Raw genomic sequence first — 72,089 nt, 5'->3', positions numbered from 1 at the left:
TTACAAGTAGATATGTAATAGTAGGCCACCATTCAGAAGGGTTGTTTCAAATGACTTTAACCTTGTTTAGTGATCATAATTTAATATCCAGGAACATTCCAACCATTATCTACGCTATCTCCTTTCTCTCCCAACTCCATTCAGCTTCACAGCATACATACCCCAATTGCGGATGCCATTGCCTTACTGATTTCAACCTAACAACATATATAGGTACTCCAATTTATTGTTGGCATCCCCAATTGTGGTAGTCACACTGGATCCAGATAGCTGAGAACGGCCGAAACCTTTATTCATTCATAAAATTAAATACTACCCCCTAAAGAAAACCTCATAAGTTAAAAAGAAAACCTTTTTTCATTCATAAAATAAAATACTACCCCTTAAAGAAAACCTTATACGCTAATTATAAGGAAAAGTGCGAATTTTCTATTTTTTAAGGAAAACTTCTTGTAGTATTCTTAAACCCATTTTTTTGCTAACTTTGCAAGATAGAAGATCAAGAACACAGTTCCTAAGAAAATATTCTTCTTTAGGTACTTATCTTGTCATTCTATTTAAAAAAATTGTACTTTTAGATATATCGATTTAAATTCCATGGCAGTCGATCCCCTGACAGTTAGCCCCCTCACAGGTGGCCCGCTAACAGTTGGTCCCCAGGACAGTTGACCTCTCGGACAGTTGATTCTTTGGACACTTGATCCCCTGAACTAAATGATTATTTTTGCTGTACGTCCTCATTCGCAAAGTAAATGCGCATAGAGGTTATACGACCGTACAAAAAAAGTCGATATACTTACATCTGCAGGCGCATTGAGTAGAAAATTTCTGCGGATTTAATCAGCTATATCTCGAAGGAGTACGCAGTTAGGATATACAGAAGAATAATAAAATACGACATACTTATACATGCTTTCGTTTTAGGGAAATACGCTATCTACTGACATAATATAACTAAGTGTTATGTTATAAATGTAGAGAGGATATACGGCCATAGGTTTAACAAGTGTCGATTTACTTATATCTTCATTGGTTGTCGATGACTTCCTAAGTGTAAGGCATAGGCACCTTCGAAAAAATAATTTGTAGGTAGGTCCAGTTTGTTTTCGCGGATTTTTACCGAATGACTGACTGGTAAACACAATATGCTGTCACGCTAATAAATCACAACACTAGAGGAAAATGTGCTCATCAATAACAACTTATCAACAATTATAGTGAAGTTATCAATCACGAAGCGAAACAGTAATTACCGACAGAATCCGTAATCTAAACTAATCACATACCTTCATTGATTTATATGGCCTAACATAAGCTAAAATTGTTGATGGTTGATTGAGACAGCCGCGATCCATGGATTGAAGAACTCTGAATTATTTGTAAGTAAACAGTGACCTTTTGAGAAGATCGAATGCGAAATACGCGTATTTTATATTTTTGACCGCAAATTCAATCACAAATATCCGAAAACCGCATATGATTACATTTCCTTGACTTCCAATAAAACATATCAAATTCTATAATCTATAAATTATACCCTTAACAGTATCATCTCACTGCCAATTACCCATATGAACACTGGCTCTCTCTTCCATATTATAATACGGGATGCCCTTCAAACTTTCAACCAAAATTTTAATCTGATTTGCTTCCAGCCCACCAAAGCGTTTCCTTACTCCAATGGGGTATTTTCACAAACTATAAATACAGTTATAATGTCTGAAGATTTAAAGTGTTTTTTTCTGATTACGATTACAGTACTAAAAATTTGTTATTTTAATATTTTCAATCATAATTTCAAAAACGATCTAAAATCGCACATTCCAAAACGGTTCCAACTGGCAACAACGTCAACGGCCAATTTCTGATAAGACGGCTGTCACCAACGTCGCTCAGTGTGCACAGTTCACGAGTAAAAACAAACGTGTCGTTTTGGCGGCAAATCGAAAATGGCACATTTTAAATCGTTATTGAAAATTTATTCGTCGACATAAAAATAAAAATAAAATATTTTCATCATCGTAATTATATACAAATGTGGTTAAAGCCATTAAAGCAATACAAGGTTTCGATTCTGAATACTGAACTTGTGTTTTGCGGGTATCTTTCACTATGGTGAAATAAAACAATACAATAAAATAAATTTTCATCCCGTGACCTCCGGATTTCTAGTCGAGAGCCTTACCCGCTAACCACGGAAGCTATCTATTATGGCCCACAGTCAGAGTTCCTAATTGAAACAATTTTATTATATTATGCAATACAATATTTGAAATTCTTTTTGTAATCACGTTCGTACTACCCTTTTGCTACCGGTTGATGAATCACTTAATATTTAGCCATCCGAACTTAATGGATCGTATAACTAACTACTCCACAATTCGTGATAAAGGAACAAATCAATCATCGGAATTATCTTTTCGATTTCGTTATAATTGCGGACACGCTGTTTTGGCCAGTAAACGTTTTTAACACTTTGAACCAGAAGCAAAATTATGATTTATAACAATTAAATTAAAATATTAAAAAATAAAAATGTTGTAAATGTCTTTTGAAAACTTAAATATCTCTCTATTAAGCTAGCTAAAAACCAATGCTTCCATTTGTAAGTGACAAGTTTTTTGACTGGTGTCTAAATTACTCATACATTAGTCAAAGAAGAGAATCGATTTTAATCGTAAAACCAAAAAATTCCGGTAGTTATTTTTTTATTGTGAACACCGCACCGTCTCAACTGCTCATATCTATCTTGAAGCAGTGAGACTGTAGCATCCTCAATCGGGGTATGTTGTGTGATGAAGGTAGTAGGGAAGGGAATGAGATGGGGTGAGGAAGATGGGGAAGTTTCTGGTTCTTCAAATCTGGTTCTCAAACACGGTTAAAGCCATTTCAAGAAAAGTTTTAATTCTGAATGATTGATTGTCTTTCGCATAAAAATATTCAATTTTTAATTTCAAAAGATAGTGTCTACTCTCTGGAAAGTTCCTCACATATATCTGCAACATATTATTTTAAATCTTTTTTATTGAGAAACAACATATATTAATTTAATAAAATTTACTTGCGCATGCCGGGATTTTAAGCCACGACCTCCGGACTCTAAGTCGAAAGCCTTATCCCTTGGCAACGGAGGCTGTCGGACGTGAAACTAAACAAGTAACAATGACCACACCACACAATTTCGATATACCTGCTCTAGGAAATGGAGCTCATGGAATAAGACGAAACTTTTAAAACGTTCTAGTGGTGATAGTTTTAGTTACTTAGCATATACACTAGGGCTAGTAGCTTATAAAGTTTATAGAGACAACCAAGAGATATCTCTAGTATATAGGTTCGCCCCTCCAGCTCAGAAACAAGAAGAGTTAACAGATTTTGAGAGCATAAAATAACGAACATTAGTCTCCTGACTGTATTCGCACTCGTTCCTGATTATAAGAGTTTTTTTTTGGGAAAAAAGATTATTTATTCTTCAAGCCTAACCCTAGATTATTAACAATTTTATGTTTCAATGGGTCATAATAGCTACGAACGGCTGCCCAAGTAAAACAAAAAATAATGCGAAACGACAAAACAACTGGTAGTATAGAATGAAACCATCTAAAATATCTGAGAGACATTCATTCATAATGTCACCTGAAATGTCCACTGCCCAAAAAACTTATGAGAGTCACGCTCACAAAATTATATCAACCTTACAAAAAACCTTATCGGAATGACTTTGGAGTTCAAAAAATGTAGAACTCATCATAAAATAAAATCGACGTATCCTGCAAAAGAGTACAAAATTTTTCGCTTTACTCAATGCTTAATTATATTATCGAAGAAAGCAAACACTTTGTGGCTTGACATTATACAAAATGAAACAAACACTTAGTTTTAAACCACTTTAATTTCGAGTTATATTAGTCGACCGGTTTCGATTGGACTCAATCTTCATCAGGACAATAAAATATAATACTAAATTATAATACAGAGTAAGGTATAAGGTAAACATAAAAGAAAGAGAAAGTATGTAGTAGAGGGAGAGAACATCAGAGACTGGTTGGTGGAGGGGATGGGGAAGGGATAGGGGTAAAACTTCGCCGAATCACAACAAATAAATTCCTATATAATGCCCTCCCAACTATTAATAATAATAATACTCCCACCCAATGGCGTAAAATTTTGTATATAAGTAAATTGTCTTCCCTTTGCATATCTAAACTTCCTTCAGAAATAAGGCCGGCCTTCTATACTAACAATAATTTAGCAAAAATTTTAATTAATTCTAAAGACAAAGAGGATCAATTAAGCCACTCTGGCATCTATAGACTAAATTGCAACGATTGCCCAGCAACCTATATAGGAAAAACCGCGCGAAATATAAATATTAGAGTTAAAGAACATATCAGGTGCTTAACACACACAGGCTTCTCAGAATTTGCTGAACATTTAATCAATACTAACCACACATTTAATAAAAATACGGGAGTCCAAATAATTCATAAAAATAAAATAGGAATACGCCTGAATAACTTAGAAGCTTTGGAAATCTCTAAATCAACGAAAAATAATTCCCAAATTTTAAATAAACAGATAGAATTAACCAACAGCCCGATTTTAAAGTTGTTTCCTTGCTCCAACCTAACCCATAACCCCCACCCTTCCTTTGGTCCTCCCCCAACCCCTCCCCCTATCCCTTCCCCATCCCCTCCACCAACCAGTCTCTGATGTTCTCTCCCTCTACTACATACTTTCTCTTTCTTTTATGTTTACCTTATACCTTACTCTGTATTATAATTTAGTATTATATTTTATTGTCCTGATGAAGATTGAGTCCAATCGAAACCGGTCGACTAATATAACTCGAAATTAAAGTGGTTTAAAACTAAGTGTTTGTTTCATTTTGCTTAATTATATTATCCTCTTCCAAAATCTATGTAAACCTTTTCGAACTTACCCTCACAATTGTGAGGGTGAGTTCAATGTATAATATCGGTTGGTACGTTATGCTTCTATAGGTTTGGGACGGGACTCGATAGATTGTGAGCATGGCAAGCTACTCAAAATTACAACATGAGTAGATAGTTGTTCAAAGCGATCTCGCACCAATTTCATGAAATGTGATAAATAATAATGAAAACATTTGGAAAATTTGTATGTCGCCGTTTTTCTGAAAAATCACGTCAAAGGCGTTTAATTATAAATATATCAATCGATATCTACTGTGAAACTAGTAGTAGCGACATGGCCGATAACAACGCGATCTGTTCTTACAATTCTTGGGTCTCAACTGAATGCTGTATTCGCTTCCGTTCCTCCATCACGAGACAATCATTTTAAAAGATTACAACTGTGTGCAACGAGCTGTTTACTGCCGGCACTCTATCAGCTGAGCCAGACGCATCTGTCATCATTACAATAATGGGGCGTCTCCGTGTGCCGGCCCTTATAATCAAATGAACTAGCCACAGATGCTGACAACCTAAAGGCTGTCGAATTCCTGCTGGCTACCGACTGAATTATCCACTGCTGCTGATCATCTAGAGGCTGGCCAATTCCTCCTGGTTACCTACTGAATTAGCCACTGATGCTGACAACCTAGAGGCTGGCTGATTCCTCCTGGCTACTGACTGAATTAGCCACTGAAGCTGACAACCTAGAGACTGGCAAATTTCTCCTGGCTACCAACTGAATTAGCCACTGATGCTGACAACCTAAAGGCTGTCAAATTCCTTGGCTACCGACTGAATTAGCCACTGATGCTGACAACCTAGAGGCTGTCCAATTCCTCCTGGCTACCGACTGAATTAGCCAATGATGCTGACAAAATAAAGGCTGGCTAATTCCTGCTGCTGGCCACCGCTGTTGATCACCTAAAGGCTAGCCAATTTCTGCTGGCTACCGATTGAACTGGCCACTACCGCAACAGTCGCCTGCACCATTTGCTGTATCGTATGGCGCGATGATGAACAATGCGCTCCAATCTGAAATTATCACTGAAAGAATTCTAATTGTCTCAGTTTCTATCTGTGTATTAAAACCCAGTTGTATCGAAATACATATAAGTATTTCTTGTGAATTGGGTTGGCTATAAGAAATAGAAAATACCTATAAGCTACACCCCTTTGTATTTTCTGTATACCAGTGCAATACATCTAATTAAAATGTGAATTTTCTTTTGATTCGTCTTTATTTTATGATGGTTTGATAGAACACCTCACGGTGTTTTATTTAAATCATTACCCAGGTTGAGGGCTGCTGTGTGCCGGTGCTTATTATTTACAGTATTTTCTTGTACAGGCAAACACGTCCCGTACAAACTGTTTTTTCTGTTAACTTACTTACGAATATTTTGCTCTACCGATACTTTATTTTTTCACTGTTGATTCTCAGTACTCACAATTGTGAGTATACTTTTTCCCAAGAAAATTGATTTATAATAAATATATTTTTTAAATGTTATTTTGTTATCATTATTCATATTATTACAATTAAAAATAAAAACTGTTTCTCAATAAAGTTTGGATCTCAAAGGGTTGAATCACTGAATATTATAAAAAAAATTTGCCGGTGTCTAAAAGGTATTATATTATAATTATCTGGCCTCCAGTGGGTACTTAGATTCTGACGTCAGGTATCATCAGAAGCATCCTCAAGTCAATGAACCAAACTTTTTTTAATAAATTATCGAATGTTGGCTTTTTGCAGTGATTTTGATCAGTTTTTACGAAACCGTGTATTCATAATATTGCGTCATGTACAGTATTCTTAGGTTTTTTTTATCACAGAAACGTTATTCCTACTATAAAAAGATTTTTGTGATAAATTATTTAGAAGGTAATTCAGGCTTTTTTCATAATATATTTGTTTGTATGCTATATAAGATATATTTATATATTAAGGCCCAGACAGTAAGAAATCAGAGATTTGATAGATATCTGAAGATTTTCGTCAAAATTTTGTACAAGATTGTATAATTTTTATACTTTTCAGTACAATACTTTCAGGTTTTATTTATAAGTTTCCACCAATACTAGATTACTGGTCGGGATTTATTTTTCATTGGAAAAATTCTGTCTAACTACCATTACATGTATGTATTCCTCATTACCCAGAATAATACCAATGGAGGATAACAATAATAATAATATTTGAATGATTTGTATAGCGCCGTTTTGTGTGAAAAAAACACCTCAAGGCAGCTGGGTAGTAATGTGGATTCTTCAGTGATGATAATAAATATATAAATACAAAAGATTATCGCAGGGGTACTACAGTTATGCATTAAAAAATTAAAACCGTTTAGTAATTATACAATTATGTACGAATTGTATAAAAAATTCCATGTTAAAGCCCCTAAAAAGATTGTTAAAGACAAAATTAATTGAACTAACGGATTCTTTACCCGAAATTTTTAACTTGATTTTTTTCAATGTTGGTCAAAATTTATGTAAAAACTGTAGATATTTTATCCATTAACTATATTATGCAAGCTGTTTAAGTATTCGCAAAATAATTCTTACATATCTAAAATTAAATTCGAAATCAGACGTCATTTAATTGAATGTAGAAATGGAAAAAAAACACACTGATTTTTCATAAATATAATAAATTTACAATGCATACAGGTGTAGCATTTGTATTATACTTACTAAATAAAGTAAATTAATAAATCTGCATGTTAACCCCTCTAGCGTTTTACGGTCATATATGACCGGAGGTCCATATTTTATAAAAGTATTTTTGTCGTTTTTTTTCTATCATGCGGAAATAAGTAATATTTTCATGTTAGAAAGAGAAAAAATAATTCTTTCCAGTTTGTCTCTAATATATATCTTTTCAATATTCTATGTAACTATGAAAAAGCCAATCAAAATCGTAGGACATTACAAAAGGCAATATAAAATGCTCACCTACATACCATTAATATATCTATAATATTTCTACTCTTTTGAACAGTAATAAGTTGGTGGTGGAAGATTAAGTTTTCACGGACGATCCACACAAATCTTTCTTATATTATTGTCGCACACGCACATTTTATTCCGACTCTCCACATGGACCGAGCTTTTTTTATTGTACTACGAATTCTTCATTTCGTCGACTTGCAAATATTCTCCACAAAGGAGTTCCTTTCTCTGCCCGCCCGTTCTAGAAGTCAATTGTTCTAACGATTGAATGGTTAATTACTCAAACTTCTTCGTAAACTTTTCGGCAGGATTTATTATACTTATTTAGGAAACATGGGTACTATGTATTCACATCTGGTATTATGGCTATTGAATGCTAAAATCCTGAACGTCACAATAATATTTGTGTGTGTTTTTTCAAAAACGTTAAATTAAATACAAAATTTGTAATATAAAATATATAAGTACATAACATTTGAAATATGAATAGAAAATTTGTAATAAAAAATTATTATTATATCCTGGTGAAGCTTGGTTTAAGCGAATTAATATGCAAAATAATACATATTATAGTTCGTGTTTGTGTAAAAAGTGTTTGTTTCATTTAAAAAATAAAATTCCCAACCACAAAATAAAAATGCTCTCATCTCTAAACAGTCTTTTCACCATGATATTATAAGAAAAATACTTTTAAACAGAATTATTTTATTTTATTTTGTTTTTGTTTTTTATTTTATCACACATTTTTCACAATACAATTTACTTGTATATTCTCGACTACTATACTAGATTCGTAAATATATTGAATACAATACGCCGAAAACCAACTATTTTATTCATTCTCCAGTCCAAAAAATACATAGGTTAGGAAATAAGTTAAGTTTCGTTAATGTTCTCATTTATTTCACAATAAAATTGAACACCAAAAATTGCTAATGTTTTTTTCCATAACATCATTATATTCATTCTGTAACTTACTTTTTATGTTAATATTAATTATATTATACCATACTACTTCTTTTAATGTTGATTTCTTCCTATTAACTCTATTCATGTATCTTTTTTGGCTTGACTGTATTTAACATGTATATATTTATATTTTATGTATAAGCTGTTTGTCTCTTACCTTTACCAATAAATAAATAAAATAAAAATAAAAAATATATAAATAAATCAATCCTGGGATTAATTGTATTATTGTTACTATTTCTATTAGTACTATGATACATAATTTTAATGCACTAATGTAATTTTTTACTACTCGTTTTAGGTAAAAGTCCTTAGGACGTAAATAAACAAACATCACAAGGAACACCCTTGTAGCGAGTAGCGAGAAGTGTTATTTCTTGATAAAAAGATCTCGGTAAGTACTGAAGTTAATTGTTCTTCACTTACCTTCAATAGTGAAGTGTGAAAAAAATCTCGTTACCAGCCATTGGGATATTCTATGTATGTTACGAGCAAGGTTACTTGTAAATACTTCTATAAAGTTTCATATCAACACTATGATGATCCGTTGATGGCACTGATCACAAAATCTTTTTTTATTGCGCACATTCTTACGTGAGGTAGGTAGGTGTCTATGTGTTTGAATTATTTTAAGGATGGTTTCTTTATCATTTTATGTGTATTGTCAATTACGTATGTATGAGTATGTTAGGTGCTAGGCTAGACTGACAACAAAACACAAGAACGTGATTGATGGGTTCAAATATGCAGACAATCTTTTATCTACAAGCTTGTTACGAAGTAGGTTTGTAAAATTACGAACATTTTAATATTTATTTTTTACTAGCTGTACCCCGTCACGCGATACTGTAAAGCATGTTTGTCCAACAGATGGCGCTGTTTTACCTGTCACAGATGACAAAAAACATGTTTTTTCCTGCCACAGGTGATATCTATAAAAAGCAAACAAAAACACTTAAATTAAAATTTAAAACAAATTGTTATTTTTATTGCTATCACTGTTGTCATTAAGTAAAATAAGTTTTCATCTTTTTTAAATATTTTTTATGTGAAAAGTTGCCATCGACAAACTACTGAAAAGTAGTTTATTGGAACTTTTCTATTTTTTTCTGTATTTTTATTTTATTATTTACTGTAATATGTATTTTTTTTGTCTTGCTTTCTTTAAATAAAAAAAATAAAAAAACTTATGTATTCGAATGCAACGTTGTTTCAAAATTTCAAAGCAATTGGCAAAGAACTTTCGAAGATTTTATATTTTGAACAAAGAACATAATTTTTTTTATTTATATGGATTTGATTTGGTTTTGATTATAGACATTGGATCTTTGTGCTTATGTGTTTATCCCTGTTTGTTCCTTTTTTGTTTTTTCTTGTTTGTTTTATTAACCTTCTTTTTTTCTTTTTTTGTACTGTTTTAGATGTGAAACTTATAATTTCGCTTATTTTTTTCTCTTTTTGTACTGTTTTGTAACTCATCGAGATTGCTCGAGGAAGAAATGAAAATAACTATCACCGTTAAAAAAAAAGTTGAACTCAAAAACCTATTGGAAGGATTTTTTTGTCATAAATTCAGTTGATTTTACTTTCAGTCATCTATGTAAACACTTTTTGTAAAAAATCGTGCAGCGAATAGTAGTCTCAGAAAGAGTTCGTTTGTGACGTCATACAAGACACCTGAGAAAATAACAATATACTATATGTATAATATCATTATCATCACTTTTGGCTCTACAACCCCTAGTGGGTCTTGGCCTCCTCAAGAGTCTTCTTCCGCTCATCTCGGTCCCGCGCCAGCTCTCTCCAGTTTCGAAGCTCAAAGGCAGACAAATCTTTGAGGACGTTGTCGCTCCATCTTAACCTTGGCCTTCCCAGACTCCTTCTCCCTATCGGTCTTGAGCTCAGCAGGGACTTTGGTTCTTGATGCTCGGTCATTCTCTCCACATGACCTAGCCACCGAAGTCTTCCCAGTTTTATGAACTTTGTGACGTTTAGCTCCTTAAACAGAGTATAGAGCTCATTGTTATAACGTCTGCGCCAAAATCCATTTTCTAGAACCGGTCCGAAGATTCGCCTCAAATTTTTCCTTTCAAAAACGTCCAGTGCTTGCTCATTCTTCTTAGTTAGAACCCACGTCTCGGCTGCGTACGTAATCACTGGTCTAATTAGTGTTTTGTACACTAATACCCTGGTGGTTCTGGAAAGCAGTCTGGATTTGTTATAATATACATACAAACATACATATATATAATCTACGAAATATGGTGGCAAAACACATTATCTTAAAATTAGAAATGCCTTTACAGGTTTATGCAAATCATTAAAATAAGAACCTGGGGTTAATTTTTCACTTGATTATTCGGATGTTGTAGGTTATTTTACGAACACCCTTCATAGGTTATCTCTCATACATTTGGCACGCCTCGGAGATGGGTAAATTGTTTTCGTTGTATAAGAACATCATATGTTGGGTATGTAATGGTGATGTAATAGATTAAATATGAATCATTGACTAATACATGAATTATCAATTACGAAATAGAATTAACTAAATCGTTACTTTGGTTGGAAAGGGTTCTAACTTCACATTACCTTCTACGATATGAAGTGGCGATTTCTCATTTGTCTCTTACTATTTAAACCATACCTAAACGTGCAGATAGAACCATATTTAACTAGATATGGCATAATAATTCATTGCATAAGGTTCTAACTACATTTCTTCCAAGTTAGGGCCACGTTCTAATGAAGTATTTTCCTATAAAATATATTAAACTAAAATACTTTACGCAGGATTAAATCTCGAAATTGCAAACTTTGATCCTTCAGAACAAGGTGAAGCAAAGTTAGAACCCTATCAAACTAAAGTAACGAACTACACTGCAAACAAAACGAAAATTTCAAAAGCTTACAAGTGATGTAAGAACCTTGTAAAATAAATGGAAGCTTTAAAAAATTGATTTCAAAACTTTGCCTTTCAAATATCTGCGGAAATACAACACAGATGGCTCGAAAAGTTATTTTAGTTTTGGTAGAATTGAGAAAAAGAAATGGTTTTGCACTCAATGGTAATTTTTGAAAAAGATGTAGGTTAGAACCTTGTGCAACTAAGGTAACGAAATGGATTGACTCTTCAAAATCAAGGTTCCTTTCTTCCAAATAGTGTATTTATAAATGTCTTATGTCGTCTTAAGATGCTCTGTCGTCTATTAACAATGTTATTACGGGTTCCATTATAAATCAGCACATCGACAATTCAACACATCTTTAAAAAGTGATATAAAGTCTTTAGAAACGTTAAAAAAAATGTGAACCTAACCTAACCTAACCTAAAAAAACCTACTCAACCCAGTTAATAAAGTTTTTGTTTCATCACTTTCCATGATTTTATATAACTTTTTAAAGATGTGATGATTTATTGATGATTTATCCAGTCACCGTTATTAGGACATGATGACTAATTTACTAGATAAAGCATGATAACTTAGTAAGAAAATTACTTCAATTTTTCAGTTTTGGCAAAAGTGTGACTTAATGACTTCTGGCAGTAAGCCGACGATATGTATTAATATTATGTAATATCATGCAAGTCATTCAATTTTAAAATGTGATTATGTATAACTTACTACTATTTGCCGTAATACATTGAACTTGTGTGCAATGTCAAGGCAATTGCCAAGGATACGCATTGTTTAGTAGCAAGAGTCAAGACTAGCGAGTGAGTAACTTCCACCAGAACTTGGCACGACAACATCCACTACCTGAGGCAATCACGACTACAGACTTAATGCTCAATGAATGTTCACGGCGTGTGATAAACAATGTTGGCAAAAAAATTGGGTGAGTCAATTAAAAAAAAACTCTTTTCAATGCCAGATCGATTTATTTGTCGGAAGCGCTAGATGGTTATTAATAATTATTAATGAATATGTACTGATATGGTTAAAAAGATGGAGATGTTCACAGCAGTCCAAATTTATCAAAAATGAACAAATGGTTCAAAGGATGAAATTGAAATTCTATAACGAAAAAACTATGCTAAAAAAATAAAATAATATTCGTCAATTTATTACATATCGAAATATTCATTACACAAAAACGAATTGAAAGACTTTTTACCTAAAATACCCTATAAATGCAAAAATAATGCTTATTTAAAACGTTTTTCTTAATTTGAATATCCCACAAGAGGCCCAACTGCTCCCAACCGTCTGCAGCCAGTGAGGCTATGGAATCCCCAATTGGGGAAAGTTGTAAGGCTGAAGGTAGTGGGGAGGGTCAGGAGATGGGGTAGAGGAAGGTTTAGGCTATTCAGGTCTGGTCACCAAACACGGCTAAAGCCATTTCAAACAACTTTACGATTCTGAATAGTGGTCTTACAGCAGGGCGTTACTGAGAGTATCTTCGACTCGAGGAACGTGCCATAAGTATAATATATAATATTATAGTAAATTATAATTTATAAAAATAAAATTTACTTGCGCACGCCGGGATGAACCTCGTCGAGTACCTTCGACCACGGAGGTGGTCAAATAAATTTTTTGAATCTAGTGACATTTTGACATTTTTCCACTTAAAAAATATAAAATTAGTTAATAATGGACAGTAAGGACTGGTTTGTGATTTCGGAGAATTTGAACAATTGTTCAAATTTCAAAGTTAATTTTCAAGTTCTGTTATTATTTCAGTTCTCTTTCTCTCTTTCTTTCGGGCAACTGGCCTATAATGATATAATAATAGAAATTAAATAGGACATTAAAGTTTAAATTCTACGAAACAACCCGTCCTTAATATCGAATTGAGGGGTTGATCGGTTACTAGGCCAAGTGACCAGTGACAACACAAGAAAAAAAATTGCTTGGTTTTAAAAATTTTGAAAAAAAAAACATTTAAAAAGTTAACGGAATCCAAAATTTCATTTATATTTTCTACTATAAATAATTTCAGTAATCACTGCTTTAAGGAAGTCAAGTATGTCCCATAACATCCAGTACAGGTGTAGTATAGATAAATCAATTGTCAACAATGTAAATATTCAGGTGTCCGGGGGTAAAGTGCGTTAATTTCAGGAGGTGATTCTAGATGATGGTAGAAGTAAAAAAACCTTTCACCCTACAAACAACTTTAAAAACCTCGGAATTTCGATAAAAGTTATTTATCCTTATTACTTACACCATCGTGTTAAGTTAGAAATTAGCGCACCTTACCCCCCGGACACCCAGTATATGTTTAAAAAATAATTAAAACCAGCAATAATACTAACTGAAGAAAAGGATGAAATATTATATTGTAAAGTAGCCGAAAAAAATTAAATTAGATGTTTAAACGGTTATAAATGGTAAAAATTCATTAACATTTTTTAATATTATTTACAATTATGTCTAGTCGCAAACACCTCGAACATTAATTATTGTCGTTAGTTTATAAAAGGTACAGATAATTAAATTTAGTTAGTTTTAATGCTACTTAGTTTTGTATTTCGGTGTTTAAGGAAGTGTGGGAAGTAATAAAATATGTGCCTCATCACAGAGCAAGAACCTTCATGATATTGTTTAGTAAAGTCTTATGCAAATTAGGAATAGTCGAGGATGCGCAACGGAACGCCTTTTTTTGACCCGTGTCTCGAAAAAACCAAGATAAATATATTTACTTTTTCGTTTTTCTTCGGATGACTTAATGAGAATGTTGGCTTCATCAAGTAGGGATTTTCGTGTAAAGATTCGTTAGCTTTTAACGAATCTTTGTTGCGATCGTCTTCAAACATACTTAAAAATTTCAACGACTTTTCGTGAATCGAGTTTCCGATTTTTACATGAAATGAGCTCACGAATCATAAAGAATAAAACATTCCTCTTCAAATATGTCAATAAATCTTTCACAAGTTTCACGTTTCCGATGTTCAATTCACTGTGAAGGAATTGTGTTCGAACACGTTCAAATGAATCGATTCAATTCGAAGTATTTAATTTCGTACCTAATTTTCATTAAGAGCGGGAGCACACAGAGAGCGGTCAGAGTTCTGCGTTCTAATGACCGTTGACCGCTCAAGAGTTTCAAAGTACACAAGCGGCGTTCAAATTCTCGCGTTCTAGTTTCGTTTGGGTCTTTGCATATGCAACATGTCACTAGAAAGTTCATCATCCGATGAATAATTATTGCTCTTGTGGAGCTTAGCAGCTTCTAAAAAGAAAAGGAAGTATTGGGTGCACCCAATCAACACAACGCGAGAAGAACAAGGCGAATTTACTAGTATTTTTCAGGATTTACTTAAAGATGAACAACGATTCTATATTTATTTTCGAATGTCGATTAATAGTTTTAATGAATTGTATAACATCATACAACCCAAATATGATTTAAGATTTTCACGGCCAAAAGTATTTTTGTTATTTGTTTTTGGGGTGTTATGCCAAACGTTGGCTAAAGAAGGAGTTAGCGCAACACGGCATAACACCCCAAAAACAAATAACAAAAATAATACAACCCGATATCGAAAAACAAAATACTAACTGGAGGAACTGTGTTTCATCAAAAGAAAGGCCGGCTGTATTTTTAAGGTATGTATTTATTTATTAAGGATAAGAAAAGACATTAGAATATTTATAAATAATAACAAAATATACGAATAAATAATTGACATCACTTAAATCGTATAATAAACTCCTTTCCCTAACCAATTCAATTAACTTTTCCGTGTTTGTAACCTCAGACATCGCGGCGTTCTGGCGTTCTCTGCCTCGGCGGGAAAAGAACTCTTAGAACGCGACGTTCCGTTTTGACCGCCGCGGTCTGACTGCCCGCTGTGTGCGTTGTTGTTATAGTATCAGTACATTCTAATGAACGCAGAACGCGGAACTCGGAACTCGGAGCTCCTGACCGCTCTCTGGTGCTCCCGCTCTTAGTGATAGTAAATATTCTACTTATTTCTCAAAATGGTAATGAGTGATTTCACATTTGAGATCACTTCGGTCCAAAAATTCTAATGGTTTATGTCTCTTTGGAGAGTGAAACCGCAAGATAATTAAAATTTTATATCTCACAACTGTTTCATTAGCATAATGGGAACTTACCGTATTTCTCTTATCGTTCGCCGTCAGTTTCATAATGATATATATATAAGTTGCTCAGTAATATTATGTCACGGTAATTAAATTTGGAAAATTTTTTCAGTCTGTCGTTAATTCATCTTTGGCTATTCAACCCCTTTGAGCTATTTCACGTAGTTTCCAATAGGAGGCGAACTATTTGTGTATTTGTAAATTTCTTAAATTATTGTTCTCAAATACACTGGATCAGTTGGATTTTTTTGTACCTTATTATTTCAATATATTCTAATTCCACATAATAATGTACGTCTAAAATTCATAAAAAATAGTAAAATGGTTCGTGCTTTGAATGGAAATATTTGGCATTCATGAACCATTTTTTCAATGAATTAATTTTTTAACCCTTCATCAATAAAAATAGTTAAACGAAAACTATTTTTCTTATGCAGTCACGTGACATTTTTAAACGACATGCAAAAATTCACCATGAAGATTGAAAAACGCGAGCGATCTCGTAAATAACTGTTAAGGACTTCAGAAGTGAGATTACCCTTTAAGGATAAATTAATTTTTCATAAACTGCTCTTTATAAATGGCGCCAATGTAATTATTATATGAAAAAACACTTTTTGCAAGTTACACTTCAAAATAGATGAATTTTTTGTAAACGCCTGTATATACGGTGTGTGAAAATTAATAAAATATTCAATGCGTATAAAAACTCAATTCTTTCAAGAAATACAATATCGTATCTGTATGTCTTTCTTGGAAGAATTTTACGTTTCCTAAAATAATAAAATTAACCCCATCTATGAGATCGCAAATTTTGATTTCTTTTATGCACGCCCTTAAATTATTTTATTCCCAAACAAATCACTTTAATTTCAGATGACAGACTATCATGCGAACGCGCGTGCTTTGATTTGAAGATCCGGGATTGAAGACAGCTTTACATTTTTTTTAATTACTTTTAGTTTACTTAAGTTTTTTTAAATTGTAGTCAATTAGATTAATACAATACCATTCCATTTGCTTGATTGTTCAGGTCAGATAATTACCAACAATTTGAATTTACTTGTTAACACCAGAAGCAACAATTAATAATATCAATGCTGGGTTTACTTAAGTTGAAGGTTTTCTCCACCGACTCGGAAAATTATGAGGTCTGCCGTACGTTGCCCATACATCCGCGTGCATTGTCTCTGGTCAATCAGAATCTGCATACACGAAAATCTGCCGGGTGTTTGGTAAATGATCCAAACAAACTATTAATAAATGGAAAGAATATGATAAAGGTATTCAGCTAATAACCAGGTTGTGTGTTTTAATTTAGGTATGATTTTTTTAAATTTTTTTTTTTTATTTTTTTATTTATTATAAATTTTTAAAGATACAGGTATATGCAGTCCCACAAAGCTGTCACACATGACGGCTTGTCTGTAGGTTCTACAAATAATATATATAAAACATTTTTAATTTTTAATACATGTATGACACAAAATTATACAATAAACAATATCACAAAATAATATATATCATAATATATATCATTAATTAATTTATTTATTAATTTGTTAAATACACGCTAACATTATATATATGATGACATTTTAAACTTTGCAACGAAGGCAAGAAGCAGCTGATTTGAAAATAAAATCGACTGTACCGAACATCTATCTATATTTAATTTCAACATGCCTTTGAGACACACAAGCAAAAAAGCATTTTCCACACGTTTGATTACAAAACAAATGCAGCAGTCAATTTGCTAATCAACCATGCTCTTTCGTGCCTTTAATAATATTTTCCTAACATCTAATGTCGGCATTTTTCAGATTTACTGCTCTAATTTAAAAGGAGCATCATGTCTATGCCATAAACTGTTAAATTCGCATATTTATTCCTTCACAGATCACATCTTCAAACACACAAACTTATACACTACACACGTCACCTAATAATTATTTACAAACCACAAATAAGACATTTCAAAGAAATAGTCTTATTCTATTTCTAAAGCCCTCTGATTCCAGCTTTAAACATACTCGTAGGCTTTGCCAAATTGTATAAAGGTTCGCCGGCCGTTGGCAGATTTTCAATCTAGATATGATTATTCATCTCGCAATTGCTACTTGGTTTTTCCGAGTGTCGGCATTGTTTTATTCAACAAATAAATATCATAAAACAAAGAAATAAATAATCATGTTCGAGCTTTTGTCTTATTAGAGAAGTACGTTAATGGTTCACCGCTCGTACACTGAAGAGAAGGGAATTCCGCAAGCTGAAAATCGTTCCAAATAAAAAGCTGTTACTATTTATTGTAATTACGCCAGAGATTGACGTCCATGCTGTTACATTATTAATTAATTAGCCAAGATTTCCGCTAATTACATAAAACATAAACTTTATTATAGGGTGAAATTAAGAAAATATAATTTAGATAACTTTGGTAGCTCCGTAAAGCCCTCGATAAAATTATAACAACATTATTAATGAAAAATGATAGATAAATTGTTAACTAATAGTTCTGTGAACAGTTAACATCGAGTCCAAAAAACGTATGTTCCTAATTTTCTCTTATTTAACAAATCAAAACCAAAACTTCCTCTAAAATCATTAAATTTGTAGGTAGGTATTTAAATACAAACAAAAAAAGAATTATACTTTTTTTTTAAATGTCACCATCTCATTAACAATTCTTTTTTTAAAACTTTCTTCAGGACGTTAGGTAATATAATATTCCAACACAGCTCGTAGTAGGAACCGCGATCATGCGAAATCTAGCGGGATAAAAAGGTAGTATCCAAGACGGCCACCATCTTGAACCGGAACCGAAACGTAACAAACAAATTTATCAATAGATGAAGTACGCAATGGTCGAGTTAAAAAAGGACTTTGCATCGCTGAGTCAAAAAATTTCCCATTTTATCTAAAAATCCTTTTGTGAGAAATCTTTCTTAATACCACAAACTTTAATTGTTTCACAAAAAAGTGATTTTCCAAACAGCGTGTAGATTATTAGAAACGCTATAATGGTACTCAGTCCGTACTGTATGGCAATCTGAATCTTAGGATATGTTCAATTAGCACAAAACATAACACGGATCGCCTAAACTGATTAAACCTATCTTGAATGTTATCGTCGTGGTTCACAAATTTCAAAAACAACTAGCTGAAGAAAAGCCAGTTTTTTGAGATTTTGGATGAAGTCATTTAGGGATGTTATTGTAGAAAATTTTTTAGACCAGCCGTTAGAACTTTTGGTTTGCGAGTTGTTTTCATATGGCCCCTCAGGTTATTTACAAATTTTATCTCTATGTAAATTTACAGATTACACGAAGAAAAATGAGTATTGAGCTAATACACGAAAAAAATAACAACTTTCCTGATAAACTTTTTTTAAATACTAATATATTTTCACGTTGTCAGAATACGTGTTCATAAAAATCATTAAATATTAGCAAGACAAATGCAGATGCATGAACACGAGTTCCAATGTATTAAGAATACATTGAATACATTTTCGACAAAAAAAAAAAATTTCAACATTCACAAAATAGCACTAACAGACCAGTTAGACAAGCGTACAAAGAAAACATAAAAAAGCGACAGTAAATTCTAGCTTTGGACAAAGACACTACCAATACCATGCTATAAAAGCTTTCAACAGTGTAAAATTTGAAATTAAAATTGAGGAAAGTAAAAATAAATTCACACACAAAATTACTAAATGGATTAAAGAACAAAAAAGACAATATTACCAAAATGTCATAGCATAAAATAAAAATAAAACCTACACGTAACACACAAAACCAACATAAACACACATCACTCACAAACACACAAGATTATTTTCACTATATTATTTTTTAATTTTAAATGTATTATTATGTATTTCGTATTTTTAATTTTAAATTTATTATTTTCTTTTCAAATTTACTATCTTCTCTTTAAATGTAATATGTAGATTAGATTTTCATATTATAAAATGAAGGCTTCAGCACGGGCAAGCCACCCAGTGAGGCCTACATTATTGGAAAACATAAATTGTAACAAAATAATGTACCAAATAAAAATAAAAATAAAAATATACTTAAAGTTTATTATGAAACGGCCTGCAATCCCGTATTTAATCGGATTACCAATAATTAGAAGAGACTCTTAATAAATTAGCATCTATGTACGCACACTACTATTTTATGTGTAGTTATAGTCTGTGGTGTTTTTTTTTATTACAATGTAAGAAATTCCTACATATATATTTAAAATGGACTGTTTTACCAAATATAGAATAGAAACAATGGAAAATGTCATGGAAGTGTGCCGAGGTCGCCGAGCTATGACCAAACTGCACGGACTATTAAAGCGGTGGAGCCAATGGAATTTGTGCTTTTCGTGTATAGGTAAAAACAAAGGCAAAAAGGATTCGATTTGCAGTAGTATCGGTCAACTTTGTTTCATACCAATAGTGGTTCATGGCCCATCTCCTTTGTTTCTATAATCCATTGTTTATCCTGAAATGTTGAAAAAGTTCGTCGCGCCTATTGTAAACTTTTTAAGAAGAGAACTCATTTAAAAATGAGCTCTTCAGTTATGGTAACGATAGGATCAAAACACCAGATTCCCTTGCCAAAGTGGCAAATCCAATCATGTGTCAAGCACTTATATGCGAAGTCGTGTAATTACAGTGCGTCGTCCTAGCAGAGGTCGGAAAACATCAAGGTAACATCTTACAAAATAAGGAAAGATGATCATGTACCGACAGGATGTGTTAACAATGTTGCTGGTTTAAAAGCCTGACATCCTTTTGTCCTGGTCATCATTGATCTTGCTTAATTTACTGTAATGAGATACTTAAAAAAAAACTATAGAAGTTGTAAATAACCTAACCGTAAACAACTGAGATGACCCATGTACTAGTGATGTTTTTATAAATGTTGTGTTCGTGTGCATAAATCCAATTTGAATATTGTAGATTAATAAACATATGTTATATTCGTAGAGTTATCTGATTTTTAATTTCGTTTCTTGGTATACTTTTTTGGTGGGGGTATCTGGGTTAAAATTAAAAAGTTTTTTATAACTGTATTTTGTATTATTTGTAGGTTGTTAGAATTATATATACTAATGTATAATCTCTTCTTTCAACCAAATACACCAATTAGGGGGATATTTTTTCTTTAATATTTTGTATGTGCTGCTTAAATGAATATCGATATTTTTCACCATCTGAAATTTGATGGTTTTTTCTTCATTTGCAGTGGTTTACGAGATGGCGTTTTCTTTTTAATGAGCTTAAGATCATGTGATTCGTTGTTTTAATATTAATTTTTAATATTTTAGCCAAAGTAAAATATAGCCTTATCATCTGCGTGTAAGAAAATTTCGCCATTTAGGTTTAATTGAGATATATCATTTATATATATTTGAAAAAAGGAGTCGCCTTAATATGGATCCTTGAGGAACTCCATAAGTTATGTTATTGTGTTGACAGTTATTGTTATCTAAGTTGACATATTGTTTAGTACTGTTTATTATTGTTTTATTTTCTTAGATTATTTTTATTATGATTATATTCTTGGATAATTTGCTTGATATATATAGTCACACCGGTATTAGGAAATAGTAAGAACGCCACAAAGACACTGTGGTACATAGACTCAATATAGTTACAACGGTATTAGGAAATAGTAAGAACGCTATAAAGGCGCTGTGGTAGGTAGACTCAATATAGTCACCATGGTATAAGGAAATAGTAAGTACGCCACTAAATATAGGTAGCTATTATCATTATAAAAATAAAAAAAATATATTTAATGAAACGGAAATGTACCACACTGCAGAGTGGAAATATTTACATAATAATTACAACACATGAGATGATACAAGATACAAGTCTTACTGTGATAAATTGTCTTAAAAAACAAAGACGTTTTTAAATTAGCTTAATACTACGAGTCTTCAAAAGAAAACAGACATAATCGAATAAAATGGATAGACGGTTGATAGATATCTATCTGACATAAAATACCTACGTAATTTTTAAAACATTGTAATAATTTATAAAGTAACGCTATTCTTGTGAAATACCATCCCGAATAGTACCGAGGAAGAAGTGTAACGACTTCGTGGAAGAGGTATGGATCAGAACTGGAAGGAATGAAAACTGGAAGCCAATGGCAAGGGATCGCGGTCATTGGAGAGCATTTTATCGAGGAAGTCAAATCCCACCCTGAGATGCAGCGCCTTAAAGATGATTATTGCTTGCCTTAAAAATGTTTTTGGAATATAAATGTGTCATGACATATTATTCGTCGCTATGTGGGTTTCAGGTCCACGGAATTCAGCACAGAGTAGGGATCTGCAAGAAACAATGTCACAATTGTTCACTAAATATTATATTCTCTGCACGAAGCTGGCATCATGCCACCACACCTAACGCCTTTACACTTCGATACCACTTTCGCATCAGTGAGCCATTGAAAAAGTGTTTTTTTGGTGTAGGTGTTGACGTATTCTAGGGTCCGAGAGTTGGAGGAATGAAAATCAAAGAACTCAGTTTTGGTTAAATTTAGATCACGCTTTTTTTATTGACTAGTTGTTTCTGTAATTTAATAATGTAAAGAAGTGCAAGTCAAAAAAATATCTTCCATTCATCTAGAATTGAACTCATAATATTATTTCAATAAATAACATTTCATGAAAGTGGTTTTAAATTTTCCTAATTTGCAGTAAAATGTGTGTTTTGGATGGAAAAAACTTATTGATATAAAATATTGCTAATTTATTAAGAATTCTCGTAAAATTTTACGTATTCCTGTTAAAAACGGCACTACAGGCCTTTAACAAATGAATTGAACAATTTCCTAATAAACTATCAGTTAAACACGAATGTGTTATGGCGATGTTGGAACACATGTTCATAACAATTTTAAAATTTTCGTTTTTCATCATTATATAATATAAGCTGCATGAACACGTATTCCGATATATCATGAAAGCACAAATAGTTTGTTAGGAAATGAAATTGTATTAAGTTTTCATCAGGATTTTAATCAATCAGCCATACTCATTTTTTTCCATGCTTAGGCTTTCAATATAATATAAATATTTTGTAACAGGGAAATAAATAAAAATAAATTTGTACGCGATGTATATTTTTCTAATGTGTAGGTAAAATATGATATAGCATAAATCTATTGCACAATCTATAAATCTTAAAAATTAATCTCTAGCGCTGGTTTTTCAACAAAATAAATCTACGATTAAAAATAATTCATTCATTCCAGTGTGAAAGCAACCTACTGTCAGTATCACTCTAATCAGTGACAATTTATTAATAATTTAACTATTGAAGACAATATTAGCGATTTCCAAACAAAAATCTGAATCAGAAAAATCAGAAAAGGAAACGGTCACATCTAGGACTCGAACCCAGGAGCTAATGGGACCCTATCCCCTTCGGTCACATTTAATTGTATCATACTTACATGTATGCATCGAATAAGAACTACCAACATCGTCTTTATCATCTTTATGGATGATCGCAAGATTCAACCCGAACTAAATGCAATCTAGACAGGGTCTTTTAGATAAACCTATCTTATTTTTTATTTGACAATTTATTATTTAAAGCCTTACTAAACATGACTTTGGCAACTATTAACCTCATTTCTCACGAAAAACGAAAATTATTGAATAACATTCAAAAGCATTTTATTCAGTTCACATCCATCGATTGCGTAATGCAATAAACTTCCGCAAGCTGCAAACACAAACCAGACCAAAGTCAAGTGTAGTTAGGTACTTCTGCAATCAGAATGTACAAACAACTCGGCTTCAACAGTTAAACCGCGCCAGTGACCTCAAAACTTCAACATCTCTTACTATCTTATGCAATTCGGCTAATGGAATGCCAATATTTCTTGCATTTATAGTTTTTACGATTTTAATACTTTTTTTACTGATTTCAAGATGCGAGAATAGATTTACAATATCATTATGAAAGAGTTTTGTATTATTTGCTTGAATAAAATTAATTGAAATATCGATACAAATAAACTACCGAGTAAAATTAAATGCCGCCGACGGGAATTAAACCCGTAACGTTTGATTGCCGGCCATGCGCTCTGAACCACTAAGTTACGTCAGCTTATTCCCAACCAACTAAATAATTCAAAATGTACTAGTATTTCAATCAACAATTATTGCTTATTAATGGGCTAATTATTGCTCATAATAATTTTTCCGTTTATCATTAAAAAATAATCCTTTGTATGTTTCAATATATTAATAATACTAATTTCGGTTGTGATTATGTTTATAACTCCAGTTCAATGAACTCTACATGGAGAAAAATGAGTATGACTGATTAAAATCCTATGAAAAACGTGATGGCTAGCCATTTCCTAGTAAAATATCAGTCTATTCAGAATATATCGGAACACGTGATAAACTTAATGACGATATGCAACAATATTAGAATTTTTATGAACACGCGTTCCAACATCCTCATAACACATTCGTGTTTTACAGACAATTTGTTAGGAAATCTGTCAATTCACTCGTTAAACGCCTGCAGTCCCGTTTTTAACGGGAATACGAATAGTTTGACCAGATTTTTGACAAATAAGTAATATTCTACATCAGTAACTTTTCTCCGTCTAGAAATTGGATTTGCTTCAAATTTAAGGGCCATTTTCAAAATTGAAACTGATTATGGGAACAATTCAGACTAGCACCAACTTAGGTATGAAAATGATGTTATACGAATAATTCTCTGTTCAAAATGTGTTTTTATTTTGTTTAAATTTTTGACTGATGTCTCAATTTTTCACGTCTACTAACGTTTATTCGAAAGGTAAATTTCTGAGAGTCTCTAAAATTAACAAAATTGGTTTTTGAAAGACCATCCGAGAGAAAATTTATTTTATACACACTTTTCAGCTTCATCTGTGATTTTCAGCAAGTTTAATCATAATTTTAATTGCCAAGTAATTGCTTTAAATTCATTTATTTATTGCTATTCTACTTTTATTATGAAGCTTATATCCAATCAATATAGGTTTTCGCTTGGTGTGAATGTGGTCTCAGAAAAGGTTTAAGTAAGATCGCTTGAAGTGTCTTTAGCAGTGTTAAATGACCAGGTCTGAATTGCAATGTATTTCCTAAAGTTTTCTTCGAAAAGTTTTTTTTTACTTTAATACGAGTATTTTTATTTTCAATTTTCAACACTCGGGCCGGCTTCGAGATTCGGGTACTCGAGTCAACACCACTAACATCTAAGCCAAATCCCAATTAGATGGTATCGACATTTATTTAGTATATTAAATGTTTTAAATTTTTATATCATCCAATTTCAGAAAAATGTGTGATTGTATGTAAGTGCCACCAAAAATTGATAGAATATGCATTGTCATCGACAAGTTTCAGCTCAATTGGATATGGGGAAGTGTGTTAATTTCCAATTCCAAGATTCCATTTCATATATAAATATCCAATATCCAACCCGCCAAATGATTCAATATGTACTAGTACGTCAATCAACCATTACTGCTTATTATATTTTTTCACTTGTAAACAACCAACTTTATTTTTGTAGGAAAGGCTTTGTTAGTGCTTAATTTCTCACTAGATGGCGTCGAGACATATGATATCTTCATTTATTGGTGAAATATTTTTGACTTGTCAAATATTATTATTTTTTTATTGATAAACTAACGTTTATAACTAACTAATACAAATATAATATACTTATATAACTAATAAGCCTTCCCTACAAAAATAAAGTTGGTTGTTTTCAGGTGAAAAAAAATATAATAAGCAGTAATTTGTATTAGTATTTCGGATGACTAATTATTGCTTATAATTATTTGTTAAATAGATCGATTTAAACAGCCTGTACAGATCTAGAAACCGATGTAAATTGATTTTCTCTTCAGTCATAGGGTAAGGCTACAAATTTATAACTTTCTGAGTATTACTAATTATCTTATTATAATTAGTAATTTTATCGAGATGTTGAAAAAGTAACAATCTTTTAAACGGATGTAAAACTAAATTGTATTACAGTTTCATTTTAATAATAATAATTTGAACTATTCAATCAATCTACTCGACTTAAGAATGCATTGGAATTATTGCAACCACTTACATTAAAGTGTGGAAAGAGGTTCTACACAGAATGGCCGGATCCGGATGACCGATGCAGAAATTGCAGATATACAAAATACCAATCACAAAGGCGGGTAAACAATGGTCAAGATTACGAAAAAGACGTTGAAATGGCTCTATCTTCCCAAGACAAATGCTTGCATTCTTAACAATTCATTAGAAATAATTTTATATATTTTAAAACTGGGTCTAGGTACAAAATATCCATTACAATAAACTAGGTTAATTTCTTAACTTTTTCGTCATGTTTTTTTTTAGTTCCGTTGCCAAGATGGTGTGGAAATAATAGTTGAAGGAATCGAGTAGATTTGTAGAAAAGTCAGAAAAAGCGTACGGCAGATTTTAGTGTTGTATAAATTTATCAATTATGATTTTCCGCGGACATGATACGATTTACCACAGACCAAATATCATAGATTTTAGTGGAATTCATTTAATTACTCTAGGGGAGATTACAGATATATTGTAATCAATAATCATTGCAATCTAAAATTGTTCAAATTTCTATAAATCATAAATGCGTCAAAGAAGATTTTTTTTCCAAACTATGACTATTCATTGCTTAAACTTAAATTTTTTTAATTTAATTTTATATTATAGAAACAAACAGTACATGATTTACAGAGATGAAACAATATACAGGAATATGATACTTCATGTTGTGTACCTATGATATGTTTGCTTGTAATGTCTGCTAAGTGGTATGTTTATGCCTTAACTACCAGGTGACTTGTGTAGTTTATAGGTGTGTGTGTGTGACGTGTGTAATGTATGTGTGAGTGATTGTGTGTGTGTGTGTGCCTGAATGTATGCGCATTGAATATTTTAAATTATTGACAAGATGCCACGTTTGAATTTGGGCAGTGAATCCGAAAAAATGTCAATGTTAGAGTTAAGACAAATATTATTTAGAATATGAAGAGCTCGGTTAATTGTCGAAAATTCAAAAATTCTGTCTCTCCGTACAAGTATATAAATCCATAATCAAATGGAACGGGGAATACGATGAAGAAGCCACCACAGTACAAGTGCTAAATATGTTTTATTGATAGATAATATTTTTAACCTTATATCATGCAATTAATTTTATTCATTTAGATTTACGCTTTTATATGGCAGACAGAGTATTGCACTCACCGCCCTGTTCAGCAATTATTATCATAATAACCAAAAATGATTAAGTCAGGGGTTAAGGAAGTCACCAGGAATCGTTGGTTACAGTACGTCTCTTAACGCCCTGTCAACGTACATTTCGATAATAATGTTACTTTGAGGTAATATATAATCATGACACCAAAATTGAAAAAAAACTGAAGAATCGCTATCAAACGACAGAATTTTTCAGTGAGATAGTAAAATATTAATTTTTAAATTAGATAAATTATAATATACCTACCACACAACCTTCTCATTATAATAGTCCAATAAGGACGGATTATTTCACAGAAATTCATATTTAAAATTATCATTAAATGTTCATTCAGCGCTATTGTGTTATTTTGACATCGTGTTATTTGGCGTGTCACCTTATCACAATGTCATTTGATGACTTTGTCCCATATGAATTTCTGCGAATAAACTTAGCCTAAATATATTTGAATGAATCCTCCATCTAACGCTATTACAGTCCAGTTTCATAGCTGTTTGCGATTGTTAGATGAGATTGCTGTAAGAGATTATGTCCAATTCTTCTCCCGAATGATTTATGTTTAAACTCGCAATGAATATCGGATTACTCTTATTTTTAACTGTGATATTATTTATTAGTTGTATTATGTACCTTACAGTTACATTGTTTTATTTTTTTCCATAATTTTCTAGCGATTTTATAACACAAGATAATAATGTTAAAGAAGTGGCGTGTGTTCTTATAAATTATCTTTTGAAATGTAAGTGACTGAAATCTCATTGTCTAGTTGTAATGTCTACTTCATTATGAACATTATGTCGGTTACGTAATTGTATTTTTTTAATTATTCACATTTTCTATCACAGCTTTGTATTGTTAATTATACAAGCTGTAATTAAAAAGGCGGGTTATCTAATAGATTACACCTTATACATACTTTGGTGCAAATATATAATAAAGAAGAACACAATAAATGCCTTGTCGATGTGTTTTGTGATCTATTTCGTGATTTATTTCCAATACAAAACTGTTACGAAATTCAAATGGAGATCTACGGTGTGAGGTAGTGTAAGATAAAGCGCAGGTCTAAATATAACATTTGTTTCTATTTTATTTTGCATGGAAGGCACCTCTAGCTTTCTTCTGTATTCTATAGGTGCAATTTTTTAATAAGTTTATGTCAGTGTTGGCTTTGACAGCGATTTTTGTTTGCTTTTCTTGCCTCTATACCCTGTAGGTATATAAATAAGTACTATCTAATAAAGGTTTTTTTTTAAGATTGTAATTTTTTTTCTGAATATGTACTGCGAACTGCTCCTAACTGTCCTGATACAAATGGCATCCCCACAAGAAGTAAGTTGTAAGGTTAAAGGTAGTGGGGAGGAGAAGGAGATGAGCAAGAAGGGTTAAGAAATACCTGCCTTTTCAGATCTAATCCCTAAACATGGCTATTGCCAGTTTAAGAAACCATTTCGATTTTGAATGGTTTTCTGTCACCACTTTACTATTCTCAATTAATTTTATTTGTGTTAATATATTACTGTAGGATTCTTCTGTAACATCTCTGATTCAACGTCAATTACATCTTGATAAACACTTTAATTATTATGTGATGATAATACATCAACATCACCATAAAATCTTCATGTAATTTATTTTATTACAGCGTTAATATTCCCGTAATAACTTATTTACAGAATTACTATCAGTGATTCAACATCGGTTATCTGAGTTACATCAAGATTATTACATTCAAAGTACTAACAACTGATTGTAAGACAATATAAATTAACACTTCTGTCCAACGTTCTGTGTGCTATGTTAATTGCAGTAAAAACTTCTGTAAAATTACTGATTCCACATCGATTACCAATCTTACATCTTAATATACACTTATTTTAATAAAATTGTTTGATAGGTGCTGACATTACTACAGCACCGTTTTACAACAGCGCAAACAACAATTTTCCATAATTAATACCTTTTATTACCGTGTTAATTGTAGATACAACTTCTATAATATCCCTGATTCAACATCGATTACATCTTGAGTACCATACAAATTATTAGGCAGTTACTGACAGTAAAATAACACAATATTAATATCTTCGTTCAATGTATTTTATTTGTACTTTTAATGATAAATTAATATTTATTGCACAAGGTTTTTACGCATAACACAAAGGATAACAAATTATTAAAAGCAATAATTATTAGCTTGAAATATTTAGCACTTACAAAGCCTTTCTCACAAAAATAATGTTGGTTGTTTTCAGATGAAAAAATGTAATAAGCAATAATTTTTAATGAAAAATACTAGTACATATTGAATTATTCGGCGGGTTTAGAATAAGCCGACGTAGCTTAAGGGTAGAGCAGCTGACCTGTTATCAGAAGGCTGCGGGTTCAATTCCCATCGGCGGCATTTATTTCTTAACGGGAGATTTTTTCAATCTATATGAGTGATTCATCATCATCATCACTTTTGGCTCTACAACCCCTGGTGGGTCTTGGCCTCCTCAAGAGTCTTCCTCCACTCATCTCGGTCCCGCGCCAGCTCTCTCCAGTTTCGAAGCTCCAAGGCAGACAAATCTTTGAGGACGTTGTCGCCCCATCTTAACCTTGGCCTTCCCAGACTCCTTCTCCCTATCGGTCTTGAGCTCAGTAGGGACTTTGGTTCTTGATGCTCGGTCATTCTCTCCACATGACCTAGCCACCGAAGTCTTCCCAGTTTTATGAACTTTGTGACGTTTAGCTCCTTAAACAGAGTATAGAGCTCATTGTTATAACGTAAATAGAGTAATAATATGAGTGATTAATATTGCTTTATAATCATTTATTATACTAGTGTTAATTTATTATGGTAACACCTTCAGTAATATCACTGATTTAACAACGATTACCTGTGTTGGATCTTCAATCAGATAATGCGGTGATTGCTATGACGGTTGCATCACAGAATCTCGCTGTTTCGTGTTGAGAAGTCTGAAGGAATAACTAGTATTATTATTGGCAATGTCAATGCCACCGCGGCAAGTTTTTTTTCAATGGAAGATTTAAACTACTTGTACTCACAACGAGTATTTTCGAGAACGGTTATTTTGAAGGAATTTTAGAGACTTTTTTGTTATATTTTTTATTTACAATGTAAATTGATGCTCTGTTAGGAAGTCGCTTGCATTGCACGGGAGTGATTTGCGTGAATTTATATTTACACTTGCAGAATGTTTAAATAAAAAGGGCAATGTGCGTATGTGTGAACACTTCAGACTCTAAAACATTTAAAGTTTGTTCTTATTAGTGCCAGGAGTGTTTAGAAAGCGGTATGAATGATAGAAAAGATCGAGACGCCCGAGGAAGACTTAACTCATTATCTCTGCACTAAAATGAGAAACGGAGACGAATTAAATTCGCTATAATATAGTTTTTTTAACAGAAAGAATCTGGAGTTTATGATATTGTATTAAGTCAAAGGTATAAAAAGTCCTAGAAAGACAATATGCATAAAATATTTGTCATTTATTTGTGGTAAATTTGGGCGTACGTGATAAACGAAGAGAGGAGTGTAAGGTAAAAGCGAATGGTAGATAAAGTTGAGTCACGATCAATTAAAAAAAAAAAACTTTCAAAATTATTAGTATTATATTTAATTATATTTTCATCTTAAGAATGCACCCAGTTTTCACAACCTTACAATTTTACTCCAAACCTTTATAACGCCAAGTAACGACGGGTACACATAAGCTAAATCATATAGATATATCAGAAAATTATCATACAATATTTGTTTTACTGTATTGTTGTGTAAATAATGAAACATTAAAAAAATGCTTACATTGAACGTAGTGCGAATGATGTTAAATTGTAAAATTATTGATTTTTTAACATTATCTCCCATATAATGTGTCTGTGTAAAATAAACCTGAATTGAAACCCAATAAGATAAACATTATATAAATTATTGCCTAATTAGAAGGTACTAACTAGTATCGTCCAATGATTGGTTAATTGCTGATGATACCAAAATCACAGCATGGTTCTTGAAGTACTTGTAGCAATTAAATGTTATTGAACACGCTGAAAATTAATAAGTTATATAAAGTTACGTTCCCACATTCAACTTTATATAAAAACTTTTATTATTATACTCTTTCACTGACAACACTATAAAAAATGTATTATTGTCTAACTGAAAACCGCCATATCTGGCGGTTATCAATAGTCAATCATTATAACCTCATAGAATCAGATCCAGAGTATCTAATACAATTTAAATAATTTTATTTATTTTTAGTACATAGGTATAATAATAACATGCCGCCGTTCTTGCAATAATTGCTTAATTTATGTTCAAAATGGTTGCATTTCAAGCAGTTGATTAGGGTTTAATTGACGGCCATGTATTTTTTAAAGCGCTTATTTTCCCGTGATTTTTCACGAGTCTGTGTTAGTTTATCATAAAGTTCAATTATGATATTTGACATTGGCTGCATACTTTTTGCATTGGTGGTGGTGTGTCTCTGCGTCTATGTGTAACTCCGGTTCAAAGCCTCTATAACTGGGATTTATTTGATTTTTTTTTAAATTAACTGATTGTGGGAATCGATAAAATAGGTACCAAAATTATTTTATTTTTATTTCGTTAAAATTTTTGAAAGATGTCATTTTTCAAGTTTACTAACGGTGTTCATACGAAAGCCAATATTTTGACTCTCCATAATTGACAATATTTTTTTTTGAACGACAATAATCCGAGTCAAATATTTTCTTTATAAATGCTTTTAATACTACAATTAGAATATCTTATCATTTTCACGGGCTGCGCTGGTATTAGCGTAATTTTACGGGTGATATTCTTAAGTTTTCGTGATAATTATTTTCTAGATATTTTGCAAGATCACTTGTTAGAGAATTAAGAAACAATCTGACAAACAATTTAATCTGAATAACGATGTCCCCTAATATCCTAACCTAACCTAACCCTTTTTAAATGTTTTCTCTTATTTACTTCCATCTTGCGGCATTCCCCAATATTAGGAGGGCTCTAGCACAGTACTCACCGTATTTTGCCAATTAGAAAAATTCTTAGGTCACCACCTTATGGAACACGTAACTAAATTTAATATCAGATGTGGCAGCCTCTGCAAGTCTGGTGAATGAACCGAATGCATGAATCATTTTCACAGATCGCAGTGGTCTAACTACAAAAACTGGCGTTTTAAGTTAATCTTGGTTTCGGTAATGCCATAATCACATTCATTAATGACACGAACCCCTACTTCGTACATCCATCCGTTTAAGATATACAGTTGGGCATATCAGTTGAGACTACAGTTGGGAATAAGAGCATTCCAATCTTTATTTTCGTTTATCTGAAAGCTATGTTTTTGTAGATAGGTCCTTGTGATCCTAAACCCTCGTTTTGCTAGTACAAAGATCAAATTGCCTAATTTTATTAAAATAATTTGTGAATTTATCCTTTAATGAGTGGGGATTTATTAATCGAAAAACGTTTAAATACAACTTAAATATAACAAGATACTTTTTTATAAATGTTCATAATACACAAGGTTTGTTGACCTGCTATGAAAAGTTGCACAGTTTATTTACATACGTACGTAATATAAATTTCAAAATTAATGTTTGCAGTCAAAACATTGAGCACGATAATAATGAACCATGTTCTGCATAAACCATCCAACCCACTAATTGTAAAACGGATATAATTGCACTTAAATTTTATTACCGTTTTTTTGTTTTATTTTAAAACCGTATAAGAGTCCCTATGCCATCCTTGGGGTATCTTGTGAGGCTGAAGTGAGTGGGCAGGGGAAGGAGATGGGAAAGAGAAAGGTGGGGGGGCCACTGGCTATTCAGATCTGGTCACCAAACACAACTAAAGCCGTTTCAAGCAACGTTCAGTTCTGAAATGAATGAAAACGTCTTACACCAGAATATTACAAAGAAGCATTGTTTATTTTGTGTCATAATAAAAAAAATTAATCACTTTTTCAATAATGTTTCACCAATTTTTTTTCATGGCTTTTGTATGGTTTGAAAGGTTTCAGAAAAAAAGAATTTTTCTTTTAGTTCAAAATCAAGCACGTACCAACCAAAGAGTTTTTTTTTCAATATTTTTTTATCTAGTTGGGATCTTTACTAATGAAGGGGGATTCTTTAAAAGGGAAAATGTTGAAAGGAAAATAAAAACTAGGTTGTAAAAAAATCACAGATTTCTTATTGTAACTAATTAATTATTATCTATGTTGGGAAAAGAGGATAGACCAGCACACAACTGTCCTGGCGTACACCTCTTGCTTTAATTACATTCATTTATCGTCTAATATATAGAACGATTCTGTTATTACGACCGAAAAAGCCATCTACCTTAACTAAAATGTAAAATTTACATTACGCTTTTTACGAGATTTTTTTTATAATTTTTACGATTTTCAAACGGATTATATTAAATAAATAACATATATTCCCTGAGACATGGGTAGTGAATATTTTCTACGTTGTCGCCGTGAAGTATTATGTGAACATATATCGAGATAATATTGACTGATAAAAATATTGACTGATAATATTGACAAAAACATATATCGGGGAGCAATGAAGTAGCGGTTTTGAAGAAAAAATATTTCTGTATTATTTATAAAAAAATATTCATTTCGGTTGAGAATCGATCTCTCTGTAACCCCGGTTCAATGAACTCTATGTTGATATGAAGTTAAGAATAATTTTCAAATTAGAATAGTTTGTTTCTAGAATTCTAATAAGCGAAAAAGTACCTACTTATAATACAATATTTTGTAAAGAAAATTTATTGCCATTTTCAAAATTGGAATTGATTTGTCGAGAATATTGACTAACCGTAATTTTTCACAATAATAAACGTCAAAATGTGAACCTGCTGACAAGAAAAATATACCAGGATCACATAAATGTCATAGGGTAATTTGTGTTATTTTCAGCAGTGGCGCTAATGTCACAATTTGACATAATATACACAAAATAATGGTAAATGTCAACAAAATACAAGGAGCACAAAGATAAGTTTTTTATTATAGTAAATATTCATTGCTCAGTGACAGTACATTACATAACATACATATCATAGTAAAATAATGAAAATCGTGACTTTGAAAACGCGCGTAAAACAAAGATGGTTCTTATCTTCACACCAATACAAGAATAGTATGAGGATTCATTAATTTATTTGTTTCCCGTCACAAATCTTGTTCCAAATTCGAATCGCTCATTAACCAAGAGCAGTACCTACCTGCCAAAATAGTATCTATACGTGTTAGAGATTATACGTTCGTAAGTTCTTACCGTCGAAGGTATAGGTATGTAGAATACAAGTTAGCATGTAGGTACATACCATAATAGTTCATATATACTATACATAAGTCATCATGGATGATAATATACGTTAGTAAGTTATAACCGCCAAATAAAGTAGTAGCTACAGGTTAGTATGTAGGTAACTACCCGAGATAACAGCAGCTATGCTCGCATCCACACAACAAGGCAGTGCGCACGTTTAAAAGATGCTCTCCGGTGAGTAGGCACCTACCTGGCAGAGGAGATGTATACGTCCATCCCTCCGTGAGGCTATAAGTACGGCGGGCTAGGAGCAGAGACACCACAACAAAACTGGCCGCGACCTTCAACGCATCAAGGACAATAATTTGCGGAAAACCGAGCTGGAAAAGCTCTATGGTTCCTGTGAGGATTGTTTTAACGGCGCGCTGTTCGATTGTGGACGCGGCTTAAGTTCTTGTTCCAACTCTCACTAATGATGAGATTTGAATTTTAACGTGATTTAAAAAAAACGAACGAAAAATTTTAATTCTAAAATAGAATTTATTTTATTTATGCATTATTGAGTGTGGTTTTTTCGAATGTGATATTTGTGTTTTGTGTAAAGAACTTTTTGAATAAAGGGGTTGAAGAAAAGCAACTTAAAAGATTTTTTACAAGGTAAGAAAATATTGCTTTTAATTACAATAGGGATGAAATGTACGATTTTTAGTAGTCTCCTATTATATTATATATAAATTTGAAACAAAAATTTCATGACTGTTTTTTTTCATGAAGTAAATTTAATAATATTAACCGGTATGAATGACTGTGATATCAATACTTTCGCAGTAAATATCTTGAAGTACGCTTGTGGATTATGCAAAAGCTTAGATAAATGCATTATAATATAACAACCCACTCTGAGATCAAATATAAGCCGAAAGGTTTGATGAAAAAAATATTCCTAAGACGTTGGTATTAAATTAAATTATGTCCTTTTATTGTTCTCGTGATTAAGTATGCAAATTCCATAACAAATTAATTTTTATCGACAAATACAAGTAATAGGTTTAATTGTTTTTTGATAAAAAAAACAGGTTATCCTTAATGGCATAAAATGATAAATTAAAGATTTGCTCGTTATTAATAATTGATTGTAATTTAATAATGAAAATTCAAAGTATTAATTTTGTTCAGTTCTTAAGTTGGTATTTCTAAGCCTAGTAGTTGAGTGGGATGCAAACGTGTCTAATAAACCAACAAACGTGGGTTGTATTCCTGAAAGTAGATTATGGCTGATCCGATTTTAAATTGCAAGTCACTAAATCTTAGTTTAGTAACCTACTTAAGTTATTACCAACATAATATTATGTGTTTTCATTGGCTTTAATTATAATTTCTTTATTTTCAATGGTTTTTCATAAGTCATTTTCTAGACAAGAAAATCATTCAAACGTTAGAATTGTGTTTTGGGAGAATCTATATGCCTGAATTAAGGACGATATTTTTGCACTTCGATTAAAATTGATGAAATATTTTCAAATATAGAATATCTAAAAATGAGCGATGAGTAGCTGTGTGGACAAATGCGTTGTGTTCCCATTCAAGAGTGTGGACTCAGTTCCTCTATTATCAAAGTGCTTCATCATTGCACAAGCAATATTTTCCACTAATAATTAATGTAGAATTTTTTTTGTACAAAATAAAGCGTCAATTTTTTTATGAAGCAATACATTAATATTTACTATTTACCCACCGGTTTCGCTTAAATGTAAACGCTCAGTGAATAGATGTTCCCAAGTCTATTCTTAAATTATTTTATTGTCGTCGAAATTATAAATAAAATTACGTGCATAAAATACATCAATAATGATTTATTCATGAAATGAAATGATGACAGAAATCATTTTATATTTCTATGAATTCTTGCACGGAATTTCATCTCGTTGTTTTTTTTTTCTATAAATAATTGTAATTTGTCGTGCAAAGGTTGTGAGAATAAGAAAATTGTGATAAAACGTGCAGTAATAATAATAAAATTATTAGTGTTACAATCAGTATCATTAACGACAATGGTGAAATGGTATGACCTATTGCCGATGATTCTAGAGTTTTGTGCTCAATATCTATTCAAGTTCAAACATCGATTGTCATGTAGAAATTTGTTCTGATTATTTTAATGATCAATGTTAAATTAAGTTATATGATTATTGTGATGAAAAATGATTGTACTTAATATAACCTAATCAAATCGCCTCGTGTAAAGTATAATAGATATTGATAGATACAGAACCCTTTACTAATAAACATGTTTTATTTTTTCATACAACTGATACGTTAACCATTTATGTATGGTAAACAATTTTTTTTCAGTTGTATAAAATTAAAAATATTAGTTAGGGCCATAGACATAACTAAATACAAAGGTAAAGGCCAGACTGCTTTCAATTAAAATTGTTTTTAGCACTGAAATACGCCGGGCGTGTTTGTGTGCCCTTAGTTGTTAAGAAAAAAATATTTCTTGCTTTGGGTGAAAATATTCATTTTCCATTATCGAAATTCTTTTCTGAACAGATAATAAATTCAATTTTATTGGTAAGTTCTCTGACAAATTGGTGTATTATTTTTAACTAACTATACACAGGTGGCCCCAAGGAAATTAATTTTCCTTAGGACCTGTGTCAGCTTTGAGGATGCTATGTGGAGGATCTTTTTGAGTAGAGAAAGAAGTGAACATGGGTGTTGAAGAGACCCATTTGTGAGAGAGAGGAGACACAGGCCTAGAAATCGTTATACAGCCGAGAGATGTTCAACTCAATAACGAGTTGTGGGAACGAACTATGTACAAATATTGCGCATGTGTTTCCTGACTATCCACCGATGCTGGGATCAATGACGCTAGTTCCTTAGAGCATCCTCCATTGAAATACCGGTAGAACACTAACAGAATTCTCACCTGACGTCTGTGTTCTAAAGATAGCAATCCGTTTGATAGGGGAATCTATGTAGTTCACGAATTTGGACTTTGGTATTCGAGATTATCAGAAAATCACTATGGCGATGAACGATGCCAGGAAGAAGAGTAAACAGTATCTACTTGCTAATGCAAATAAACCTTTTTGACAATACTTATCTTAACCATTGATTTGTATTACATGGAATACAATGGACACTTTATGAATTGTTCTTACAAACAAAATTTGCTTTCACATCGGTACAAATAGAAATTTCATAAAATAAATCGTTTTATACACTTACACGAATCTTCTTATTAGTGGGTATTTTTGTAAATAAGATACATTAATTTATTGAAAATTACCATTTTACTTGTATTGAGTCAAAACTTATAACACAGATTTTTTTATTTGATACAATGCTTAAAATAATCTACTAATATTATTTCAAAACGTGTGACAAAAAATAATATTTTCTAAATTGAAAAGTCATACCTACACGAAACTTCTTACTGTAAAATATAAAAAATATATAAATTTCATTTTCGGAAATAACATTCCTGTTTTGAGTCATGAAATGTAGTTTTATATTTCCGCTAGGAAAATGCTTAAAATGATCTAAAAACATTGCTTCGATACACATGATATAAAGGATATTTTATGTAATAAATAGTAAAACCTTCGCAAATCTTGTTACTATCGAAAGAGCATGTTTATAAATTATGAACATATTCTTTTGTTACAAATTACCAATCATAAGTAATGACTTGTATCATTTGGGAGCACGGGTAAAATGATCTAATAGACATAATAATGATGTCAACGCCCGACATTTTAAGATGAAACCTGAAAAATTTTGTTTCCACCGAATCAAAAAAAGTTAATTTCAAATAAAGAATAAAAATAAATTTCTTGTAATTTTTTATAGGTAGGTAGTGTAGATTTGAAAAGATTGTTTTTATAGTTTGATAATTTTTAACATACATCAGTTCCAATTTTGAAAATGTCACACAAGGAAAACATACTGTTTAAATTTTATAAATGAAGTAATCCGCTATGTACCTATCTACGATTGAGCTATTAATTGATAGTAATTAACTTATCTCTACCAAGACAAGTTGAAGTACCTCCACAGTTCAACGTACTTCATACAAATCAAAAATAAACAAATACATGGGCAATGCTTTTGCATTCAATTATAATACTATAAAAAAATTAAGCGACAAAACCTGTTTTATTAAAAAAAAACATTGAAAAAATACGTACAAGTAATGGAGTCATCAGCATTACCATCTATTGGCGATGACGATATTAAAGTCACCAAAATAACGGTTTACTGAAAAGATTAAGGATTTATAAGATACGGTCTATTGACATCTTAAGTCCATTTTACATGACCGTACTAAGGAAATATTTAAGGCAAATTCAAGATAGATTTGATAAATTATAAAACTTACTTTATTGGTGCAGTGGTCAGCTTCTTCACTCTGAACCAAAAACCCGTCTCGGGCAAATGAGAAAAAAATGTCATATTATGCACATGAAATAAAAGTATAATTATTCAGGGACTGTTTCAAAAAAATAATTAATTATAATTTTTTTGCATTTCCATCTAGTTCTTGTTCCAGTGTTGATTTTTTCCTAATATCCTAATCGGTAATAGTCATCGGAGACCAAAATTATATTCACATTTTTTTCTGCAAGTAAATACATAAATCACTGATTAAAGTATGTCAAGTACGTCCTTTAACACCCTGTATACGTTGCTTTGATTAATTCACCAGCTCCAATAGTTTTTTCAAAAATTTCTTCTTTTTAGTTGCAAACAGGCAGCTCAAATTTGCTTCTTAATCATACAAAATGGCTTATTTTGTGACTTTCTCCCCCTTATCAGATAATATTACATAGATATGTAAATGCTGTACCGTTGGTTTATTTTTAAAAGATCACACAGTTTAGGAATGTTTAAATTTTAAAAAAGGTTTAAAAAAAATGTTGTATCTTAAATTTTCGTCGTGCGTCATGTGATTATATTTTTGTCATAATTGTACATTTTTTTTTGTAAATTGTACCTTCTTAGCAGATAATATGTTTAAACATTTACTAAAATAGTAGGTATACAATCTACAATATGTAGTTTCTTCTGAATAGCTAGTTGTAATCGTAGAAATGGTTTTTATTTTTGTCCTTAAGGATACACTGGCGTTTAAGGGGTTAAATGGGCACCGCGTGCGTTCCGCTTAAAAACACATGAAATCCACAAATGAAGTAAGAATCTTAAAAGTTTTCATGCGTAACTCCAAAGTTACGAACACAATACAGGTTTATGTAAAATGGGCATCGCCTAATAAAACCATTTAACTAGGCTACACGAAATGGCCGATGAGTCAGTTGTCTTAAACCCCGATGGAGTCCAAGATTTAGTCACACCAGATAATAATACTCATTATACAATATAACAGATCAAACCTTACCAGGGTCAATGTATCGGGGAAGGTCGCGCGTTCTGAACGCGGCCGGGTACGAAAAATGTAAATTATTGATATCGATTGATTGAACATTTTCCTTATTACATTTTTGATTATTTCTGTGAAGTGCACGGTCGTTTCTTTGCGTCAATTATTTGGTTTTGCACATTTTTTTTGAGTTTTCGTAAACACTTACATAAAAAAATAATTATCAAAAGTTTTTTGAGTACATATTATTATTTGCAATCACATCATCAAAAATAATAATATCGGTTGTAGACATCGGTGATATGAAGAATTTGGACACATCTGTAATACTGTCCGAAACGTTGGCTAAAGAAGTAGGTAGCGCAACACGGCATAAGACCCCAAAAATAAATCATTATAATTATAATACTTTTGTAGCGATCGACACTACTAGTATGTTCCAGAAAAAACACCCATATTAAAATGCACGGACTTGGAAACTTCGAGGCGTTTTTTGTTTCCGAGTTGTGTTTTTGTCAACCGAGTAAAATGAGATTTTATTTTTGTACACTAAGATAACAACACTTTAAATGACTTTTGTGCGCACTCTTCCCCTATCCAGTTACCAAATTGAGTGAAAGGTCAAGGTGTAAGATCAATGTACTTTATTATCTAAAATATGGAGCGAATTAATATTCAAGGACCAACATTCAATGATAAACACAAATTATTTATCTACCCACAAAAACTGGTCAAAAGTTGCTGTACCTAAATGAAGTTATCCGTGATTAACTGTTTGAATATAAGAATGCATGATATTATAATTCTGCTAACGACGGATCAATATGATTTGATAGTAATATTATATTCATTGTGTAGGTAAAATCTCTATATTTTGACCGCAGATAAAGACAATGATAAATAGGCGTATGCATACAAAACAATGATTAATGAAGAAATGAATGCAATAATTGGTCACAAATTTGAAGTTGTCAACTGAAATTAAGCTGGCATTTCGTTACGAAGATCTGATAAGGAACTTTGATGAATGGTAGGAAGAACTTGTAATTCACAGAGGAAGGATGAAAGTGGACTAAATCCAGTTGAAATTAGGTTCTAAGACATGAGTTTTGGGAAAACCATGTATGACCGAATTACAAATGAGGGAATCCGAAAAATCAAGCATGGTCGATGAATAATGAATATATTTAAGAAAAGGACGAATGAGTGAATGAACGGGGAAAAATGTGTCGAACTAAACTAAAAGATGACGCATAAGTAAATTTGTAAAGATGTCGAGAAACTACCAGAAAGACATAATTGTCAGATCGTCTGGAGTATTGTAACAACCGAAGCTATGACTGAAAACCGTGACAAAAGTCGTTTGAAGTTCTGTCCTGTCTGTGCTTACCTTTTAAAATTCCTGATTGCGAATTCAGAGGTCCTACGAATGCAATAAATTTCGTTTAATTATCGTTTCACATTTTAATCATACGTCCTGTATTTTCGAAAATATATAGTGGAAGATACTCCTAGCATCGCCCTGGTGATAAATACTATTCGGAATCGAAGCTTTGCTAAAATTTTCAATTAGCTGTGTTTTGTGAACATATCTGAAAAGCCAGGTACTACCAAACCTTTCTCTTCCACATCTCCTTCCCTCCTCCAGTCTCACCAGCCTAACAACATACTCCAAACAATTTTGAGCTGTTGAGACTCTACGAGAAATGGCGTAATGGCAGTTATAAGATGACAAATTTCATTCAAATTAAGTATTGGAATATGAATCAGTATTTGAACTTTACACCAAACCAGTTTTTTTTATTGAAGTGATGTATTTTTTGATACAGATTATAGGTTCCTCCGTTTGATTTCCGGTGCAGAAATATTTATTGCCTTTTTTAACAATCTCCAGGGGAATTTTTTTGGGAAAAAAATAATAATATAGATCAAAAGTAGAATTAACGTGTAATCTGGTTTATTGCTCTGATCGAGATACCTTTGAATAATACATCCTTCTCGAACCAATTAAGAGCCCCGCGATATTGTAATTTTATATCCACAAACTTTTATGGTGGGATTTCTGTCTGAATTTTTATTTTATTGCAGGGATAGCGTTATATGTAGCGCGTTTTAGCGCTAAGTGCTAGAGGTCAATGATTTCTTGGCTAAAGTAAAAAAAGCTGTTTTAGATAAGCTATGTTTAGGATATAAACATTTTATGACTTATTTAGAAAATATGATTTTCTTCCTTTCCAAGAAAACGTGAAAATAATGTTCTTTTTGCATGTTGGTGAGATTGATTAATAGAGATAGAAATAGGATTCTGGATCCAGAATGTTAGAATTAATAATATACTATATACAATAAAGAATATTTCTCCCCACCAGCTTTTTGGTGACTGCGATATGGTACAAGTATTTGATCCAAGTTGTAGTGCCATTTTATTTTGATAGACCATCAACTATTCTCTTATCTCCAGCCTATAATTTAAAAATTTAAAAATTTAATAATTTAAGCATTTTGAATATAATAATAGTAAATAATAAGAATTTATTCCAGAATGTATGAAGGGGTAGATAAGCAATACATTAGCAATACATTCCATATTTGAAATAATATACATAATAAGTAATAAAAATCATAATAAGGTAGGTAATAACATAGTTGATTTCGACAGGTACAAAAAAGCGGAATTTAATTGAAAAAAGATAAAATACAAACACAAAAATTAGTGTGAACAGCCGTTTATAGGGGATATTTGTACATCTCCCGTCTCCAGAGGGCCATCAGAGGGGACTCCATGCAGGCAGACATGGCAGGGATGATTTTGTCACTGTGGTGGCGGAAAAGCGCTCTGAAAGAGTGTACTCTTCCCTCCAGGAACATTTCCGTGGCGCTGCAGTATCTCAGTAGGCGGAATAATTGGCGATAAGCATTATTGTAAGCGAATTTTAGCTTATGCCATTGGGATGCAGAGTTATCCACCCACAGTTCTGACGTGTACAACGAAGTGCAAAATGTAGCATCATAGCATCCTCGTTTACATAAATGCTAAGGCTAAAAAAGAAGAAATGGAAAAGCATAGAACACTAAATATACAGAGTTCCTTCCACACTGGAACCGCGTGAAAGTGTCTGTAATTATACAGGAAAATCTTTATTTTGTTTTCTAGTGATTTGATCTCATTGTCTCGGTATTAAATCAATGCGTGTTGTTACTGTCGCTGTCAGTGAAAATCTTAACTGCATATTAAAAAAACAAAACTACGTTTTTATTGATGGTTTAGTAAATATGTTAAACATTCTTACTGAAGAGTCTGGTAAGGAACTTACATTATAAATGTTGAACGTTGATCCTCAATATGAAAACATGATGCAAGCGGTAAGATGAGTATTTCACCGTTATGCAAGGACTTCCATAATATACATGACGCATCCTCTGAAGTTTATCACTTATAAATATGTAATAATTCTTTCAGACGGGTATTTCCATTTTATCTAAACACGGCCTTAATTAAACTACCGTTCTTGTTTAGTAAAAAATATAAAAATATTTACGCTCGCACTGACGCGAAGCTCACATATTATTGTTGGGAGGTATGAAGATTTATTTGCATAATTATTACGTAAGTATTGACGAAGTTCATTTAAAAATGCACGTAAATTGTTATTAATTATGCAAATATAATAACTTTATACAGAAAACATTTAAACTTAAACTGCAAAAACTCTAACCATGAACTCTGGTTTCATAAAATTTGCAGTATTTTCTCTCTGCAATTTCTGGGTGAAGGCAAGTATTTCAATCGCTCAGAGCCATTTCTATCGTGAGCTACTTTGAAATATTCGTAAGAATATCAATAATTGAGTTACCTAATGCTCTGTTTACACGTACATATATTTCATATCATATCTGGCAAAGACGGGTTAGTATATTATTTTTTAATGATAAACTAATGCTTATAAGACAAGGTTTTATGCATAGAATAAAGGAAAAGCTATAATTAGTCGCCTGAAATATCACTGAAATGTCACATGAAATATCGCCTGAAATATCACCTGATATTTCAGGAGACTAATTATTGCTTCTAATTATTTGTTATCCTTTATGTTATGCATAAAACCTTGTCTTATAAAGATTAGTTTATCATTCAAAAATAATAATATTTGACAAGTCAAAAATATTTCACCAATAAATGAAAATATTATATGTCTAGTGAGAAATTAAGCACCAACAAAGCCTTTCCTACAAAAAAAAAGTTGGTTGCTTACAGGTTGTAAAAATATAATAAGCAGTAATTGTTGATTGAGGTACTAGTACATATTAAATCATTTGGCGGGTTGAAAATAAGCCAGTGGTTTCAGAGCACCTGGCCGAACATCAGAAGTCACGGGTTCAATTCCCGTTGGCGGCATTTATTTTTACTCGGGAGTTATTTTCATTTTTTTATTGATATTTCAGGCGACTAATTATTGCTTATAATTATTTGTTATCCAAATTAATTTATCTTCCACGGTAAAAAAATCCATAAAACAGTTAAAACTACATTACTTGTAAAAAATGCGCTATGGTGCCCTTGATTTTAGAAACATATTTGTGATCTGGTGCCCTTGATTGTACGAAATATATTTGCTCTGTGTGCCCTTGATTGTTCAAGGTATAATTGTGCACTGGTGCCCTTGATTGTACGAAATATATTTTATTTTGTTAATGACTAGCGCAGACCCTTGAAAAATTAACCTTTCGAATATTAGTAAACTTGAAAAATTAAAACTGTAAAACATTTAAACAAAATAAATACACATTTTAAGTAAAGAATTATTAATCAATAAAATATGTTTGATGCCTACCTTATCGCTTGTATTATTGACTTAGATATAGACTTATCATATCCAATTTTGAAATTAACGTTAATTCAACCATAATAATTTTATTAGGAATACAATTTCAAATCCCTTCTCGCGTGCATTCATGCACCGACAAACGAAATTAGTGTGTTTAATATTAATATGGATCCGTTTGCAATTGAAACATTTGTATTATAAGGAGATAACATCTACAAAGCTAATATAGGCCGAACACGGTCACAGGTGCGTTTAATTGGGTACATGTTACCGAGTACAGTTCCGAATTGACATGAAAATTTATTCGTTCACTGATCTCGCATATATTTGCATTCGTAGTGCACAGTTCAACATCAATGTGATAACGGGCCCAAATTAGCGCGCTTGGATTAAAATTTTACATAAATTACGCTTTTTTGATCCTGCGATATCACATTTTTTGTACTAATTTTAAAAATATATTTTCACATGGAATGTTTGTGCGTTAAATAATAAAATGGATTTTTTGCAGTGGTTTTTAAGTGGATTGATTAATTAATACCGTATTATTATAATTCTTATGTGACAAATTGACGACCCCCAACATCCATGGCAGAGAGGTAAGTTCTTGAGGTCTGGACACAGGATTAAATCCCGGCGTTACACGTTTAAATTTTAAAAAAACTTTATGAATTTTTCAGCAGTTTGTTATTACATAGGTACTTAGTTTATTTCCACCGTGTTGCAGAGCAGATAACACTCTCAGTATCACCCTGTTGAGAGGTCATAATTGAGTAACGAAATGTTGCTAAATTTTAAAGGTTTTATTTTATCTTTTTCTTTGAAAACCACAAGAGTCCCAACTGCTCCCAACCGTTTGGAGCCAGTGAGACAATGGCATACCCAATTGAGGTATTTGGTGAGGCTGAAGGTAGTACGGAAGGGAAGTAGATGGGGAAGAGCTATTCAGACCTTGTCACCAAAAACCAGAATAAAACTATTTCAAACAACGATTCAATTCTGAATGGTGGTCTTGCAACAGGGCTATACTATATATTATTTGAAATGAGTAATTTGTGAAATTTAAAAGCAGATAACATTTACTTGCGCACGCCGGAATTTTACTTTCCAGCTTGAACCTTATCCCTCGAACACGGAGGCCATTGAATTACTCTATTCCCTATCTTTACACTTACAATTTTCAATATTTCCCTGAAGCAAGGATGCCGTAGTTCCACTAGTACGGGACAATTGGGACTCTTGTGTTTAATAAAAAAGAACCTTTTATTTATTGCATAACATTATTGCAATTTATTATTTTGAAGTAGAGGATTGACAATTTATTACGTGGTTAGCAGATTTTCTGTTATTAATCACCCGAGGAATTTAATTTGAACATCACATCTATTTAATGACTTGTTTTTGTGTGTGTGTTTTTTTTTTAAATTAACATAAAGCGCCTGCAGTCGAGTTATTTATCGACGTTTCAATCGATATTTTAAACATGTGAAATAACGGTGCATTTAGTCATTTAGTTTGTAAAATTCGCATCATATAAGCCTGATAGACGTTTACGACCGACTAGTGCGAAAATATAACAATATAGTTCAGGTAAATTATGTATTTCTATAAATATAAAGAACATTTCAAACGTAGTAAAAAGTTATAAAAATACTCATTTTTATCATCGTTCTAGATCTTTTTATTTTGCTTGGAATGCAAGAACTGTATTTTGATTGGTTATTAAATAAAAACGTTAATATTTAGGTGTTATTGTATCCTTATCAATATTCTATGAGTTTTGGTATTAAGGCCAATGTGTGGGTTATTTTCTATGTCGCGCATGTTTAGTTCAAACAGATTATTTACATTTAAAATGAATTCAATAGGATTTGCTGTAAGGCACACGAAAGTCGCGAGGAGTAGGAGACATGGAAGAGGATGGTTGGGAAGTATAAGTACCTGGGTATTCAGATCTGATAACTAAACACTGTAAACTGGGGTTTCTGTAGGTCAGTGTGTGGTTAAAGCATTCCGAAATATTGATTTGAAGAACAATGCACATCCAAAAATCAATCAAGGATTTTATCAATTTGTAAAGGATTGCAAAAGGGCATCACAAAAATAATAGAGAACCTTCATTCATGACTATATTTCACTAAAGGGGAAAACAAATAAGCATTTAATGAATGCCTCGTCTTTGTTTCAGAAGGTTGTGGGTTAATTGCTCGTCGCATTACAGAAAATAAGTATCACTTATTATTTATCTGGGGACTGGAAATTCAAGTATTGGGATGTTTTAAAAATATTTTCAGATGTGATATTTTTAAAATGAAAGTCTTCAAGGTAGCCGTAACAAAAATTGATTAATTTACATTATAATTACAACACTTGTATAATTCATGTTGTTTACTTTTTTGAAAAATCACCCCAACGGCGCTGTACTTGTATATTAATGTGCACATACGGTTCAAAACATAATGTATAAACTTACTTTAGCATGATTATCAATTAGTGCATTAAATAATGTACCCATTTTATAAATGGCTTTAGTTTGGTTCTCACGGCTAAACAAACTTAGGTTTACAACTCTACAACTTATGAATATGATTTTCTAAAGAGATGAGTTTATTTTTCGGCCTGATAAATAGAAAAAATGAGGAAAATATGTAAAATATGCAGTTATCCTAGAAAACAAGGAAGCAATAATAAATAGGTTATTAACTTTTTAAAATAACTATAAATATTAATTTCGGTGGTATGTCTCTACGTAACTCCGGTTCTGGGACCCCACAACTGGGCTTTTTCTTTGATTTTCAAAATTATAACTGATTTAATATTTTAAATTCTTTAATTTGGCTTTTAAAGATCCTGATAAAATTTAATAATGAAAGAAAATATTTGTTTTGTAAATACTTTCAGCTTCACAAATTCTTGAATTATAATATCCCGTTTTATGAAATTCACAGGTCTGCGCTAGTTAATTACCTATACACAGCTCTAAAATCGCATAATCGATGTGTCAATAGGTCAGTTATCTGTTTACACATAAATAAATCTTTCGAATTTGCAGAAAAAATACACTTAAAAAATACATTACAGATTGAGGCTTCAATAAATAATTATTATTGTAGGTCATATTTAGTGCGATCGTCATGTCATGACCTCGCATCTTTCTTCCGTGTTCACGGCGCATGCGCAAACTACGCAGGTCATGTTCAAGGACATCGCTGCACTTATTATTGAGTTATTCAACATTCGACACAAATCTTACTTTAGTTATTTTGCCGGTATGGTATGGTTGGTGTTGACAATGGATGAACAACAATCAGTAATTTAAAAGTTAAATGAGGAGAAGAACTGGAGAATTGAAACAGCTAACGGTGATTAATAACAAACTAAGGATGCTTTTGAGTCATGCTTTTCGAAATATAAATTGTAAATATTTAAAAGGTGGATCGATTTATAGAAAATCTGAAGCTAATTAGGGGACAGATACTAGTAAAGGATTAATGATAGGGTAATGTGCATCATGGAGCATAATCCATAAAAATGAACATTGCTTCGTTTTTATCCGATTTAACATTTTTTAAAGTTATATTTATTTTCATTAGTGAACAGATATTCCCTGGAAATGTGTTCTGAATCGATTTAAAAAAAAACTGTTGTCGCCAATTAACGTTTTCTCTTGGTCACATATAGGTGATTCAGATTGAATAGCTCAAGAATCAATTTTTTTTGTAAACTTAGACATATGTCGAGAGATTTTTGCTCTATTTTAAATCATTAACAATCTAAACTCCCTTTAACATCCGTAATTACGTATCTTCCTTTCAAACCATCTACTTCTTCTTTTTGCACGCTTAGTCATGAATGGATTTCTCTAAGCCTTTGTCTTAATAAAATGCTTGGTTAAATATGAAAAATAGGATAATGATGATCATTCCCATACCATATCTCAAACTACATTTGCCTAATGTATATATTTATATAACTATGTTTTAAATAAATATACTCAACAACAAATTACACGACGCATTCAAATTGTGCTATCAAATAATAATAAAGACGTATTCATATTTGATAAGTTCAAAATTCTAGTTTGAACTGAACGGGTGACCAATTTGTCACCCAATACAATAGTCATTGGCGTCTCTCAATAAACCGGTTTAATTAAAACAAACATGGAAACACGATTTGGAGACACGAAAAGTAATTTAGATAATAAATAATAGATTCTGCACCATGTATTATGTATTTAGTCTAACTACTTAGGCGCCTTCCGACAGAATAATTTCCAAAATAACTTTTCACGAACCGTTAATATTATGCTGTTAAATATATAGATGTTTTTAAATATAGCCATTTTATCATAAAACAACATATCAACGAGTTTTTACGGGTATTCAAAAAGTATCATCTTCTTTTATTTAAAAAATGTATTTTATAAAATTTTAATGGAATTTGGTTTAATTTTTAAACAATTCTTAAGTGAGATTACATGTTTTAAGCGTGCTATATAATAATTATAATAAACTGTTTATTCCGGTATGTGGGGAGGTTAGTGCAGTCCCACACATTCCATATAGAGATACAACAAAATATATGATCAAAAACAAAAAGAGAGAACAGAAAAAAAAACAGAATAAATTGAAAATAAAATAGCAATATATGCAAGGAAAGTATCTGAGTGCATGGGCACTGTATTCAACTAAACTCTATCTGTCGCGATACTTACAGGTACCTTTAAACAGGGTGTGACGCGGAACTTCCTAATTTACAAAAATCATAGATAAAAAATTGATGGAAAAAATAAAATAAAACTTTATATGTACCTCATTGTAAAGGAAACATAATAAAAAAATACATTTACAATACTTTTTGATTAATGATCTTTTTTTAAATTAGAAAGGTCCTGCGCCGCACCCTGTAAAAGTTAATAAACCTTTAGATAATTTGCTGCATTTTTCGCCATAACCCGGAAAGTACCTAACATAAAATATCTACTTAATGTATTCCGCCACGGACTAAAAACATGAAATAAATAAAAATATATTGCTAAACAATGCGCAGGTACCTCACGATGATTCATTGTACTGTGAAAAATCCTTCGTTTAATTAATATTATGTATTATTCCATGCCCGAATAACCTAATTACAAAATTATACATGAACTTGAAAATGTTGTACCAGAATTTCTACGAAAGTGGGCGGGATATTCGGGTTTTTATTATTATCTAGGAGTTAGCCGCTTCAACAGGGTCAACAGCCATATCTGTCGTAACATATTATTAGCACTATTATTATAAATTTGCCCGGCAAGGAATTCTTACATGTTTATACGGGCGGACCAAATCTCTGATATTTATAACTGTTTATTTCGCTCGGGGCTGCGAGGATTCGTTTAGAAGTGGGCGGATGCAAATATAATGAACATTGGAGTAGGATATACTAGTAGAATAGAATATACTAATCAGATATATATGTTCATATAAATGCACAGAAAATACTATTTTGTTGACAAAATACAAATACAAATTGTTATACCAAGGACGAGATTCACAGAATATAAACAATTTATCAAATTTCAAAGTTAATTCTTTGAAAGTTTTATTCAAATTCTGTTATTGTATCACCATATGTGAGTTGTTTTACAGAACTGATATAAAACAGAACTTGAATAGAACCTTCACAGAACTTTAACTTTAGAATGTTATGATGTTCAAATTCTGTGAAACAAACTATCCTAAATGTTACACGTGAAAAGACGTGGGATAAAGGTAACTTGAATTGTGCATATAGTATAGACTTAAAAAAAACCGTAAAAAAAATATTTCTAAAAAAAAATATTCACAAAAAAAAAATTGAAAATATTTGTAAAAAAAATCAAATCTCCGCCGATATCCGTCTGGGGTCCTATAAGTGTTCGCCACGCAGCTTCTCTTCACAGAAACTCATCTTTTAATAAATAGATTACTATTAGCGTAATTACACTAAATACGAAAAATTTGTTAAAATTATTGTTAAAAACCAACACAAAGACGCGTTTAGAGTAAACAAGTTGGATCAATTTAAATTGGTTGTTATTGTGAGGTGAGTGGCCACCTGTGAATGTTAAACCTATGGCTGTGGGCGTTTGCAAAAATGATCAACTATTTCGAAGTGTGGATTTACGATAGTAACGTGATCGACCACATTTAGAAACATAAACAACACTACGTTAATAAATATGAAACCTACCTACATGTATATGTCATTAAGAGTTATGGCCATGTTAAAATCGCCATATTTTTTATGTGATATAATATATTATGATTGAGGCAATGTTTTTCCGACTGTGCCGAGAGCAATATGTAAAAATAAATAAGAATATTATGCAAACTAACGGATGTAAAAATCTTTTCTTGATCTTTTTTTGTTAACTGTACACCTTTTTATAAACTGACATTATTTTTTAATATATTTATTACCAACCGATCATCATTATAAAACTTTTAAAAATAGAGCGATCAGTATTATTGATTAATTTTATTTAGGTACATCTGGGAATAATTTTATTGCGTTTGTAATAATTATTAAATCATTTTTTAAATATTTATTACGTTATCTCTTTTTTTAGTACAGGTACCTACCTACCTTTGACATATCTTTCTAAAAAATAACTAAATTTTTACGCACTATGTTTTTGGTATTTTGCATAAGTATCTAATAGTATTATTGTCCCAGCGTCTGGACGATGTAGGCCCTGTGATTGGTCAAATTCAAATTGTGTTTAAATAAGACTTTAAAGATTAAGACACGATTTCATACTGAAATAGAATCGCCACATGTAATACGAAATTTATTCAAAAATATCGTTTCTGCTCATACAATTTTTGGATAATATCGAAGAAAATATGTTTTAGAAAGTTCATGATCCATTGGATTAATTACATTACAGTGAAAATTATCCACAATTACGTGATTACGTTTGACGTTTGACGAAAAAAGCACGCGTTCATTCAACATGGCCGATGATACGCACCGCGTCAAAGATAGCCGACAAAGCGCTCCTCTGGCGGTGAAAGAACGAACCAAGGGGCTGGCGCGAATATTTAAATATGCAAAATAAAAAGATTTCTTCTGGAAGTTTATTTAAACTTTGCAATATCATCGTTTCTAAAACAAACATTTGATTCAACTTAATGACAATAAACAACAACTCTTTGCATGTACGATTTTGAAAAATATTGATATTTAATATTATTTACGTAAATAATAATTTCGCATTATTTTGACAGAACACCGATATGATATACGCGAAAGTATAGGCACTGCCAACCCAATAAAATAACATGAAAGACAATCGGAAGATAGAAACGCTTCGTTGATTGTAAAATTAGCCAACAAATCTCTAATCTGACATGTACTTATATGTATAATAAAACAATCATTTTGCCAGGTATAAATATTTATATAATATATATTAAGGTATTATTCGGAAACGCTGGACAAGGATAATACGAAATATTTTTAAGTAAAACCTTCGGATTTACCTTAATTAATATAGAAGGAATCTGAATGCATTCGGGAATTTTTGAATTTTAGCATTTTAATTTTTAATCACGTAAAATTAAAATTTGCTTTCGTTGTATTGGATGACAGCCGGAATAATTTCTATTGATGACATTTTCTTTTTTTGGTATTCCTGATATGAGTGTCTATAATTTTTACCATAATTTACTCTATGCAAATATTATTTTGGTTTCTTTTACAAGTAAGGAAATATTTAAAAAAAGGTTATTATAGGTTAGGATAGGTTAGGTTGGGTTATGCTAGATTAGGTTAGATTAGGTTGGATTAGTATAGTTCACGTTAGTTTATAGGTAAGGTTAGATAGTTGGATTATTATGGGTTAGGATAAGTCAGGTTATGTTAGGTTAGGTAACGTTAGTTTGGGTTATTATGGGTTAGGTTAGGTTGGGTTATTAGAGGTTAGGTTGGATTTGTATAGGTTAGGTTAGGTTAGGATAGGTTAGGTTAGGATTGGTTCAGTTAGGTTAGGTTAGGTTAGGCTAGATTGGATTATTATAGGTTAGGTTAGGATATAGGTTAGGTTAGGTTGGATTATTATAGGTGAGGTAAGCTTAGGTCAGGTTAGATTATTATAGGTTAGGTTGGATTATTTTAGGTTAGGTTGGATTATTATAGGTTAGACTGGATTATTATAGGTTAGGTTAGGTTATTATAGGTGGGGTTAAATAAAATAATAGTCAAATAAATCATTTGTGCTAAGTAGGCACTATTTTGCCGGAATATTGTATTACATTATATTTTTTTAATTTACGTTTTTCAATTGTCTCTAGCCGCTCATTTCAGGAATACCGACAAAAGAAAATGTTATCAACAGAAATTATTCAGGCTGTCATCCCATACAGCGAAAGCGAATTTTCATTTTACGTAATTAAAAATTAAAAAACTAAAATTAAAATTTTCCCAAATGCTGTTCGATTCCTTTTATAGTCATTAAGGTAAATCAGAAGGTATTATTTAAAAATATTTCCTATTTTCCGTGTCCAGCGATTCCGAATATTTACCTATATTAATTTACCTTTAGCCATTTAGGCAATTATTCGGGAAAGGTAAAGTTTTACCCGAACAACTGTCATTATTATTATGCCTAAATGCCTTCCTGTTCCGTGTTTTAACAATATATACTCACCCTCTCTCTGTGAATGACCTAATATCTACCTATTAAATGTAACTGTTGTTAGTATCACTTAAACTGGGCGAAGCCCAACTAAGTGCCGCCCGCAGGGCCTAGCAGAAAAAAACCCGCGGAGCGGGTTTTTAACTGCTAGTTCAAATTAATAGACGAGCTAATCAAGGAAAGGGAAACAAACAAACTCACAAAGAACGCGGAAGGCTGCATGACCGTCCCACTTTCTGTAATTTGTCAATAAATGAATCTGACAGTGTACAGGCAACTTGCATTGTAACATCAACATCGCGCAAATCGTTGGCTTCGTAAAAACTTAACTGAATATCCCATCCCTTATCTGCAATCGGGTAAACAAAAATTGGGGCTTGTTTCCAAAACTTTTTATTCTGTTACACTATTAAGTTAGACATAAATGTTTTAGCTTTTATAAATGTGTTATAATTTACCCACCTCACTCAATTTTAGCGTCGCTACGCCATGCGCCAGGCGATTCATTTAAGAACGATAATTCAGATTCTGCGCAGAAAAGTCCCACTATGGACCGCACTGCAAATCTTTGCCTTGCTTTAGCCAGCTTTACTTTTCTGCGCATGGTCTGGTTATTTCAATGTGCGCTCTTCGGTTGTCAATGTACAACTGATGTCATAGTTCATATTCAAATCATTCTCGAACCGTCCTGGTGCCAAAAATATGGTCACGTGGTTTGCCACTAGCTCGTCGAAATGATACCCAGATTTAATGTTAGGGCAAGTCCATCATTTTGTATGTCTATGGTATTTTGTAAACATACCTGAACCGGTTCACATAGTATTGTATCTGCGTAAATATTCGAAGAGCAAAGTTTTCTCGCGATTTATTCCCGAGTTCTCTTTCATAATTGTATGCATTCCCAATATATTCCCACCCTAAAACAAAAGCGCTGTGTTAGCCTGTAAGTACTTACCTCATGTCTTACATTGCCAGTGCTCAAGTTTTATAACAAAAAGGATGAGTTAGGGTATATTACAATTGGTCAAGTGTACTTTGGTTTTAGTTCTTATTTTATGATTGAAATAAATTGTTCGAAGGTGTACCAAAAAATCTACGTTTTCTAAGACCAACTAAGTATTTAACGTTTTGAAAATGTCCATAGCAAGTTTCGTGGTTAAAAATTCAAAGAGGGAAAAAAATTATTTTTATACAACTTGAATATATTAAATAACATTATACTATGCACTCTTTGTACTCTAGTAAGAAATCACCATTAGAGAGAGGTCTTAACTTTAACTGATTCAAATCTCGATCGGGTGGAACGGACATTTATTTCGTTTATTAACTGCTGTAATGTCAGTTAATTTCAGAGAAATGCGTATATGTGTGCGTGTGTGTGCGTTATTGCCACCAAAAACAATATATTGTCATCAAAAACGAGTCTATCTACAGAGTTTCAGCTCAATCGGATGTCGTAAAGTGGGCAAATTTTCACTTCCGAAATTTGCATTAATTCATTCACGAAAACAAATTCGAAATTCAAATACATGTATATAAGTAAGAAGAAGCTTTATTAAATGGAAATTTAATAAATAATATTTTTTAATAATATTTTGTCATGTTGTACTTGTTTTGTTTCTTTCTCTCTTATTTTATATCCCCTGTCTTTGTAATCGAGCATAATCTATTATTACTTATGTATAAGTGGGTAAATACCTTCTTATAAATTCCTACGTTGGCTCTGTGCTTATGTGTCTGTTTGTTTCCCTGTCTGTTTCCTTTTCTGTTTCTTCTTGTTTGTTCTAATTAACCTCCCTTTTTCTATTTTTGTAATGTTTGGTATTTGAAACTTATAATTATGATATTTTTCTATATTTTTACGGTTTCCAATGAGCAACTTATAATGCTGATATCATGTAAATACATATGTACATATACCAATGTAAAATTGTACCTAATAACCCCCACCCATGTATTGTAAGTTCTTCCCGTCAAATAATGAGTCTTGTAACTCATCAGGATTGCTCTAGCAAGCATTAAAAAAATAATAATACTTAAAAAAAATAATTATGCTGGGAAGAAAATAAAGGATAACTTCGTAAGTTACCGAGTTAACTTAAAAGTGGAAAGCGTGCGGATGGGTAGACTCAACAGGAAGGCTTCAGACCTTAAAAGGAAAGCAAGGGAAACCGGCCAGGGGAGACTGGAGACATAGCCAGGTTCAGGTACAGATGTATCACAGCCTGTTCTCCCGGGAGCTTCCCGAACAGGAGGAATTAATGGAACAACTCTCTGTTTTTACCGGACGTACAAGGATCAGGAATGTGGAGACTAGTTATTTTGCTTCTGTTGTGATACCACGATACAAACTATCCTCGTAACTTCGTACCAAATGAAAGTTGCATGTTTTTATCAAAAGCTTAAACATTAACATAAATGCTCCTGTTGGATATGTTTTACATAAAATATTATTAAACTTGTCTTATCAGAAGTGTATTGCTTAGTTTGAATTTAAATGATTAACAAGGTATCTATATAATCAGAAAACTATTCAATATATAGCTTAAATGTATTAAAATAATACAATACCCGTGACATACGTTGGATAATTTTTTGAGACGTAAAATAATGGGGGCGATGAAAATGTAATGGAAAAGTTGGTTTGGAAAGCACCTAATCCTTCAAATTTAGTAAATTAAGGTTTTTGATTCTAATTTAGCATTCAAAAACTTTCGATGGTATTATTTTTTTAACTTTTTCACTAAACGAAGGTATTCAATGTCATACAAAAATTAGATAAAAATAAACTTTATCCATTCAAAATAAAATTTCTTACCAGCCATTGAAAGATTCCTCCAGATTTAATTTCTTATAAAACTGACCATATTTACTAAAAATGCTTCATTACTCGTAATATAATAATACTTTTTATTTCTATTTTATCTGATTTTGACAATCTCTAGATTTCCTAGCCATTATTTATTCCACACACCACAGGCAATACTTTATGAACTGTATAAAAATATTATAGTTTCAATCTTATAAAAAGATTTGCAAAACTGTTCAATTCGCAACAGTAGAACCATAATTATATAAGATCCATCTATCTAGAGATAGGTTTCCATTGTGGTTGGTAAATTAAACCGTGGCAACGTAATCTTGGGAAGCAAAATATAACTAGAATTATTCTCGTTTTACCTCCAGCTGCGCCTCCCGAGTAAATCTTCTTTAATTTATTTTTACCTCTGCGAGGTGAATTCCCTTTTTTCCAATGTAATAACTGGTTCATAGCAACCACGGAGAAGATAGAAGATGCCAATACAGCAATGGTGTTACGCGGTATTACTTCACTTTCTGTCGGATGAAAACTCAGGGCCGGATCGGAGAACTGAGTGAACACAAAATTCGTACAATGTTAGTAAAATACGGTTAAGGATATATAAAAAAATTTTAAAATCTCAATTTTGACGCATATTAAAATTGTTCATTATTTGTAATTTTTTCCTATTTCAAGTATTCTTATTATTATATAAATTATGTTGTATTCTTAAATTCTTAATCGACTAATGTAACAATCCAGTTATTAGAGAAATATTCTCAGGTATGACTGGGGAGCTGGTTTATTTGGTGACACTTAAAAAGAGTACCTATAGTTAAACAAATTTCTAGTACTTTCACAAGACTAATTTATTAGAAATATTGAACAATAAATAACGAAGTAAAAATACAAATAAAGAAAAAATATAAAAACATATGTAAATCATGGGCAATATAATCTTTCTAGCCGTTATTTTGGAAAGTTCAGGTAAATCAATAGCTTTGGGACTAGGTTATTCGTGATGGTGTTGTGCAGCTGTCGTGTTGCATCTTGGTAGGTGCGTACATATCGACCGGTCGGTGGCTGAATTGATATCGCGTTTGGGTCCCACCCAGGCGTAGTGTGTTCAATTCCTCGGCTGGCTAATCCTCCATCACAACAGAAGCAACATTTTCAGCTTACTGTGGTGGTAGTAGGAGATTTTCAAATATTGTCCGGCTATTCGTAACCCGGGAATTTTCCTCTTTCTTTTACGAAAAACAAAATTACCCGATGTTCTGTTATTTATCTCATATAGGTTCCTACTTATGTTTATTGTAAACTATGATTTAGTTCCAGCTTAATGTTTTCATAAAACATGAAAGCTTATATGAACAGTTTCACATAACTTGACTGACTAGCGGCTAGAATGTTTTACCTTTAGGTCAGTTTAAAAGTTCAATGAGTATTTATTTTCTTAAATCATACAATTTTTTGTTAAAAATTTATACACATCTTAACAAAACCAACTAATTTAGTTTAACCAAAGTTACAAAATATGTAAAATAAAATGTGAAAAAATTACTACGCACATCGTGAGCAGCTTACCTAATCCTTTTTAATATTTTTAATTTATGAGTATTGGCAAAAAAAATTTCAATAAAACAATTGAGGAAGATTGTTGTCAGTTCGCCCCTGCAAATATAGTGCAGATCCCGCAATGCCTGTGGTTTCCATTTCATTGGACTGCAATCTTCAGTGGGGTTATCATCCCAACATTCTGTAATAGAAATTTCAACGACTCTAATACGTATAGATTACTCTACCGCCAGTTACCAGCTACAGTAAATACCTATTAAAGGGGACATAAAATTGATGCAATGGATAGATCTTTCCTCTCATTAAATTGTTCAAATTTAGGTGCCTAATTCGATGTAATCGGTTTCAAACAATTCTATGAGTATTATATTTCGTAAACTAAAAATTAAATTCCATTAAAATAGTGATAATTTTGTAATGTAATCATCTTTTTTCCTACACCAAGGATCAATTGCGAGCAAGGATTCGTAACGAATATAATTTGTAGGCATATTAAATACATTGTATTCACTGTACCTTACGCATTATTTTCTGTTTATTTAGTGTCATAACTTACATCCATAATTGAATTTTGATTGCGGTAAAGATTATTTTTTAAAGATATTTCTAAAACAAGGCGTAAAAAGTGAAAATTGAAATAAGTTACACATTTCTTAAGAAATCGAAGCAAACAGAGGAATGTGTGGGGTGGTCACTTGTGAAAAATTGCCAGAAATTAAGAAGACTAACGATTGATACCAAAGTTAGAAAAACCCTAGGACTAAATTAGTAAAAACAATATATATTTTTTTTTAAAGAAAGACAAACATTCCCCGGTTACGAATAACCTGACAATATTTGAAAATCTCCTACTACCACCACAGTAAGCTGAAAATGTTGCTTGTGTTGTGATGGAGGACTTATCCAGCCGAGGAATTGAATACACTACGCCTGGGTGGGACCCAAACGCGATGTCAACTCGGCCACCGACCGGTCAAATAACTTATTAGATGAGGATTTTGTCTAATAAATACTATTTAAAAAGGTCAGTAGTGTCAGTAGAATACGTATACGCAAGAGGATTAAAGAATATCGGGAACATCAGAGAAATACATAAAACATTCAAACCAATCAAATAAATTATTTAAGTGTACCCGGCGTTGCTAGGGATTATCCTTAGGAGATAGACATTTACCATTGCAGAATTATCTGTAGACCTTTTTAAGATATACGATTGCGTAGAAATTTATTTTGATGTAAGCGCCCGAAAATATATCTTTTTACAACTCGATTACAAAACCTCTACTTTTTATGATTATAATCAACATGTTTTATATATATAAGCCTTTCAAAATAAATTTTCTAAAAAATAATGAAACTCCTATTGGGTAGTTTAAATAAATAAGCGCACAAAAAGACAAACACGGATAGCGACTTTATTTAGAGATAATACAATGATTTGAAAAATATAACATTTTGCATGAGACAATAAATCAATTCAAGGTGGATAAAAAGAGCATATACTATAATAGGGTGTTTTAAAGCTCAACCTTATTTGCTTACCCCTGTGGGAAAATAATGTAATGATTAATAACTTGTTAATTAAAATTGCCTACAAATAGGCGTACATAAATTTAAATGTTCCCTTACTATTTACATATTATTATGTTTATAGCATATTGGTAAGAATGTTCATGGAAATCATGTTTACAGCAATCATGTTTATTGAAATAATACTCGTATGCATGGACCCGACGGAATTCAGGACTCAGGGGATTAAACAAATCAACTTGTGGACCGCTGCAGGACATAGCATAATGTTAATGCTTACAGGCACTTCCATACTACCGAAGGATAAAGCGAACGGCACATAATTTACGAGGACTCAACTCATTTACTGCAACATAAGACCTAAGCAAGAGCCGGTTCATATACCAACTGTGTCTCAGACGTTCTCCCATCTAGCACCTTACATTATGCAATTCTATGCACTTATATACACTTATATGCACTTCTCCACCCTCCGATAAGAGCGAAGGAAGTGTAATGGAGGATAGATATCGTTGAAATGTTGATTTATTTCATCCTCTCTATGGTAAATGAACATTCTTCCCACTGCTCCTCTCACGGCCTTTGCACGCTTCTATTATTTGTTTGTTTTCAATGTTAAAACCTGACGCGGTTATTTTAAAATTATTACTGTACTTGGGCAAGCCCTACCCACTCTTTCCTAATTATATCCATAAGTTATAGTTATTTATCATGGTGTAAGTTCACAATATTTATTTATTTATTTAACCGCCATAAAATGGCTTTTACAATAGAGTGATTACAGAACAAGTAATGTGTACACAAAAATATTATTGCAAGTGATACAGTTGTTAATAGAAGTGCAGTAAAACAATACATAATTAAAAGAAATATCTACTAGAGAAGTAATAGTTGAATGAATAGTAGGTTTGTATAAGACCTGACATAAATCAAGGTATGAGGTGCTTCTGATAATGAATAGTAATTAATATAAAGTAAATTCTATTAAAGCCTAGAATGTTATAATAACAGAGAATATTTTATTTGAACAGAATATTAATATGTATAAAAAAAGAGACTTTTTATCATGTATAATCTAGCAAAATATTATAATACAGTAATTAGTAGTGAGTTTATTGTTGCCTTCAAAATTAATTCTACTTGGAATAGCTGGGCAAGTATCGCAATTTGGCTTTGGTACAAACAGGGCTGTCATCGATTTTATGATACTTTTGGATAAGAAATAATATTTTTTAATAAAATTGTTTTGTTTCCCGACTATGCACCGGTGACGAAGGGATTAATGACGCCAATTCCTTACCAGTAGAACAAGTATGGCATTTACATATGAACAATATTACTGTCGATTCAAAATGTTGATGTCAAAGCAATAACATTTTTCAAGTCACATAAATTCAGCCGCCACTGATTAAAACTATACCCCATACCAGACCCTCAGTATGGAAAATTAGCAGTGCTAACTGGCTGGTCCGATATGTCTAGACATATAATATCGTAATCCTGTAATAACCCACGGAGAAAACATATTGAACAAAAATCGGGTAAAATTATTCGTATTCTTGTTAAAAACGGGACTGCAGACCTCTAATGAATGAATTGACAGATTTCCTAACAAAGTATCAGTAAAACTCGAATGTGTTATGAGGACTGCGGAACGCGTGTTCATAAAAATGATAACATTGTCACCTTTGTCAATATATTTAACACGTGTTCTTACAACATGTATTCTGAATGGACCAATATTTTATCAGGAAAATGATTGCCATCACGTTTTTAACGGGATTTCATTTTTATTCATTTTTCTCCGAGGAACATGACAAATATGTATTTAAAAGTTTGTCAACATCACACATAACATGCAGCAACTTTTCCCAACCGCCTACTCGTAAGCTCGTTAGAGCATACAATCAACTAGGAGAACACCAACCCAAGACATTTTTTTTCTTTTTTGCAGTCATGACGACCACCTATCTGATTGCTGCTGACATTTCTTTGTTTTCTTTAACAATAATTCACTCCCACTATCAATTAATAATTATTATAATCGTTTTTCTTATTTAATATCAGCTCTATATAATATGACATCTACGTTCACGGTAATTCATTTTCCATGTCGGGAACTTGTCTTGGCTTGCCAAAATCTGTTGTGAACTATTTGAAAAAAGCAGTTTGCTCCAAATTCAAAATTTGATCTATGACTTCTAATATCGGATGTTGAACCGAGAATAAATCAAATCATTTAATAATAGACGAAAATGGGTGTACTTTTCTATGTGGTGGGAACTAGTATGGGTTTATCTTACTCGTGTTTTATATTGCAAAATTTTTTTAAGATGATTTGTTAAAAATTTTAAAAAAACTCTGTCTGTAACTCTGGTTTAATGAATTGTAAAACTTTTGCTTTGGATTTTAGCTTTATTTTCAAAATTGTAAGTGTTAACTAACTAACCATCACGTCGTTCCCTCGCAGGGGTAGACAGTGGCAAACAACTCGGTCTTGGCACACACTCCTTGCCTCGTACAATTTATACATACTCTTCTGTTTTTCTAACTCGAAATGGTGGACTCAAGTATCGGTTCACTCGATCGTGCCTTGTCTTTATCGGGCGTACCCGACTTATTCTACTATTCAAATTTGCGTCATATATTCTTCTTACACGCCTTTCTTCGTTGATTCGCTCTACATGCCGCCCAAACCTTCAAAGCATCCCAATACGCTTCCATCGGCCATGCATTCATTGCGAATCTTATGTTTTTGTTTGGAGAATCCAGACAAGCGTTAAATAACCTATCTATAATGTAATTTTTTTTAACGTAAAATTATTATTTGAATTAGTTCCACGTTTTTTACCTACAATTAGACTTTGGCCTTTAACGCTCTAACGCTGAACGACTGGAATAACCGAATCCGGTCTCCGCACACTGTATTCTTGCGATAATGGAACGGTGACCGGATAAATCATCACATTTTTAAAAAGTTATATAAAGTCATGGAAAGTGATGAAACAAAAACTTCATTAACTGGGTTAAGTAGGTTAGGTTAGGTGAGGTTAAAAAAAAAATTTCATCGTTTCTAATGACTTTATATCACTTTTTAAAAGTGTGTTGAGTTATTATGGAACCTAGTAGAACATGTTTTTTAAAATAAACACGATCTCTGTTATCAACCAATCGGATTCTTATTTTTTTACATTTAAATACCATTATCATGGTTCCATAGGTCATGAAGGAAACTGCAGTACAAACTGAAAAAAAAGATATAAAGAATTTTATTTTGACAACGTCACAACTTAGAATCTGAGATTTTTGTACATCTTTAATAATTTCTGTATTAATTCAATTAATTAAATTTTTATTTCTACCCAACATGGGAGGATACTCTGTTAGAATAATAATTGAAATGTTGAACCAATGTTATTTATTGCCCCAATGTTTTATTAGTAGTGAATATTTTATATTATTTTCTGAATATTCATCTATGATATACCCCCTTGAATCAACAATAATTATATACGTATTCCATCAGAACATGCATATAAAACACAATAAAGTAAAGTCATCCTTTGTGAGTACATTCGTAATAATTACATAGTTAATAAAATAATTATAATAAAAAAACTTTGTTTTTAATACCACTTAATTGTATATATTTTCAATATATAAAACCAACCGGTTTTGGTTCACCCAGAACCTTCATCGGGGTTATCCTTTTCACATCCGCATTATTGTTTCCACATATATAAAATATGTAATGCTTGATAATACGTCAGAAAATTATTTGAACATTTTTGGTACGTAATTTTTTTTTTTTAAATTTTTCTATATTAATTTGGATTAACATTGGATGTTAGAGGGTATTTTTTAACCGATAAGGTAAAATAAAAATAACCAAAAAATAATACAAATAACTGTTTCATGTCAAAAATGAATATTTACAATGTAGTGATAATCTCTAAGGTACAAATAAATAATATTTTAAATAAAATTCATTCAGAAATAAAGAAATAATCTAGCATAATAAATCTTTAAAAATTCGACATACTAGTCGAAAACATATCCGTCATTACCAGTGTTGATTTGAATGAACATTAAAATTCATTTAAAATATTCTGGCAAATGACTGTGAACAGTGAATTTTACTGATGTTATTATTAAAGAACACATCTTAATGCGTTAAAATATTTGAAATTCGAGTAGGAAATATTGATATCTCACCTTAAATGAAGTAATCAATGACGGCAGAAATTCGATGAAACTCACAATCAGTAGATGTCGAAATATTTATCCTTGTTGTGGCGGGAATAAGAATTTCAACCGAGCGGAAAAAATAGACGCCACAGAAAAGACTACAAAATATAAGAAAACAAAAACATGGCTTTTCTAAATAGCTACAGTTACGGTAAAAAATTACAAAGTTCATGTTAATTTGAATTAACACTGGGGCTGAAAGGTTTATACAATTATATTATGTATTATACATAACTGAATTGCTTTATTAACAAAATTTTATATTTGTTTAAAGATTAATTGAAGATGTCCACTGACTTGGTAGAATTGTTTCCCTCCATTAGTATTCTTGGCAAAGAGGAATACATATGGTAGTTAGTCTAATCAAGAATGGAAATACAGTGTATTTATAGGTAAGATAGAAGATGGAAAGAGAACATCGACTTTGGTGGGGTGAAAGGTGGAGTGAAAGTAAGTGGAGGGGAGGGGAATATGTTTAAAATGGAGCTATTTGACAAGTCTAATTGTTTATTGAGTAAATTGGTTGTATTTATTTTTAGGGATGTTTAATTTACAGAACTTCTTTCTAGGTATATTGGTCAAACGTAAACCTATCCCATTTATTTGCAGCACATCTATACCCGAGAATATATTAAAAGAGTAATCTTTATCTATTAGGTGTGTTGCGAATTCTGAAAAACCTACACTATTTAGGCATATTCAAACACCCTCGATTGAACATTTTTTGTAGTTTTCCCAATGTAAAATGCTGGTCAATCATTACATTTTAGCTTGAAGATACCACAATGGCTTAAATTATTTTCTTTATCCTTTGTATTGATCAAAAGTTATGCCTAGAATATTATTGGTATAGAAAGCGGCTTTAATTTCTGTTGCAAATTTTGAGAATTTGATTAAACACCAGAAGATGAAAAAATTGTCAATTAATAAAATTCTATGACAACCATGGATTTTATTGACTCTGAAAATTAATAAATAAATAAATATTTCAAGTTCACGAAAAAATATTTAAAATTCATGTCTTGAAGAAACAATAACAAAAATCCAAATTCAGAGAAACAATTGAGTAAGTACCTATCTATAATATTTTTAGCCGAATATAGTTCCCTTGAGGTGATTTTTCAAATCATCAAAATATTTTTATTATTAGCATAAAAAAATTATTTTAATTTGTTTGTAATAATATACTTGGTACTTACATATTCCATACTTCTGCAGGCTATTTTAAAAATAATGAAGAACTGCAACATCCAGCAATTTTAACAAACCAATGAAAAATAGAATATGGTAAAGTCAAACAAATTACAAGTCACGAATATTTTACCTGTTCAGATATAAAGTTGAACCCAGGCGTTGTCGGATCGACCTCACGTCCAAATGAATAATAGTTTTCTGCACAGTCCAGAGAAATAAATAAACGTCCTTTGATTCTACCTTTTCCTATGAACAATGCAAAAGATAAACCATCTCGAGAATCCTTCGAAGCTTAGGGTTTAGTTTGAAAAAAGGGCTTTAATAATTATTTTTGCTTTAAAATACATACGAAACAGTTATATAAAAGCCGACATAAATAAAAAGCACTGTCCTTATGTATGTGCTTTAAAACTCATAAACTTCTCCGACTACTGATTTCACTGAAAATTAGAATTTAGAGGGTGGTTTTAATTGTAGAAGTAGTACGTAAACCATTTACAACCCCAGAGGAACGCCAGGTACGTCAGTTAGTATGTTTTAAAAATTAATATCTGTATATACAGGGTTTTCCAATAAGAGGTGTTATTTTGAATAGCCCGCTATTTCGGTAGATGTTACTTTTGAAGCTGTCATTTTTTGACATTTGACAAGTAGAAACTACGCCATTGATCAAATGGAACGATACACGCTTCAACAACGCATTGAAATTATTAAAATTCACTTGAGTGAATCAAATGCAAATCATCTTCAGTGATGAGGCCCATTTCCACCTCGGTGGCTTCGTCAACAAGCAAAATTGTCGCATCTGGAGCTCGTAAAACCCAAGAGTTATTGTTGAAAAGCCTTTCTATTTTCATCGTGTGACTGTTTGGTGGGGTTTATGGTCCGGCGGAGTCATTGGACCTTACTTTTTCGAAAATGAGGCTGGAGCAACAGTTACGTTGAATGGATTGCGCTATCGAGAGATAATTAATGATTTTTATGGCCGAAATTAGATGGTATTGATCTAAACAACGTTTACTTTCAACAAGACGGCGCTACTTGCCACACAAGCAACGAAACCATTGATCTTTTACAATTGAAAATCAAAATAACAACTCTTATTGGAAAACCCTGTATATTTATTTTTTTGAATCAAATTATGTTATATTTTCTCAAATTGTAACACTTAATTATTAAAGATAATATTAGCTACTCTCAATCGAATATATGAAACAGAAAAAGATTCGTTCTCACCTATGAAGATCTAGGTCGCATCTAAAGCGTAGCCCCGTTAAAGATGAGGTTCTGGGTTCATTTCATACATGCAACCGAATGCTATTTCTGTTTTTTTTTTGTTTGAAATGTTCGTTCGATAGTCGCTAATATTGTCATCGATAATTAAATTAATATGTATCTTTAGAAACTAATAATAATATCCTGTTAACTTATTAGAATGCGTTAGCAAAAACTCATTCTGGAAAGAAAACCCATTAACGTGATAATAATGTTTTCCAGAGAAACGATTTGGTACAAAAGGTAAATGACAAAAGAGAACATTTATTTTCTATGAATTATCTTTAAACGCTTGTCTAATTGGAATTATAATGCATGTACTGCGTATTAAATGCATTGAAAAAGTCATTATTCTCCCTCTACGACTCATGATCTGTCGATAATACAGGGGAGTGAACTCAGTCGGTAAAGCAGTCTCCCACCTTACCCGGTTCACCCTGAAGCAGTCCTCTCCCGTTGCGCAATTATAATATTTACTGCATGGGAGACTTTATTTGTGCCGTTTATTTGTGCGATGAATACTTCGAATAGCATTTTCTTCAATCTGATGGTAGCGACGATACGAGCAAAGTTAATGAGATGAACTTATTCGAAACTCGATTGAATCGACAGTAGATTTAAATTTGATTCATTTTCTCGTAGATTCTTTTCTGCAGAAAAGGTACGTACAATAGAAATGTGCATCTTAAAATTGAACCACTGGAATCATTTATAAGTGACAAGTGAAAGTTTTGAGGCTTTGAATTTTAGTATACCTGAAAACTGGGTGCATTTTTAGGTAGAAATAATATTATTGTAAAGAATTAAAAAGTTTATTTTTTTAAGTATTTTTGTTTCACTTGATCGTGCCATGTCTTTCTTGGGCATCCCCGACTTCTTCTACCATTCACTTCCATGTCATACATTCACTTCCATGTCATACATTCACTTCCATGTCATACATTCACTTCCATGTCATACATTCACTTCCATGTCATACATTCACTTCCATGTCATACATTCACTTCCATGTCATACATTCACTTCCATGTCATACATTCACTTCCATGTCATACATTCACTTCCATGTCATACATTTTCATTGCACCTCTTTTTTCGTTCATCACGTACACCTCAATAAATAATTATTGATTTATTTCTTCCTGAGGCGTCCTAAATTTTTTTTACAATACACTTCATGTAGTATCATTAAATACAAATTGTTTCTGTTAAAAACTACACTATCCCGACTTTAATTCAAGTATCTCATTCTAAATCTCTTGATACATACTCTACATACTTGATGTCACAAAGTACAACACTGTGCATGGAGTTAAAGTGTTTCATTAAAGACATTCATGCCAAATTTCACTACGCGAATACTCAAATTTCACTATGTAATCCTAACACATGGTCACCAAATTATCTTTACCTGCGTTATGAAATATGAGTAAATTATTTAGAACCGATTATTTGTCTTATTTCCTACTACGGCCCCTGTTTCGTCACGAATGCTAGTAGACGCGTTGCACCGCGTTGCATCGGTCCTTGCACTTTCAATGCAGCCTTACTGAGATACCGGGTGACTCCGCCCCAGGCACATTGTAGGCTCTATGCGCCTGAGCCACTATGCGAGGGATGGGTAATAAGGGACGGACTCGGCATAAACGTAACAATAATGTCATCGTTTCATGTAATAATAATAATAATAATATTTCTTTATAAGGAAGTTTGCACATTACAACTATAAATGTATATTATGGTGTATATTGTACATTGATTTGTAACTTTTTTTTTAAGATTATAAAATTAACAGAAAAATATAATATGATGAAGGTAAAAAGAAAATAAAAGTACAGTTAGTTGAGGTTTCTCAAATACCGCCTCACTAGGCTAGCCTGTGTTAGGCAGAATTTTTCATGTTAGTTCCTAATACCTTTGAACATACCTATACTTGTATTAAGATTCGCTCAACAATGTGGTGACTTCAATAACTGCGAATTTGGGTGAATGCACCGGTAAACGCTAAAACTTTATCTTAAAACATTATCTTTGAAATTTTTTTGTGAATCTTATTGTTTTATGTTGTCTGGAAGTATGTTGTAGAGTTTTGTTGTAAAGTATTTAAAGTTTTGTTGACCAAACATAGTATGCGTTATCGGTATTTGTAGTAAGATTTTGTTTTTGCTTCGAGTACATCGTGCATTTGAACTTTTTTTGTAGTCATTATGTATATTTTAGTATAGATGAGTTAGGATAGTTTTTGCATATAGCTGCCGAGCATAAAAGACATTCAAAATATTAAAAATTAGATTCGAGTCTGTAATTATAGGTAGCCTAAGAATTGTTTTTAAAATTATTTTCCGAGCCTTTATGATTGAGTCTGGTGCATGTAAAAACACAATATTTTTTTTGATCCATCTACATCTCAATCGAAGTGATAATTGTCATAACATATTAGGAGGTTTTAAGAGCTTTCTTCTGAAGTCGTTGAAAATGCATGTCAAGTTGATTTTTTGATTTGAGACATTTCGATTCTTATCGCTCGTGTTTTTACTTTTTTTACTAAAACTGTCTAGGTAGGTACTCATAATTAAGCTCTTCTGGTTGTACTAAACAAGGAATTAAGGGACTTACCGGACTTACTTCAATCAATGATTCTTGTGGTTGTGTAGTGAAAATGTGAATGAAATTTTGGTATCACTAACATATTTGAGTTTTTTTTTTAAACAATAACAAAAAACCTTTTACGTGTCGTAACTGGTCACTCAGTCGAATAACCGTCAAGCCTTCATCCCAACTTTTTCTCCAAATGACGTCAGTAATCACTGGTGGTCAAGTATATCAATTCACTTAACACTCTGTATAGTAATATATACAGGACTTTCGTTCTATACTTCAAACGACTATTTTGCCATGCTACCGAGATCAACAGTTAACGTATGTCCTCTCTTTGCGCAGGTTTTTCAGTGTGATAATTTGAAAAGTGCTTCTAATTCCTCAGTATTTTTGCATTATACTACCCAAAAAACAGCATACATATTGTGCAATGGCAATATATTCGATATATTAACAACGGATTGTTGATTAAAATACCTTGCCTGTCGATTCACATTCGTCCACAGTTTTTACAAAGCCATAAAAATACATCATCGAGACTAGAAAGATATAAACCTGTGTTCTGTATCTTGCCTTGTAACGAATAATAATAAATCATTGCCTAGGTCCAAAGCATCACTTCTAACAACGAAGGTTCAAGGCAGTTACCATTATTTTGACTTGAAAAATGATTTACACGTATTAACTAAGTACACGTGTTACTATAGTTTCGCACTTAGTCTTAATTAACTACAGTTGTACTGGCTACTAAATATAGGTCGATAATTCATTTTGTTGTAGACACACGGTCTTCAAATCTGTGTACACGTATGTCTAATTACATTTAGACAGTTTTACAAAATAAACAGATCGATCTAAAATAACTAAACAGTGCTGCTATCTTGCACAGATTTTAACACAATATTTCATAATAAAACAATAAAATTGAGAGCTTTTTTAATTTAATTCAGCAGAAAGTATACCCACTAAGAAATGTGCTTTTAATGGATATACATCTTCTAATATAAAATTTTTTTTTAAATCTCAGTACAATTTCTGATCTATTTCGAATCCCATTCCGTCTTTCTTTTCGTTTATTTCCCCTCATTCTGTAAACCAACTTCTTCCCTTCCGCATTCCCTTCAGAAACACAACATAACCCAATTGTGGTTGCCATAGTCTAGCTGACTTTTAAAACATGGAACTTGAAAGAAAAAAACTTCAAACTATCTCAGAACTTTTACAAAATTATTATTCCACGGCGTATCCCTTAGATGTCATCGATTAATGCACTAATACTTTTATTTTCCTTATTTTCTTGAATAAATTGCTATCGTTTGCATCTTATATAGGTATATACATAGATAATATCACCTGCCTTGATTTAAATAGAGGCGCAGACATTAAAGGACGGAGCCTGATATACATTTACACACATGCATATATAAATAGATGCTGTGGATAATTGGACAGGCAGAGATGCCGATCTTAGGCAGGCAATTACGCATTTTCTGCCCGATAAATACCAGTCAACCGACCAAACGGGAAACTAAAAAAAAATCTTAAGTCATTTTTCGCAGCGAATAGTCTATGTCCAGGAGTTATAAGCAATAATTAGTCCCATGAAATATCCGTACAAATAGAAAATATCTCCCGAGTAAAAATAAATGCCGCCGACAGGAATTTATATTTAAATTTCTCCGATTTTATTTATGACCAGGATACTTTATTTATTGAATCATTAAGAATCGTAGGTAAAAATCGAATCTAAATTATTTAATAGAAGTTTGGGGAAACACATACATTACAAACCTAAATGATTTACAATTAATACAGAACAAAGTTATTAAAAAAACTCTTAAATTATAACTCGGACACTCCCACAAAAAACTATCTCAGGAAATGAAACTCTTGAAAATAAGAAAATTGTACGAATATAACATATGCATCCTAATCTACAAAATCCAAAATGGACTTATACGCACAAACACAACATTTAAACAAACGTCACAAGTACACGAACATTATACTAGGCAACATAACAAATTGTACACAAATACTGTAAGGACTGAAAGTGACAAAAGAGGCATTTGCCCAGGAGATTGTATATTTGTACACCCTCGTGTACAAATATACAATCTCCTTCCAGATAGCCTTTAAACGGAGATTATAAATGTATTTTTTTTAAAAACTTTTTAATTTTAAGTTATCAGAACAAAATTAGAAAACTACTTGTGTATACTTATTTAAGTTAAGAAAGTGAAATGTGAAAATTTCTTTTAACTTATTAAATAAAAAAACAAAAACATAAGTTTTATAATTATTATATTTTCATAAGACCATGACTTTTATAATTATTATATTTTCATAAGAACATGACTTTTATAATTGATAGCTAACGAAGATGTTCAATGTTGATATCTTTTATATGTAACTGCAAAACTTTTCAACAAAGCAGTTTGATAAAGAGTAATATATTTTGAATATTATTGTTTATGTTATACTTAATATAATCAAAAGTGTTTTAATAAAGGTATGAAGTTTGGGTTAAACGATGTATTTATATATTTTAGATTTTAGCACTGATAATGTTATTAATTTTTTTTTAAATACATTTAGTACACGGTAGTTAAATAATGTGACTCAAAATATGATCAAACGATGACACGGGCCGAGAGTCGGATTTTTATTGAAAATTTTCAAAATAGTGATGATAAAAAATATTTCACTAAATTGCTTATAAAATAAAAAAGCTAAGCTTATAAATTTTTCTATTGGTTTACCAAAAAAAAAAATAACTATGTAGATCATAATTTATTACCTAACCTACACTCTTTTTTCAAATGCTAATAAATCCTCCCCTATTAACAAATATATACCAATATATTCAGTTGTGCCATCCCGATTAAGTCACGATTTGCCAACTAATTGAGTTGGCATCTTTTCTATTATCGGTTACCTGCATATATATCTTCAGGCCAGTCAGTGTGTTGAACCTGCGGGTAGGAGGGTACCTACCTCGGGAATCTGTTGGAAAAATCGTGATTCAAGCAGGTACTAAAATAAAACTTTGTATCTTTTTCTATGCGAAGATGCGAGCAAATATCATAGGGACGAAGTTTTTTCATTCGATTTTCAAAACGAGCTTTGGAGCGCTCGCTGAATAAATTGAATTACACAACTGTTCATGACTTAGATGTCCGTGGGCTTATATGTTAATTTCACATTTTTATGAAAGGTTGTTTTGGTCTTAATTCCAATTTAGATGGTGTAATTTTAATCAAGAATGTGATGAGTTTTTGTGCAAATTACGCAACCGTAAATGGCATTGATATCGGTGATCGTATAACATTAAAGTCACGGTGTTCTTAAAGGAAACGTTGGTCTTATATTCAAAATATATGATGTGATTTTGTCTTAGTTGTGACGAGTTTTTCTATGGTTTAAACAGGATTTTTGA

Source organism: Hesperophylax consimilis, chromosome 12, assembly GCF_061612785.1.
Source record: "Hesperophylax consimilis isolate HC1 chromosome 12, BYU_Hcon_1.0, whole genome shotgun sequence".
NCBI lineage: Eukaryota > Metazoa > Arthropoda > Insecta > Trichoptera > Limnephilidae > Hesperophylax > Hesperophylax consimilis.
This window is presented reverse-complemented; position numbering follows the sequence as displayed.